At 47.5% G+C, this 52267-nt stretch overlaps 4 protein-coding genes across 16 annotated transcripts; 2 read left to right on the forward strand and 2 right to left on the reverse strand.

The window, feature by feature from the left end:
- Positions 1-13943: 13943 nt before the first annotated feature.
- Positions 13944-18904, reverse strand: LOC113899993 (ribonuclease 7-like). Its single transcript, XM_027553398.1, has 2 exons — positions 17500-18904; positions 13944-16986 (listed from the first exon to the last, which is right to left on the reverse strand). The coding sequence occupies exon 2, from the start codon at positions 16944-16946 to the stop codon at positions 16476-16478; it is 471 nt and encodes a 156-aa protein (XP_027409199.1). The 5' UTR covers positions 16947-16986; positions 17500-18904; the 3' UTR covers positions 13944-16475.
- An 8525-nt stretch (positions 18905-27429) lies between these two features.
- TPPP2 (tubulin polymerization promoting protein family member 2) lies at positions 27430-34742 on the reverse strand. 3 transcript variants are annotated; one of them, XR_003513043.1, is made up of 5 exons: positions 32564-34742; positions 32164-32317; positions 30994-31131; positions 28663-28815; positions 27430-27846 (listed from the first exon to the last, which is right to left on the reverse strand). XR_003513043.1 is itself a non-coding variant. In XM_027553397.1 (4 exons), the coding sequence occupies exons 1-4, from the start codon at positions 32734-32736 to the stop codon at positions 28777-28779; spliced, it is 504 nt and encodes a 167-aa protein (XP_027409198.1). In that variant the 5' UTR covers positions 32737-34742; the 3' UTR covers positions 27430-28776. The 3 variants fall into 3 exon arrangements, 2 of the variants coding, with proteins under 2 accessions (XP_027409198.1, XP_027409197.1); XM_027553397.1 differs by having other exon boundaries at positions 27430-28815; XM_027553396.1 differs by lacking the exons at positions 27430-27846; positions 28663-28815 and having other exon boundaries at positions 30851-31131; positions 32564-34741.
- On the forward strand, positions 28193-30252 carry RNASE13 (ribonuclease A family member 13 (inactive)). 2 transcript variants are annotated; one of them, XM_027553399.1, is made up of 2 exons: positions 28193-28278; positions 28557-30252. In XM_027553399.1, the coding sequence occupies exon 2, from the start codon at positions 28562-28564 to the stop codon at positions 29021-29023; it is 462 nt and encodes a 153-aa protein (XP_027409200.1). In that variant the 5' UTR covers positions 28193-28278; positions 28557-28561; the 3' UTR covers positions 29024-30252. The 2 variants fall into 2 exon arrangements, with proteins under 2 accessions (XP_027409200.1, XP_027409201.1); XM_027553400.1 differs by having other exon boundaries at positions 28198-28278; positions 28554-30252.
- Positions 34743-36666: 1924 nt separating the features above from the next.
- NDRG2 (NDRG family member 2) lies at positions 36667-45485 on the forward strand. 10 transcript variants are annotated; one of them, XM_027553383.1, is made up of 17 exons: positions 36667-36768; positions 38400-38466; positions 39183-39263; positions 39605-39646; positions 40021-40126; positions 40385-40505; positions 40687-40749; positions 41620-41680; positions 41874-41960; positions 42140-42196; positions 42362-42465; positions 42932-42976; positions 43264-43315; positions 43703-43750; positions 44006-44041; positions 44195-44246; positions 44489-45485. In XM_027553383.1, exons 3-17 carry the CDS (start codon positions 39189-39191, stop codon positions 44653-44655), a joined length of 1116 nt encoding a protein of 371 aa, XP_027409184.1. In that variant the 5' UTR covers positions 36667-36768; positions 38400-38466; positions 39183-39188; the 3' UTR covers positions 44656-45485. The 10 variants fall into 10 exon arrangements, with proteins under 10 accessions (XP_027409184.1, XP_027409188.1, XP_027409191.1 ...); XM_027553384.1 differs by lacking the exon at positions 36667-36768 and adding an exon at positions 37335-37424; XM_027553385.1 differs by lacking the exon at positions 36667-36768 and adding an exon at positions 38179-38264.
- The last annotated feature ends 6782 nt before the right edge of the window (positions 45486-52267 follow it).

Consider the following 52267-nt stretch of genomic DNA (forward strand, 5'->3'; position numbering starts at 1 on the left):
ACATTCTAGAGCTAGTTGCCTTGGGTGTATCGTTTACCGCTTTCCTAAAGGCAGCCTGGATGATACGCACTACATTGCTTTAGAGTTGAGTCAGCCCAGGGCTGTGCTGCAGCAACAGGAGGAAAGTGTACGCTAACCACCGTTCAGTGAAGATATAGCACGTGCTTGGCACAGTGCTAGGTATTCTGCTAAGGATTACAGCTATCGTTTAAAAGTGCTTGGGGACTTCCCTGGTGGTCCAGTGGTTAAGACTCTGTACTTCCACTGCAGGTGGTCTGATCCCTGGTTGGGGAACTAAGATTCTGCATGCTGCAGTGTATGGCCAAATTTAAAAAAAAAAAATGCTCACTGTGTGCCAAGGCCTTGTGCTTTATGTACAATTCAATTTGCAAAACAATATTGTGTGTTCCATGTTATTTTTTCCATTTTATAGAAAAGGAAACTGAGGCTTGGAGAGGCTAAGTTCACAGATGTGTTAAGCGGCAGGCCTAGGACAGAAAAGGAGGGAGGGCTGGCTCAAGTGTTGTTGTTCCCTCCTCACCACACTGCTTTTTAGTTTTATAAATGTGCTTTTCGAATCTATTGTTTCCCTATTTTATTATTTCCTGCATTTCCTGGTACCACTCATTCGGATGCTCATTCAGGTACTACCTTATTCTATTATTTGACTCTTACATGTGTATTCAGTCTTCCCAGCTGGCTGATGAACTTGTGGGACAGGAATCAGGTCCTTTCATGCTTCTCAGTCTCCACAGAGCTGGGCATGTGGCTAGCTCAGAGGGATACTTATTTCCTCTTATTTCCTTATTTTATTTTTTGTTGCATTGAGTCTTCATTGCTGCGCACGGGCTTCTCATTGCAGTGCTTCTGTCGTTGCAGAGCACAGGCTCCAGGCCCACGGGCTTCAGTAGTTGCAGCACGTGTGGCACGCGGACTTCGTTTCTCTGTGGCATGTGGGATCTTCCTGGACCAGGTATGGAACCCTTGTCCCCTGCATTGGCAGGCAGATTCCTGGCCCAGTGTGGGAAGTCCCCACACTGCTTTCTGAGAGTTACCTTATGGGCTGACAGTTACTGTGTGACTAATAGATTGGGCTTCTTTTCATCTCTTGGACGTGTTCTGTTTTCTTCAACTTTATTTCTGCTTTTTTTTTCCTCTTCCCTAAAAGTTCTCCCTCAACTCTTATCCATCCTTCAGTGCTCAGCTTGGTCCCCCGAGCTTGTGCTTGAACCTTCCTGTACAACTCTACCTGGGGTGACTCTTTTCTGAATATACCTCCTTCAGTATTAACTCCTGGTACCACTCACTTGGATGCTCAGTCAGGTACTACCTTGTTCTATTATTTGACTCTGATGTGTGTATCCAAGCTTCCCAACTAAATGGTGAACTTGTGGGCAGAAATCAGCTCATTTCATGCTTCTCAATCTCCATAAAGCCGGGATAGCTCAGAGGGATACTCAGTAACTGTGTGTTGAACTGAATTGCCACTCTTGTCCTCTTAGTCTCCTCATCATTTGTAGCCTAAAGAGTTTCAGTTGAGTAATTTCTAAAAAGTATAATAATTTCTAAATATTTTCTAAAAAGAAAAATTTCTAAAAGACTCTGTGAAACAAGAGGAAGCATCAAAGTGCTAGTGGCCAGACTAGAATGTGAAAAGAGATCCTGCAGGAAGACCCCTGCTCCAAGAGGGCGAGTGGAGAATAAGCACTGATCCTGTAGAGACCAGTTTTCTCAGGATAGCCTAGGAGGTGTGAAGAACTGACTCATTTGAAAAGACCCTGATGCTGGGAATGATTGAAGGTGGGAGGAGAAGGGGATAACAAAGGATAAGATGGTTGGATGGCATCACCGACTCAATGGACATGAGTTTGAGTAAGCTCCGGGAGTTGGGAGTTGGTGATGGACAGGGAGGCTTGGCATCAGATCAGATCAGTCACTCAGTCGTGTCCGACTCTTTGCAACCCCATGAATCGCAGCACGCCAGGCCTCCCTGTCCATCACCAACTCCCGGAGTTCACTGAGACTCACATCCATCGAAGTAGTGATGCCATCCAGCCATCTCATCCTCTGTCGTCCCCTTCTCCTCCTGCCCCCAATCCCTCCCAGCATCAGAGTCTTTTCCAATGAATGAACTCTTCGCATGAGGTGGCCAAAGTACTGGAGTTTCAGCTTTAGCATCAGTCCTTCCAAAGAACACCCAGGACTGATCTTCAGAATGGACTGGTTGGATCTCCTTGCAGTCCAAGGGACTCTCAAGAGTCTTCTTCAACACCACAGTTCAAAAGCATCAATTCTTCGGCGTTCAGCCTTCTTCACAGTCCAACTCTCACATCCATACATGACCACAGGAAAAACCATAGCCTTGACTAGACGAACCTTTGTTGTCAAAGTAATGTCTCTGCTTTTGAATATGCTATCTAGGTTGGTCATAACTTTCCTTCCAAGGAGTAAGCGTCTTTTAATTTCATGGCTGCAGTCACCATCTGTAGTGATTTTGGAGCCCAGAAAAATAAAGTCTGACACTGTTTCCACTGTTTCCCCATCTATTTCCCATGAAGTGGTGGGACCAGTTGCCATGATCTTCGTTTTCTGAATGTTGAGCTTTAGGCAAACTTTTTCACTCTCCACTTTCACTTTCATCAAGAGGCTTTTGAGTTCCTCTTCACTTTCTGCCATAAGGGTGATGTCATCTGCATATCTGAGGTTATTGATATTTCTCCCAGCAATCTTGATTCCAGCTTGTATTTCTTCCAGTCCAGCGTTTCTCATAATGTACTCTGCATAGAAGTTAAATAAACAGGGTGACAATATACAGCCTTGACGTCCTCCTTTTCCTATTTGGAACCAGTCTGTTGTTCCATGTCCAGTTCTAACTGTTGCTTCCTGACCTGCATACAAATTTCTCAAGAGGCAGATCAGGTGGTCTGGTATTCCCATCTCTTTCAGAATTTTCCAGTTTATTGTGATCCACACAGTCAAAGGCTTTGGCATAGTCAATAAAGCAGAAATAGATGTTTTTCTGGAACTCTCTTGCTTTTTCTATGATCCAGTGGATGTTGGCAATTTGATCTCTGGTTCCTCTGCTTTTTCTAAAACCAGCTTGAACATCAGGAGGTTCACAGTTCACATATTGCTGAAGCCTGGCTTGGAGAATTTTGAGCATTACTTTACTAGCGTGTGAGATGAGTGCAATTGTGCGGTAGTTTGAGCATTCTTTGGCATTGCCTTTCTTTGGGATTGGAATGAAAACTGACCTTTTCCAGTCCTGTGGCCACTGCTGAGTTTTCCAAATTTGCTGGCATATTGAGTGCAGCACTTTCACAGCATCATCTTTCAGGATTTGGAATAGCTCAACTGGAATTCTATCACCTCCACTTGCTTTGTTTGTAGTGATGCTTTCTAAGGCCCACTTGACTTCACATTCCAGGTTGTCTGGCTCTAGGTCAGTGATCACACCATCGTGATTATCTGGGTCATGAAGATCTTTTTTGTACAGTTCTTCTGTGTATTCTTGCCACCTCTTTGTAATATCTTCTGCTTCTGTTAGGTCCATACCATTTCTGTCCTTTATCGAGCCCATCTTTGCATGAAATGTTCCTTTGGTATTTCTGATTTTTTTGAAGAGATCCCTAGTCTTTCCCATTCTGTTGTTTTCCTCTATTTCTTTGCACTGATTGCTGAGGAAGGCTTTCTTATCTCTTCTTGCTATTCTTTGGAACTCTGCATTCAGATGCTTATATCTTTCCTTTTCTCCTTTGCTTTTCTCTTCTCTTCTTTTCACAGCTATTTGTAAGGCCTCTTCAGACAGCCATTCTGCTTTTTTGCATTTCGTTTCTATAGGAATGATCTTGATCCCTGTCTCCTGTACAATGTCACGAACCTCTGTCCATAGTTCATCTGGCACTCTATCAGATCTAGGCCCTTAAATCTATTTCTCACTTCCACTGTATAATCATAAGGGATTTGATTTAGGTCATACCTGAATGGTCTAGTGGTTTTCCCTACTTTCTTCAATTTCAGTCTGAATTTGGCAATAAGGAGTTCATGGTCTGAGCCACAGTCAGCTCCTGGTCTTGTTTTTGCTGACTGTATAGAGCTTCTCCATCTTTGGCTACAAAGAATATAATCAATCTGATTTCAGTGTTGACCATCTGGTGATGTCCATGTGCAGTCCATGTGGTTGCAAAGAGTCGGACATGACTGAGCGACTGAACTAAACTGAACTGAGGAGATGTGGGTGAGGGGGCCAGAAAAGTCTATCTGGGTTGCTGGCCTGAGGTAGTCTTTGAGCTACAAATGCCACCTTCAGTATGGTTGTCAGGCTTTACCCTGGAGGCAAGGGGCAGCCTCTTCAGGAAGAAGGGGGTTCTGGAAGAGCAGGACTGGTGTAGGAGCGGCCGGGACCACCACAAATGGCCACAAGTGGCTAAGTGGAAAGGGGGCTGGATGTACATTTTCTGATCCTCTGCTTGGATCTTGTGTGCAATTGCCCAGAACCGATTCCTGGCACCTCAGTAGAGGGCCTTGGTGGGATCTATTCATAGAGGTCTCTGAGGACAGTTTCAGCTTGAGTAGCCAGCGGGAAGCTTCACTTGCTTGGCTAAGTTACTCCTGACTATGCGTGAGAGGAGCTATTGCTGACTATATTTTCCGTAGGTGCTAAAGATGAGGCGGGCTGGGGTGCAGATGCCTTGAGGTAAAATTCACCAAGAGGCAAGCTGAATGAAGGTATAATGTTAACTTCAGGAGGCAGGTGGCTGCTGATAGTGTTCAGGTTCTCTGGGCTCAGTATGAGAGATTCTCAGCTAACTTTCTGCCAAACAGCTCACACATCCATGAGTACCACGTGGGGCCAGGACAGGTGAGTTTGCAGCACTTACTCCTAATGACCGAAGTCCTGACCGTGGATGCCCTGCAGATGGATGCCCTGACGCCCCACAGCTCTGCTGTGAAACACTGCTGCTGCTGCTAAGTCGCTTCAGTCGTGTCCGACTCTGTGCGACCCCATAGACGGCAGCCCACCAGGCTCCCCCGTCCCTGGGATTCTCCAGGCAAGAACACTGGAGTGGGTTGCCATTTCCTTCTCCAATGCATGAAAGTGAAAAATGACAGTAAAGTCGCTCAGTCGTGTCCAACTGTTAGCGACCCCATGGCAGCCTACCAGGCTCCTCCGTCCATGGAATTTTTCAAGCAAGAGTACTGGAGTGCGGTGCCATTGCCTTCTCCGGCTAGAGAAATAGAAACACTATTGCACTTCTAATTCAGAAAGGAGACTGAGATTGTGAATATTCAGCTCCTCAATTACTTTGTAAATATATATAAAGATATCCTCAGGAGAGAGGGAAGAGGGAGAAAAGAGAAAAATGCAAATAGAATGAAAGTCCAGGAAGCCGGGTAGATGCAAGCTCAGGCTGGAAAAACCCAGAGGGAAGCTAGAAGGATGAGCAGCCCGAAGGGCAGCGCCCTGCTCCAGGGTATCTCTGAAGGACCATAGGGCTACCTTGCCCCTGATTCTCTGAATGTTCTCCTTGCTCTGCTTGCTGGGACTCATGGACTTGGCACTGAGTCTACAGCCAGGCTAGATAGAGGAGCTGGGTTGGTCTCAGGCGGAGGCAGGAGCTTGCCAGAAACTTTGACAAGGAATCTCTCCAAGAAGGATTCTCCTCCAAGACAACTGGAGGAGAAGACCCATGGCATAAGATGTCCTGGATTCTGGTTTCTAAACTTTGAGCCTCCGAGTGCTATCACAGGAAATCTCTGTTCCCAGTGGCTGACCCTCTCTCTTACCAGCTTCATTTTTCTGTACCGTGAAGCTCTTTGGGGCCTTCTCAGGGCGTCCAGTCTGCCATGATCGTGCTTCAGCAGGTGGACTGCCTCCCTTTGTTCCTTTCTATTGGATCTGTCCTCAAGCAGGAGAGGATGCGGTCTTCAATCCAACAAGCCTGGGGGTCTGTATCTCCCCTTGCATGTGTTTTGTGGCTTTTGACTTACTTCAAGCCTGTGTTCCGTATTCAGACCTCCCAGGGGTGATGATGACAACGGTAAAAACAGTCAGAGTGAACACGTACTGAGGGAGTCTAGGTCCCAGCTTCAAGTGCTCCACGTTTATTTTCTCATTTTTAGGTGTGAAATACCTTCCTACTGCTCTGGCTCTGTGGTTATCATATCTTCCTCATCCAGTTCTTATTTTTTCCCTGATAAGCCTTTTGTTTTTTATTATCATAGTGATTCACACATAAGGACATTTCTAAAAATTGTAAGCCTTGAGGGGAAGAATGCAAAGCAAATCAGAACCAAATATGATTCCCTTTTAAAGTATGAATAAACATTGGTAAATGATATTTGGGCTATATTTAAAATTTTTAAAGTGAAATTTTTAGAGAATGAGTGAAAGGTGGGCATTCACTCTCTATTGCTCAAAAAAGTTCTGAATTTTGGCTTGTAGTTTTAAAATAGCAGCACAAGTTGTCTTTTTCAATTCTATTTACAAAATTAAGGAAAAAAGGGCATAAATTAATAATACTCTAAATAATACAGGACTACATTATGCAGTTAAAGAACAAGCCAAAATGAAACAGTTCTTTAAGAGAAGTATCGGTCAGAGGCACAGTCCACAGAGAGCGAATTAAAGAAAACCTCATTAGGGCGAGTGTATTCCTAGTCTAGGTTGAATGCAGATATGCACAAAGTGCACGCAAAGCCATGAGATAAATGTCTTCTTTCCCAGTTTTACCAAAACTATTTTGGAGGGGAAAGGAAGTAATTTGAAGCACTGTTCTTTACACAAAATAAAACTATGATAGGGTTTATTAAAACATTGAAGTCAATTATTTAAAAAATAATTTTCAAATGTTTCTGCTTTGACATAATTTCAAATTTATATATGTTTTAGGAATAGTACACCGAGCTCCCCTATGTACTTCACCCAAATTTCCTAATTTTTATTAACATTTCTGGACTATTTGGGACTAAGTTACAGACCAAATGCTCCCTTGCCCCTTCATACCAAAACGAACATTTCCTAATTACAAGTATGCCTGCCTACGTAACCACAGCATAGGCATCAAAACCAGGAAATTAACATTGATTCATTATTATCACAAATTAAATTCTAGGATATAAAACATCTATGCATGTGGCTATTTTATAAATATCAATTAAGTGAAATAAAAAGGCTTTAGAGAAAGCTCATGCCTGCTGGATATGACTTAGTGTTTAATTAATTCTCCTCTGCCATTACTAGCACTTCAGGGAAAAGTCTGAGAAACATTGCTCTGGGGGCTCTAGTTGACCATGAAAACCCAGCCCTGGATGTGTCAACCTTGAGGGTAGAGAATGATAACCCTTACCAAAGATAAAATATTTTGGATGTTTCAGGCCCATCTGTAGATCACCCAAAGGGATCTCTGCAATGTTTTCACCTTGGCCCCAAATAGCAGATGGAGAGTAAAGACCTTTGTTCTTGCTGTGTGCCCTTATTTATGTCTCCAACAGGCATGGCCCAGGGATATGCTTGACGAGTTTACCATCAAGTTCTTGGGTGCTATTTTGTTTCTTCCATCTCACTGATACAATGTAAGCATTCAGGTGAAGGGGATGTAGTCCACAGGTGAGCAGCAGAAAGGTAAACGCCTCAGGATCATGGACACTGGACGCTCTGTTTTGGATGAACATGCTTTTGTCTCAGTCTGGGAACCTGCCCATTTGCTGATTGATTTGCCAGTCATGTATCATGAGTTTGACCTTGGAGGATGTCTGAGATCCATTTGGGAGCCTTAACTGGAATAACACTTTGGAAATGTCATTGGACTGGTTCAAGAAACATGAGTTCTTACTTAAACTAATCACAGGGTCTTAGGTTCCCTGGGTCTCATTTTTCTCATTTGCAAAATAGGGAGGGCAGTACTAGATGATCTCTGAGGTCACCGGATACAACATTTTATGACATCGTTTTATGAATATCGACTGAAAGAGCCTAAAGCTATGCGGATGTGAATGCCATGGCCCAAGTGGGAATTTATACTGATTCACACCAGGTCAGTTTGTTTGCTAGTTTATTTATTTATAATGAAAATATGGTTGGTTTACAATGTTGTATTAGTTTCAGGTGTACAGTTTATGTTTTAAATGTGTAACTTCAACTAAGTTTCCAGGTGAAGATCACAGAAAATAACAATGCTGATATTTTCCCATTGTAAACAATCCATCGGAAAGCAGTGGACCAACCTTGGTGGTAGTTTTGTGTAATGGGAGACAGACTAGCAAATGAAACTGAATCAGAGGGTGGGAAAAATACAAGACGTCTTCCATGATGGAATGAAGGCACAGTAAGCTTACCTAAGGACTAGTTTAAATGACTCAGGAAGGGAAACGGAAATGTAACTAGGAACTTCTCTCCATCAACTGCTGTGATAATTGAACCCTTTGGAGAGGAGCTGTAAGGAGGACACTCTCAAAAGCGAGTGACCTTATTTCCTCTGCCTTGTTTTCACATCTTTGGATTCATGGATGGTAGAGATGAGAAAAACCCATTGCATAGTCTTAATAGAAATGCTCAATAGCTTTCTGTCCCCTCTAATTGAAAACATTGCTCCCACTTCACTCCAGAGAGAGCAGAGAAATTAATGCATATTGTCCTTTTGTCTAATCTTGAACCTTACCTTATCTCCTCTTTGCTAGGAATTGTTTTGGACAAGAGGAGGCTGAGGAGGAGCTCGGCCTTCTTTGTTTAAGTCCTTTGTTCTTCTGTTACGGAAGTCGGGCCTGTTCCATCAGAGATCTGGCCACTCAACATTTGACATCAGAGTAATAAATATAAATGATTACATCTCTCAAACTTTTCCTGCACACCAGCCACTGTACTAAGTGCTTTGTGTATGTTATCACATTTAATCTGCGTTAATACTCTGAAGTAGATGACCTTCACACAGATGAGGAAATTCCAATTTCTCTAAGTCAAGAGGACTTTCCATCATGGGCATATTTCCATTACGGGTAGACATCTTTCCTTGCCTCTCCTCTTGTGAACTTCCTTCGAAGCCTCTCTGGCAATGTTTTCTCATGCCTCTGTGGCTTCATGGATATTCCCATGCTTACTGGCTTTGAAATCCTGCACAGGAAAACATCCTGGTAAGAGCTGTGATTGCTGTTTATCTCTCTCCAGGTGGATAGGGGATAGAAAGAGGACTTTAGAATGAGGATCTGAAGTTTTCAAAGCTCTCTTGGAGGCCCAGTTGTGAAGTAGCACAGGAGAAATGTGGTGAAATTGGGCAAGGTTCTTGCCAAGAAGGCTCTTCCCTGAGTATTGTTATTGGTTTGTTTTCTGCTGCTGTAGCTCTAAGGTCACCCCTTAGGGCCATAGGCACTATGAAGAAGGCCATCCGAATGGATGTGCAGAAAGAGTATCCAGTCTCAAGGGCATTTCCTCTTCCTACACCATGCCCTTGAGATCAGGACCTTTCTCTCTGCTTTGACTCAGCTGGCCCTCTTCATAGTGTCTGTGGGTCATTTTCTTCAGAGCATGGTGCCTTTGGAGCAACTAGAGTCACGTCAAAAAGTCTCCTACCTAGTCTACCTCAGATAGTCTCACTCCTAGAAAGTTAGCTCACACTAGCTCCAGTTCTTGGGTTATGTTCTTTATGGGATGCCATTTTTGCTCCTTAGACAGATCCAGGGCAAAACAATTTCCTTTAAAGCCATCTACCCAAGGCTGGGCAATACCTCCCTGGACACCCTCTTCCCCTCTCCATGCTGCCACCCCCAGGAACAGAAATTTCGCAACTAATCAGTCTTCTTTTCCCATTTTTCAGCCTTCAAGTAAGAATGTGTCAAGATGCAGCCTTGGTAATTGGTGCAAACCTATTATTCGTTTTGGACCTCAGCTTTGGCCTTTGAAAGTCTGAATAGCCCAATGCTTATTTCAACATAATTCCTGGCATCCCTGAACTTGGCTGTGATCAAGATCATGTGAAGGAATGGGTGACTGTCAAATCTAATCAGTTAATGCTTTAGTATGAAAACAAGTCAGGTCATTTGGGTTCATTGTTAATAGAATAATCTCTTTCAAGTATTGGTGAGCACTCTGAATGTAACTGGAAGTGAAATTTTCCTTATGAACTTTAAAAGTTGAAATTCTGTTAGTCGGTGGAAATACAAATACATGATTATTATTTTTAAAAAAATGTAATAATTGATTGTAAAAGCTTATACTTGGCATCCCCTATAGCTCAGAGGTAAAGAATGCCTGCAATGCAGGAGATGCAGGAGACGATGGTTTGATCCCTGGGTAGGGATGACCCCGTGGAGAAGGCAGACAACCCACTCCAGCATTCTTGCCTGAAGAATCCTACGCACAGAGGAGCCTGGCGGGCTACAGTCCAAAGGATCACAAAGAGTTGAACACAATTGAGCAACTGAGCATGAGCTTTTGTACAAGCACAAAAGCTTATACTACATATAAAATTCATTAAGAATTTTCAGTTAAAAATAGTTTCTTATTTATATTTACATTTAATTTTTTTTTTCATTAGTTGTAATAAGTAGTTGGATAAGTAGTAGAAGAGAATGGATTACCTGGATAACTTTGGAAAAAAAACCTTACTTTTTGAGCCAAAAATATTCACAATATTTCAATAAATAGTACAGTTCAGTTCAGCCGCTCAGTCGTGTCCAACTCTTTGTGATCCTATGGACTGCAGCACGCCAGGCTTTCCTGTTCATCACCAAATCCCAGAGCTTGCTCAAACTCATGTCCACTGAGTCAGTGATGCCATCCAACCATCTCATCCTATGTCGGCCCCTTCTCCTCCCACCTTCAATCTTTCCCAGCATCAAGGTCTTTTCAAATGAGTCAGTTCTCATCAGGTGGCCAAAGTATTGGAGTTTCAGCTTCAGAATCAGTCCATCCAATGAACATTCAGGACTGATTTCCTTTAAGATTGACTGGTTTGATCTCCTTGCAGTTCAAGGGACTCTCAAGAGTCCTCTCCAACACCACAGTTCAAAAGCATCAATCCTTCGGTGCTCAGCTTTCTTTGTAGTCCAACTCTCACATCCATACATGACTACTGGAAAACCATAGCTTTGACTAGATGGACCTTTGTTGGCAAAGCAATGTCTCTGCTTTTTAATATGCTGTCTAGGTTGGTCATAGCTTTTCTTCCAAGGGGTATCTTTTAATTTCATAGATGCAGTGACCATCTGCAGTGATTTTGGAGCTCCCCAAAATAAAGTCTGTCACTATTCCCATTGTTTCCCCATCTATTTGCCATGAAGTGATGGGACAGGATGCCATGATCTTAGTTTTGGGGATGTTGAGTTTTAAGCCTACTTTTTCCACTCTCCTCTTTCACTTTCATCAAGGGGCTCTTTAGTTCTTCATTTTATGCAATAAGGGTGGTGTCATCTGCATATCTGAGGTTATTGATATTTCTCCTGGCAATCTTGATTGCAGTTTGTGCTTCATCCAGCCTGGTATTTCACATGATGTACTCTGCATATGAGTTAAATAAGCAGGGTGACAATATACAGCCTTGATGTACTCCTTTCCCAATTTGGAATCAGTTTGTTGTTCCATGTCCAGTTCTAACTGTTGCTTCTTGACCTGCATACAGATTTGTCAGGAGGCAGGTCAGGTGGTCTGGTATTCCCATCTTTTCAAGAATTTTCAACAGTTTGTTGTGATCCACCCAGTCAAAGGCATTGGTGTAATCAATAAAGCGGAAGTAAATGTTTTTCTGGAACTCTTTTGCTTTTTTGATGATCCAACAGATGTTGGCAGTTTGATCCCTGGTTCCTCTGGCTCTTCTAAATCCAGCTTGAACATCTGGAAGATCACAGTTCACGAACTGTTGAAGCCTGCTTGGATAATTTTAAGCATTACTTTGCTAGCGTTTGAGATGAATGCAATTGTGCGGTAGTTTGAACATTCTTTGGCATTGCCTTTCTTTAGCATTGAAATGAAAACTGACCTTTTCCAGTCCTGTGCCCACTGCTGAGTTTTCCAAATTTGCTGGCATACTGAGTGCAGCACTTTAATAGCATTATCTTTTAGGATTTGAAATAGCTCAACTGGAATTCCATCACTTCCACTTGCTTTGTTTGTAACGATGTTTCCTAAGGCCCACTTGACTTCGCACTCCAGAATGTCTGACTCTAGGTGAGTAATCACACCATTGTGGTTATCTGGGTAGTGAAGATCTTTTTTGTACAGTTCTGTGTATTCTTACCACCTCTTCTTAATATCTTCTGCTTCTGTTAGGTGTATACCATTTCTGTCCTTTATTGTGCCCGTCTTTGCATGAAATGTTCCTTTTGTATCTCTAATTTTCTTGAAGCGATCTCTAGTCTTTCCTATTCTATTTTTCTCTATTTCTTTGCATTGATTTTTGAGGAAGGCTTTCTTATCTCTCCTTGCTATTCTTTGGAACTCTGCATTCAAATGGGTATATCTTTCCTTTTCTCCTTTCCCTTTTGCTTATCTTCTATTCTCAGCTATTTGAAGGCTTCCTCAGACAACTATTTTGCCTTTTTGCATTTCTTTTTCTTGGGGATGGTCTTGATCACTGCTTCCTGTACAGTGTCATGAACCTCCATCCATAGTTCTTCAGGCACTCTCTCAGATCTAATCCCTTGAATCTATTTGTCACTTCCACTGTATAATTGTAAGGGATTTGATTTAGGTCATACATGAATGGTCTAGTGGTTTTCCCTACTTTCTTCAATTTAAGTCTGAATTTGGCAATAAGGAGTTCATGATCTGAGCCACAGTCAGCTCCCTGTCTTGTTTTTGCTGACTGTATAGAGCTTCTAGCCATCTTTGGCTGCAAAGAATAGAATCAATCTGATTTTGGTATTGACTACCTGGTGATGTCCATGTGTAGAGTCTTCTCTTGTGTTGTTGGAAGAGGGTATTTACTATGACCAAGTGCATTATCTTGGCAAAACTCTGTCAGCCTTTGCCCTGCTTCATTTTGTACTCCAAGACCAAACTTGCCTGTTACTCCAAGTAACTCTTGACTTCCTACTTTTGCATTCCAGTCCCCTTTAATGAAAAGGGTGTTAGTTCTAGAAGGTCTTGTAGGTCTTCATAGAACCGTTTAACTTCAGCTTCTTCAGTGTTACTGGTTGGGGCATAGACTTGGATTACTGTGATATTGAATGGTTTGCCTTGGAAATGAACAGAGATCATTCTGTCATTTTTGAGATTGCACCCAAGTACTGCATTTTGGACTCTTTTGTTGACTATGAGGGCTACTCCATTTCTTCTAAGGGATTCTTGCCCACAGTAGTAGATATAATGGTCATCTGAGTTAAATTTGCCCATTCCTGTCCATTTTAGTTCACTGATTCCTAAAATGTTGATGTTCACTCTTGCCATCCTGTTTGACCACTTCCATTTGCCTTGATTCATGGACCTAACATTCCAGGTTCCTATGCAGGATTGCTCTTTACAGCATTGGACTTTACTTCCATCACCAGTCACATCCACATCTGGGCATTGTTTTTGCTTTGGCTCTGTCTCTTCATTCTTTCTGGAGTTATTTCTCCACTCTTCTCCAGTAGCATGTTGGGCACCTACTGACCTGGGGATGATGGCAACCTCCTTCAAAAGGTCCTGTGCATGCACTGCCACACTCAGTGCCCCTGACCCTGCAGCAGCCATGGCCGACCCACACTGCTGCCGGAGACTCCTGGACATTCACAGGCAAATCTGAGTCAGTCTCTTGTGGGTTTACTTCTCCTTTCTCCTGGGTCCTGGTGCACACAGAATTTTGTTTGTGCCCTCCAAGAGTCTGTTTCTCCAGTCCTGTGTAAGTTCTGGTGGCTCTATGGGGTCAGTGATGACCTCCTCCAAGACAGCTTATGCCATACCCAGATGTGGGTAAATAGTACAACTACTATTTAATTTAACAAATAGTACAAAGTGGGACAATAGAAATGGATTAGATCATGATTCTGTGATTTTATTATAATAATTGTGAATTGATATATTAGCATTTCTCATGTTAAATAAACTAATCTTTAAAAACTATACTTTTTTGGAAGATTTTAAAATTGAGGTATAATTTCCATGCAGTAAAGTACACACATCATAAGTGTGCAACTCAGTAAATTTTCACAAAGCAAGCATATCCAGAGCAGGAATCAAACATTTCCAGCTTACTTCCCACACCTTCCCAGTTAGTACTCCCTAAGGCTAGCACTATTCTGACCACTATCATCATAGATTGCTTTAAAATTATGTTTAATTTTTAGCTACTATTGAGATTATGAGTCCTTCAAGAAAAAAATTATATTTGGAAATTCTTTTTATTTTGAGAGACTACATTAATTTTAGCCACTTAAGAAGTTTGTGAGGGGGATGTCTTCCAAAACCATAATATCCATAAGAAAAGTCATCAATAAAGAGTATAAAAAGAGTTGTTAAAAAAGAAAAAAGTGAAAAGAAAAAGATCAGCTACCCGTCAGTCTTGATTATCCATATGCCTCAGTTGAAAATCATCTATTTAGAGTGATGAATGTGTAGCACAGTGACCATAGATATGTAGACTTTACATTCAGTCATTTGGCTATAAAGTAGACTTATTGCCCCTCTACTTTTAAGGCTCATCAATGTATTGGCCCCACACTTGGCTTGAAGTGTTCAATGTTTTGCTCCCCATTCTTTTTGTCATCCCTTCCCTCACCATCTCAAACCACCCAGTCTATCTACCAAAGGTGAATATAATAGGGTTACTGCTACTACTCCCTGCTAGTAGCTATTATTATTGACTGCCTAACAGTACCTGGGGTTGACTGATGCTTCAAAAGTGTCATTTCTAAGTCTTTCTGAAATCCTATTGGGTAGGCGGTATTACTCCAATATATATGGAAATGTAGTTGCAAAGGGGTGTGGGTTTTCTTGAGAACATGTAGTCACAAAGAACTGAGCCAAGATTTATACCCAATTGTATCTGGCTCCAAAGCTTACCTGACTCTGGGAAGGCATAAAGGAACACTGGAGTGTTGGGGAGAGACAGGTAGGTGGTAGACTCCGCAGCTGGGAAGGGAAGGTCTAACAAGGTAGTCTTTAGGTGCTCAGCTAGGGTAGGCATGGGCATAGTGAAGTTTGGGACTGAGATTAAGGGAGAGAGAAGGGGTTGGTGATGGTCAGGGCTGCAGGCAATACTGGGTGGGGGCTATGAGTGGGAGGCTATGAGGACTGAGCCGACGGAAAACCATAGTTTCTCCAGTTCTGCTCACCAGGAAGGGAGAACTGGTGTCTGCAGCCCTTGGGGGACAGGGAGGCGGCATTTCCACATCTCAACCCCTCTGGCCTGGGCGGACAGCCAGAGCAGAGAGCCAGGGAAGCACCAAGGCAGGAGAGATCATTATCAGGAGGAAGGAAGCTCTGGCAGCTCCCACTAGCTTGTTTGTGACAAGCAGGCACTGGGCCACGGAAGTCCCTTGAGGTCAAGGGAAATGTGATCCTGGAACAGCGGGATGAAGCTGGGACACTCCCCTGACACTGTGCCTTCAGGGCTAAGCGATCAAGCCAGCCAGAGCCAGGCCCAGGGCCCAGGACGGAAGAGTAGTGGGCTGGAGAAGGGGGAGGGCAGAGAGGCGGGGTGGGGGTGGGGTGGAGAGAAGAGAGAGGATTACAATCCTTGGAACACCTCATCAACAGTCCCTTGGCTAGAGAGGTAATGACCTTTATTGCAGCCAACATGGTGTAACTGGCTCTTCAGAGCTCTCCGACATTGCCTCACAGGTGAACTCTCACCCAGTGGCCCTCTGGTCCCTGCAGAGGTCTCCATTTCTGGCCCAGTGATTAAATAGAAAGTGCACTGCATGCAGAGTCAGGAGACCCAGTTTCAAGTCCAAATGCTGCTACTAACCACCCTGACAAGCTCTTTAATTAATAAAGCCATCTGAAACCTCAATTTCCTCATCCCTAAAGAAGGAAGTAATCCCTGTCAAGTCTGTCTCACAAGGGATGCACGTGGACACGCCGTGAAGAGCCTGAAATGCCATGTCATTGTGATGAGCCTCCTCCTCTTCCCTTCTGGCCGCCTCCCTGCACACAGGCCACCTCACTACCACATCAGGGCTGGGGAAGAGGCCCAGTTTAGGAACAGGAGTAACTCTTTCCTAAATCCCATACACTCTCTTTCCAGTCCTTTCTTCCTCGTGCCATGCTGCCATAAGAAGATGGGGCACGGGAGAGATGTATGAGGCACAGACCAAGGAACCCAAACCCCTAAACTTTTTGCAGATAAACTTCTGAAAAAACAGCAATAAAAAGTAGAGAGATCACCACCTCTTCTAGAGCTTAGCCTGCTAAGTTATCACCTCAACCCTCCAGGCCCCTATCTTTTCAGAGGAGCTTGAGCCAGGAAGGGTCCCAAGAGATGTCAGAAGAGAAACTTCTGGGTGGAGGAGTGGTCCAGAGGCCTGGAGAGGGAATTAACTCAAGCACAAGGAAGGCTGGAAAACTAAAGGACTTTTTCCAAGTGGACTGGAACCAGCTTGAATTTCCCAGAGTCCCCTTTCTTGGGAGGCTTACAGGCCACGATGTAAGAAGTGATCTGTTTCTTCTCCTTGTACTTGCAGTCTGGGTATCTCCTTGAGGTGAGCTTACACTCGGTCAGGGATACAGGCTTCTGGCTTTGGTGGCAGTTATTCTCATGATTCTTGCAGGTTATGTTGGGAGTCTGACAAGTGGTGGCCACACTGGAGAAGGACTCATGCAGGAAGGTGTTGAGGTCTTTGCAGTGTTTGGAGAACTTGTTGATTTTGCGCATCGCAGCGTTGCAGCCTTGAGGACTGGGCTGCACGTGCTGAGTTTCAAACCACTGAGCTGGGGTCATGTTCCCGGGCCTGGCACTGACTGCGTCCTCGGCCACCCACAGCCCCAACAGCAGGAGCAGCAGCAGAGGGCAGAATCCTGCTCTGGCTGGAGCCATCTCTCTTAGGGGGCACAGTTAGAAGGGAGGAGTGGGGTCTCTGGGGATGGAGAGCAGGAGGTGGAAATTAGCCCTCCTGAACCTGCTCCTTCCAGCTGATCACCGTCTCCCTCCCCATCTGTCTCCTCTTCCCTCTGCCCATGTCTTTCACCTCCTCTCCTCTCGGTGTCCCCACAGCTGCTATGACCCCTTCCCATGATCCTAGCGCTCTGTCCCCCTCATCTTGTGTCCCTATCTTCTTTCATTCATTCTGTCCCACACGTCTCCCACTCCTTGCTTTGTCTCTTCTCCCTCACATCCATCCTTCTGTGTCCCTGTTTATATCCTTTTCTCTGTTTTGTACCCTCCACGACTCCATCCCCATCTCCTCCAAAGCCCCAGTTTGTGCCCCCAGCCCCTAGCATCTCTCTCCTCTCTCCCCTTTGTGTCCTCATCCCTCCACATTGAGTCCTTCCTTTGTCCACCTTGTCACTCACCTGAGGGTACTCTTATCTGGCCAGAACCCATCCCTTCCCTGTCTTCTCTCCTCACCCACGTTCTACTGTGGCCTCACCTCGTCAATGAGTCTTCCTGTTGCAACGCTGGCTCAGTGAACACAGTTTCCGTCCGCTGGTCTTCAGATGTCTGAGGGCCTCCTTTCCCACCACGAACTCCTTAAGAGCTGGCCTGGCCTGTGGTGCCTTTATTTGGGTGTGGGCTGGGGAGCAGCCCTGGATCAGGAAATGAATCAGGTTCATGCCTTTCCACTTACATATTCCAAGTGTAGTAAATGGGGCTAGTACACCTGCCTAAACATATTTAGCAATGAGGAAGTCTGAATCGGCATACTCAAAGAGTAGATCTGGCCTCTAGCCACAAGGTTGTCATGACTCTGATAAAACACTTGACCCAGGCGTCTACCCCAAATGAGAGCTGTCATTTATCCTCTCCTATATACACCTCTGATTCTTATTCTGGGAAAAGCCCATGGCTGTGGTGGTAAGGGTTGCTTTTTTTCTATATAGATGGAATAGCCTAGGTGGTTACTTTGCGTGACTTCCTGTCATCAGGACTTTTTGCTAATCTTTTGGAGGAGACAGGGAAGTGGACCAATCATCACAGCCCCTATTCCCAGCACCATTCCAACTCAACCATTCTACAGTGATTCATCCTTCTGGGTCCCTCCTGTTCCAGGGTCAAGCAAGGTCACCTGGCTTTACCTGGAGATGATGCCCAACACCTCTCATCCTTCACTCTTTCCCTTACTGCTCTGTTAAAATTTTCAGCACTTAGTGTCCAAATTTGAGAATGCTGCTGGTGGGGATGCTGCTCCACAGCTAACTAGACCTTCCTCCACTGGTGTTCCCTGTTCCTCGTGGCAGTTACAGCTGTGCGGAGAGCTGGAGTCAATGCTGCTCCTGTGGCTCCAATGAGCTTGGTACATGAGACTCAGAAGAACTGAGATACCAAGGCAGAGAAGCATCACTGCAGGTGGATGGGAAGGCCTAGAAAACGGACACGAACAGTGTTCTTCTTCTCAGGATTTACTTGTAAGCAGTAAGTGATCTCAGAATAGTGGATTCAGGTTCGTTCACGTAGTCAGTATTTATTGAGCATCTACTATGGGCCAAGGAGCTTGGGATATACCAGTGAATAAAAGAGTCAAAGTCCCTACCTTTGGAATGCTTACGTTTCACTGGGGAAGAGAATCTTTACATTACATTGGAGGAAAGACAGTTAAAAAATACATATTTTGCTCAAAGTGATCATTGCTAAGGAAAAAAGAACAAATGGAGATTGGTAGGCAGTGATTTTTAAACAGTGTCATTGAAGTAGGTGACTGGAAAAACACTTGAAGGTGAGAAAGTGAACTTATGCTTGTTTGGGGAAGAAGGCTCCAAGCTGAGGGATTCAGTTCAATTCAGTCACTCAGTCGTGTCCAACTCTTTGCGATCCCATGGACTACAGCAGGCCAGGCTTCCCTGTCCATTGCTGAAACCCATGACCATTGAGTTGGTGATGCCATCCAACCATCTTATCCTCTGTCGTCCCCTTCTCCCACCTTCAATTTTTCCCAGCATCAGGATCTTTTCCCATGAGTCAGTTCTTTGCATCAGGTGGCCAAAGTATTGGAGTTTCAGCTTCAGCATCAGTCCTTCCAATGAATATTCAGGACTGATTTCCTTTAGGATTAAGTGGTTGGATTTCCTTGCAGTCCAAGTGACTCTCAAGAGTCTTCTCCAACACCACAGTTCAAAAACATCAATCCTTCTGTGCTCAGCTTTCTTTATAGCCCAACTCTCACATCCATACATGACTACTGGAAAAACCATAGCTTTGACTAGATGGACCTTTGTTGGCAAAATGATGTCTCTGCTTTTTAATATGCTGTCTAGGTTGGTCATAGCTTTTCTCCCAAGGAGCAAGCGTCTTTTAATTTCATGGCTGCAGTCACCAGCTGCAGCAATTTTGGAGCCCAAGAAAATAAAGTCTGTCACTGTTTCCACTGTTTCTCCATCTATTTGCCATGAAGTGATAAGACTGGATGCCATGATCTTAGTTTTTTGAATGTTGAGTTTTAAGCCAACTTTTTCACTCTCCTCTTTCACTTTCACCAAGAGGCTCTTTAGTTCCTCTTCACTTTCTGCCATAAGGATGGTGTTATCTGCATATCTGAGGTTATTGATATTTCTCCCAGCAATCTTGATTCCAGCTTGTGCTTCCTTCAGCCCAGCGTTTCTCATGATGTACTCTGCATATGAGTTAAATAAGCAGGGTGACAATATACAGCCTTTACGTCCTCCTTTTCCTGTTTGGAACCAGTCTGTTATTCCATGTCCAGTTCTAACTGTTGCTTCTTGACGTGAATACAGATTTCTCAGGAGGCAGGTCAGGTGGTCTGGTATTCCCATCTCTGTAGAATTTTCCACAGCTTGTTGTGATCCACACAGTCAAAGGCTTTGGTGTAATCAATAAAGCAGAAGTAAATGTTTTTCTGGAACTCTCTTGCTTTTTCAATGATCCAGCGGATGTTGGCAATTTGATCTCTGGTTTTCTCTGCCTTTTCTAAAACCAGCTTTAACAACTGGAAGTTCACGGTTCACGTACTGTTGAAGCCTGGCTTGGAGAACTCTGAGCATTACTTTGCTAGCATGTAAGATGAGTACAATGGTGTGGTAGTTTGAACATTCTTTGGCATTGCCTTTCTTTGGCATTGGAATGAAAACTGACCTTTTCCAGTCCTGTGGCCACTGCTGAGTTTTCCAAATTTGCTGGCATATTGAGCGCAGCCCTTTAACAGCATTATCTTTTAGGATTTGAAATAGCTCAACTGGAATTCCACCACCTCCACTAGCCTTGTTCATAGTGATATTGTCCCCTCTCCAGTATGAAAAAGCAGAGGGGACAGCACTGCAGAGGCCCTATAGCAGATGGATGGGTGAGGGGTTGGAGGAACAGTAGAGAGTCCAGTGTGGCTGGAGCGGGTGAGTGATAGGGTCAGAGCGGTCCAGAGGCCAGATCATGGAAGCCTCAGAGACCATTAGAAGGACTGTGGTGGAGGGCTGAAAAAAGAAAAAAAAGAAAGGACTGTGGTGGCTCAGTGGTAAAGAGTTGCCTGCCAATGCAGGAAACACAGGAAGCACAGATTTGATTCCTGGGCTGGGAAGATCCCCTAGAATAGGAAATGGCAACCTGCTCCAGTATTCTTGCTTGGAAGTTTCCATGAACAGAAGAACCTGGCAGATTACAGTCCATGGGGTTGCAAAGAGTCGAACATGGCTGAGCAACTGAGCATGCACACACAAGTTTTGCTAAGCAGAGGAATAAAGAGAGTTTCCAGGTGGCATAGTGGCTAGGAGTCCAGACTTTCATTGCCATGGCCTGAGTTCAATCCCTGGTCAGGAAGCAGATCCTGCAAGCTGCGTAGTTAAAAAAAAAAAAAGAACAAAAACCCAGAGGAGTAGAAGATCTATCTGTTTAAAGATTCCCTGGCTGTTGTGTGTATGTGGCTGCAGAGAAGCCACACGAACCATCCAGGTCGTACAAACCTGAGCCATACTGTCTGTGTTCTGGTCCAGAAGTTAGGATTTTGAGTCAGGGAGGTGGGGTGTTTGTTTTGAGGTTGGGGACGTCATTTTAGTAGCTCGAGAACACAGCTGTGGGTCAGGATGGAGAATCTTTGGAAGAAAGAATGGTGTTGGAGTGAGAAGCACCACTAGATGGCAGCAGAGAACCAGGAGTAGGTTAACAGGCCTCTGACTCCCCTGGCTCCCCCTTGGTGAGGCCTTGGCGGTGGTAACAGCATTCACTGCTTTGTTCAGGTGCCTGATTCTTTGTAGTTTGGACTTCTGGGTAGAGAATTATGCCTCTGCTGCTGTAGGAATCCAAGGGTTAAAGCAGAATGTGGACAGAATGCAGATCAGCCCAGGCCAGTCCTGCCCTGGACCGGAGGCTGGGGTTAGAGAGGGGGTGGAAAGGCCAAGAGCTCATTTGGATTCCTCGCCTGCCGGACACCTCCTCACTTCTTATTATTCTAGAGTGAGATGATTCCAAACCACAGCTTGCCCTCTGCTCTTGTGTTTTCCTGTTAACATAATTATCTAGTTTGCTCTTCGACTTCATCGTGTGGGGTTCTAAAAAAAGTCTACCTTAGTGCTCTGTGAAAGTAAACACAGCCACGCTGTCTCAGGTCAAAGGGAAGAGGGAGTCAACGTTTAGATTTGCACTGTGAAAACTGTTTACACAGTTCAGGCTGAAACCCTTACTTTGCCTCCGTTATTTGGATAAGCCAGGTGATTTCATTTATTTATTCACTGAAACCATACAGTTTCCAAGATCTGCTTCACTTTGCACTCGGTAGGATAACTTTGCCATGTTTCCTTCACTGCATTCACAGGGCGAGAAAGGATGGAGGAAGGGGAATAAGGTTAGGGAGAACAAAAGGAGTCAGGCATCAGGCCAAGGACTGGTCGGGAAGGCTGGCAGAAGGGAGAAGAGAAAAATTAAAGAGGGGAGAGAAGAAGACAGAATGGTGGGAGAGAAGATGAGAGGGAAGCAAGCCTCTGTGCAGGGCTGTAAGGTAGCCACCTCCTCCTTCAGTGTCACAGTCTCTGCTCTGGGCCTAACCTTTCCCTGGGCCACTGCTGTGCGTGTGTGTGGTGCATGGTGCATGTGTGTGTGTGTTTAAAGTTGTTGGGGTGGGTGTTGTAAAAATCCCAACAGTGCCAGGTGGACCTCTGCCTGTCTTCCCCTCAGGACGACAGCTGCTACTTCCTCTAGCCCTCGCTGGGAGGGGTTGAAGGGGGCTGGGAGAGAGGAGGCCGAACTTGGATTGGTGCCCACCCTTCAGAGCCCAGGCTCTCTCTCTTCTGGAGTTCTACACAGCCTCTGGAGACCCATGGAAAGTCCATGAGCCTTTCCCTCCAAGCAGGAGCAGATCCAAGCTCTGTTATTCTGTGTTGCTCCTAGGATATATAAAGGTAATGGACTCATTTTTGCAGACGAGGAAAAAGTGAAACAAATAGCAAGTTGGGGTCAGATGTGGGATTCACTTTGGGTCTTTGAATTCTCATGACCTCTTTTGGAACAGCTGGGATCTGTAGGAGGCAGCAGTGACGGAAGTTTGGAATCCTTGGCTCCTAGGCCAGTGCCTTTAGACCAGCCAGGATGTAGGGGTGGGGAACCTGGTGTGGGCTTGAGAGGCCTCACCAGGTCACTCTGTCCCGTAAGCCATTGCCTGTTCCCCATTTGTCTATGGAGTAAGTTAGAAATTCCTTAGCTTGATACTCAAGGTCTGCCACAATCTGGCAAACCTACCTTTCTAACTTTGTCTCTGACTTTTCTCCCACTGAGTGCCTCAGTCTCAGCCAGGATGGTTTTTTTTCTTTCCTCAAACATGCCTTTCATAATTTTCCCCACCCCCTCTTTTTTTTTTTTCAAGCTTTGAGGCTGCAACTATCTCGCTTTTCTTCCTCCTTCAGTATATTTTATTGAAGTACAGTTGACTTACAGTGTTTCAGGTACACAGGAAGGTGATTCAGTTATACATATACACATACATTATTTTCAGATTATTTTCCATTATAGGTTATTACAAGATACTGACTATAGTTCCCTGTGCTATACAGTAAAACTTTGTTGCTTGATGCATATCTATTTCTTTTAATTAGAAATTTAGTATTCTATTCATACTAAGTCAAACAAGTGGAATCAAAATGTCACAAATTTTTTGGGCAAAAATTCATACATTTTCTAAAATATATGTTATACATGCTATTTATATTTTTAAAATTTTTATTTTGTATTGGAATATAACCAATTAACAACATTGTGATACTTTCAGGTGAACAGCAAAGGGACTCAGACATACATATACTTATATCCATTCTCTCCCAAACTCCCCTTGCATCCAGGTGTCTACATAACATTGAGCAGGGTTCCATGTGCTATACAGTAGGCTCATAACTCTCTTTATCTCCACCTAATTGTTCCTTGAGATCCATCCAAAGGTTTCAATTTCCCTCCAAAAAGCTTTCTTTGGCCTTCCTAATTCAGAGGGATCTCTCTCATCTTTAAATTCCTACATTTACTGTCTTCAAAATGTATAATTTTCTGCCTTGAATCATTGGTTATTTCTTCATATATATTTGTTTTCCTCCAGTTTTGACTGTCAATTCCCAGAAGACACGGACCATCTGTTAGACTATTCCCACAGGATACAGCACAGTTAGTGACCCTAAAGGATTCAAATTCAATGTTAGAAGGCATTTGTCCTGGCCTTGGGTGATCCCATTTCCAGGTGGTATCACCTGAATGATCCCAGTCCCAGTTGAGGAACTGACAGTGCAGCTGCTGAACTCTAACCCTGGGGTGAAGGTCAAATTATGACAAGGAGGTTGAAGTGGCTGAAACAATCCTTTGAGTTCAAGGACAACCCAGGACAGTTTGCTATTGGAACCATTTGATTTGGAAAGGGCAAAGGTAAAGCCACCAAGATTGTAGTGAGCTCACTTAGGGCTCCCCCTTGATCATAGGGAATCATCTTTGCACTTGTCAGTCTAGCCAGTGGTTCTAGAATCCTACCATTGGGAAGGGGAGGAGGGAGAGAATGTGTACATGGCTGTGTGCAGAGAGTCAGTTTCAGGGGAAAAATAACAAAAGGGTGCTCCAGTGATGAATGGTCAGTAGTCCTTTGGCTGGCAGAAGAACCAGCACCATCACAAGCAAAGTCAAACAAACAAAAAATCTCTAAGTCTTAGATATTTACCAATCCTTTTCAATATGTAAGGTATAAGTAAGTTTGCTCTTGTTAGGGAATCTGATTCTGTCATTAGAACAGAAGTTTTCAACCTCAGCACAAGCTACACTTTGGTCTGGGTTCGTCTTTGTTGTGGGAGCTGTCCTTGTGCAATGGAAGACGTTGAGCAGCATCTCTGGCCTCTACCCATTAGATGCCAGTAGCACCTCCCAGTTGTGACAACCAAAAAAGTCTCCAGACATGATTAACTGCTCCCCCTTGAGAACCACTGAATTAGACAGGTGGCCTCAAGCAAGCTGCTGTCCCTCTCTAAAAGTTAGTTTCTTCATCTCTAGGATGATTGTTGTATAAGTAAAGTCCAGTATAACCGGGTAACAATTTAACAAATCTCAGGCCTCAGGTGCAGATGAAACCATCACAAGGATGTCAGAATGGATGAAGCAATACTATGGATCAGGATGGGATTTTAAAGACCAAACCACAAGGACTGAAGATTGAAACTCAAAGGCCAATCATACACTCAGCACTTTTTTCCAGTTCCATGATCATGACTTTGTAACATATGTTTATCCGTGTGTTGTTCCTACTGAATTGTAAATTTAATCTGGACTGGAACTGTCTCATTTACTTTTCTATTTCCCCCAATATTTGTTGTAGTGCTTTTCAGGTAGTATTTAACAATTTTAAAATATTTTCAAGCAATTAGCATGGGGCATGATTAATAGAAAGCTTGGTGAAGATGAATTTAAGTCAGGCATTACAGAGGGCTCTAGATTGGCAGTGGGGATGTGGGGAGGTCACTTGGCTCATTTGGGGAATATAAGACTTGCCAATGTTGAGTGAGTTGGGAATAAAAAGTAAGTTGGTATAGGACCATAACTAGATATCCAATTATATATTGTTTAGTGACTAAAAGACGCTTACTCCTTGGAAGGAAAGTTATGACCAACTAGATAGCGTATTGAAAAGCAGAGACATTACTTTGCCAACAAAGGTCCGTCTAGTCAAGGCTATGGTTTTTCCAGTAGTCATGTATGGATGTGAGAGTTGGACTGTGAAGATAGCTGAGTGCCGAAGAATTGATGCTTTTAAACTGTGGTGTTGGAGAAGACTCTTGAGAGTCCCTTGGACTGCAAGGAGATCCAACCAGTCCATTCTGAAGATCAGTCCTGGGTGTTCTTTGGAAGGACTGATGCTAAAGCTGAAACTCCAGTACTTTGGCCACCTCATGCGAAGAGTTGACTCATTGGAAAAGACTCTGATGCTGGGAGGGATTGGGGGCAAGAGGAGAAGGGGACGACAGAGGATGAGATGGCTGGATGGCATCACTGACTCGATGGACGTGAGTCTGAGTGAACTCCAGGAGTTAGTGATGGACAGGGAGGCCTGGCGTGCTGTGATTCATGGGGTCACAAAGAGTCGGACATAACTGAGCAACTGAACTGAATGACTAAAAGGCATTTCCATACTAACTGTCTCATTTTATTCTCACAGCCTCATGAGGAAAGGAAGGCATCAATCCCGTTCTCCAGAAGAGGAAACAGAAGCTCAGTAGGTTAACCTGAGATCATATCCTAAACTTTTTATGATGTGTTGTTCCATTTCTGTAATTGTGCAAGTGGAGGTCAGTGATGAAGGGGGAGTAGCAAATGAAGGAAGTGGAAGACAAAGAGGCACAAAAAGCCCCTTTCTCTTCCAAGGGAAGTTGCAGCCTTGAGCAAATAAGGAAGAGATGGCATGCTCTGAGACTGGGGCCACATAATGCTAGCTTCCTCAAAACAAAGACTTGAGTCAGCCAGGCTCTGGCACCACCCTGCATGGGCTCCCACAGGGTGTTGGCTGATAGACCAGCCTGAAGGATACAGATGAACCACCTGCCTGTGTGGGCTTTCCCCTCACCTGCCTAGCTGTGCACACTTCCCTAAGGAGATGCTCCAAACAGAGGCTTCTTAAACATGACCTCTGGGTTGATCTCCACATGAACTGGTTCAGAAGAACTGAGGGTGGGGGTGAGAGTGGGAGGAGAGAGCAGCATTCTGGGTAGAGGAGATAAGATGAACAAGATGTGGTGGAAGCAGGCGGGGATGGAGATGCAGTTGGAGACATGGTGGGGGCCACGTCACGGAGGTCTTCTGCCCTATGAGATGGAGAGTCCTCTTGTGGTTGGAGAGTGTGTCGTGTCCAAGAGAAGGAGATCCTGAGCAGGAGAAGGAATAGGAATGGAAGAGACAGTTTTAGTTAACTAAAACTAAAATTTTAGTTAAGAGATTGTCAGGGCTGCGTGACTGATGGACTCGAGCTCATACCAGTGCCAGGCCCTGAGCTAAGAGCTCCTGATATACATCTTCATGAATCCTAATACTGCTTCAAGGTATGGAATATTATTCTCACTGACAGATGAAGAAACTGAAACTTATACTGGTTTAGTGAACTAAGATCCATGGTGCACAGCCTGGAAGCATCAGAGCCAGGATTCAATTCCTGGTCTGTTTGGCTCAAAAGCTTTGCTCTTAACCATCTTGTAGTACTGCCTCCAAATGGATGGGATTCAGGAGAGGGTAAGGTGGAGGATCATTCTCAGATTTCTTGCAGAGGTAACTGAGGAAACAGACAAGGCAGGAGGGAAAGCAAGCTGGAGGAGGATGGGTTTGGTTTTGGAGTCTGCCTTGTGTTGTCAGAAAGAGCAAGTTTGGACTTTGCTGGTGGCGCGGTGAATAAGAATCCTCCTGCCAATGCAGGAGTGACCAGTTTGGTCCCTGGCGCAGGAAGATTCCACATGGCTTGGGGCAACTAAGTCTCGCAACTACTGAAGCCTGTATGCCCACGCTCTGCAACGAGAGAAGCCACTGCAAAGAGAAGCCTGTGCGTCATGACCAGAGAGTAACCCCTGCTCTTTGCAAGTAGAGAAAGCCTGTGCACAGCAATGAAGACCCAGCACAGCCATAAATAAATAAATAAAAAGAAAATTTCTTAAAAGAAAAAACAAAGAGCAAGGTTAAGGGGGGCTGTGAATGAGGAACACCCGTGGATCTCCCCATTCCCCCTACCCCTTGTGAATCACACACCGGCCTTGGAACACTCAGGGTTCTGTTCTGACTCCCCTTTCCTGCTCTCCAGGGAGAGAATGGTAAGCTGTCCTAAGACACAACCTGGACAACAGGTGCTGGAGGCAAGGCCGAGAAGCCCGTGGAAGTCCAGGACTGTGAAGGGGCAGGGGTTGATGAAAACGATTTAGTAGCCTGGCCCTTTTTTTTTTTTTTTTTTAAACAGCAAGAATCTGATCTACTGGGCACCGGCCCACACCGCCTCCAGCCCAGGCGACGCTGTCTACTTCCACCTGACAAGTTTGAGCCTTCGGGGTCAGCACTCATAAGTTTCCAGGAGTGCCCTGACGCTAAAGGGCCTGAGGTTACAAGGTCAGCGTGATCACCACTGGAGTGCAGTCGGTGACGGAGACGGTGAGGGGTCCACAGAATGGTCTTTGGTTCTTAGCCCAGCACTCAGGCGGCAGGGAGGCTCCCTTGTATATGTGGCCCTGGGGCCCCCAGGAGTGGGATGAGAGAGTGGGAGACCCGCTGTTCTCTGAGGGTCAGGAATAAGCAGCACCTTGTTTCTCAGAAACATGACAGTGCTTTCCTTATCACCTTTCCACGGGAGCAGGGCCTGTGAACCAGAGAAGACATCAAAGGAAGCCTAAGAACCGGGGGATTTCTGGCAAGGAGACTGGAACTTAGTGTTCTGATGACACCAGAGAGGAGGAGAGCAGAAGGTAAATGGCTCTTTCCTCCTCCTCATCCAGCCCCCTCAGCCCAAGGGGCTCCTCAATCCCAGGGGACATGCCCTCCTCCCACACCAGTCTTTATCCACCAACCTTTCTAGCCTCTTCTCTCACCTGTTGGCTGTCCTTAGCCTCAGGCAGGAAGACTCCGCCTCTGTCCTGCTGCCTTCCAGCTCCCATCCCTCCTAAGCTGCAGTCAGGGAAGTGCTGCTGAGCCTGTCACTTCTGGACCCTCTGCATTTTTACCAGAAGGACTAACCAGGCCAGGGTAACCAGGAAGAGCCTCTTACCCAAGGACCAGTTGGACCTCTTATTTCGTAAGTGTCACAGCTCCCAGATGGATGGGGTGAAGCTGAGATTCTAAGGTAGACCCAGGGACATGGGGAATGGTTAGAGGTGGCCGACCAGCGGGGTGACCTTGGGCAAATGTCTCCTCTCTCTGATGCATGAGGACTTGGGCTGCATGATCTCTGAGGGACAGTTGGGCCTTGAAGGCATAGGGGAGGGCGCACTGGGGAGGCTGGGGGCACACTGGAGGCTCTGGGCAGGGACAGCCAGCCACCTCTCTCTCCAACCACCTTAATTCTGCCAGCAGGAAGAATGGCACCACTTGTGGCCCAGCTCCTCTTCCTCCAGGTTGTTCTAGGGACAGCTTTGCTTGAAAACATCAAGACTCAGCTTGCCATCAAGAACTTCCGTACCTTACACGTTGACTATCCCAAGGTTACCTACGCCCAAGGTTTCCAAGGTTACTGCAATGGTCTGATGTCCTATGTTCGGGGCAGGCAAGAAAGCTGGTATTGCCCAAGGATCCATTATGTCTTACATGCCCCTTGGACAGTCATCTGGAAGTTCTGCAAATACAGTGAGAGCTTCTGTGAGAATTACAATGAATACTGCACGCTCACCAAGGACTCCATCCCGCTCACAATTTGCTCCCTGTACCTCAGACAGCCGCCGACCAGCTGCCGTTACAACAGCACCCTGACCAACCAAAGGCTCTATCTGCTCTGCTCTGAAAAGTATGATGGTGAACCCATAGATATCATTGGCCTCTACTAGGAAGGGAAGCCTTCGGTCTAAAACCACCCCCGCAACTCCCCGTGCATGGCCACTGCCACACACTAGCCTGTCCCCACTCCTGAAGCTCAGATTCCTGGTACAAGGCTTCCTTTCTGGCTTCACAGGCAGGCAGAGTCCCCTCCCAAGAGACCAGGGAGGCAGGAAGTATGTCCAGACTTTTGGTCACCATGCAACATTGTACTGTCTTCTAGGCCTTTTCCGTCTTGTTTCCCTCCTCCCACCACCCCCGCCACCGTTCTCGCTCTCCCACAGACCGTTTTACCCACCCAAGAAGCTGACTGTGTCCAGCTGGCAGCGACTGTCCATCTACTGGGCCAGATCCTGAATCCTGGCCGGAGTCCCAGAGCCTCAGCTCACACCATGGCACCGGTTCCGAGTCTCAAATCCTCTCCCTGCCACCTTTCCCTTCTCGGTCTTCCCCATCTCCCTTACGATTCCCTCCACTCGCTCACCCGTATGGTGGCTATCTCTAGCTGTAGGACGCTCCCTAAGAGTCTTAGACTCATATCAGCTTCATTTCTCCAGGCCATCCCCCTCAGCTCTCAGTCTCTCCGCAACACCTCCAACCTCTTTAGTCATCCTGTATTCTTTCTCTGACCTCTTTTCCTTCCATCCTTCTCGCCTTGGACCACTGGAGTTTTAAGTTATCTTCTCTGACCTGTTCTCCCAGAGATTCCTGCATCCTTTTCCTTCCTGAAGCTCCTTCTGATATCCCCCCAAATCCAGGATCTGCCTCTGACAAGGCAGGGATGAAGTGGGCTCAGCTGTGGTCACAGAAGGTTTTAAAACCATATTTGAATTATGTAAGATACAACCATTGGATGAAATTGGGAGAAGGATACATGGGATCTCTCTGTATTTTTTTTTTTACATCTGCCTGTGAGTCTAATCATTGCAAAATAAAAAGATAAAAAGCACATCTGAATTAGTTCTGATTTCATTACTTTTCCTGCAATGCATCAGAACTCCTACTCTCAGAGTCCTGGAAGTCACCCACCTCTGGCCATCTTCCTGGGCCACCCTTTGGCAGTAGGGTCAGTAGGATCTTCTGTCCCACATCTACCACGATGGAGGTGGGTGGGGTAAGACTCAGCTCTGGACTGGGTTGAAAATGAAGTCTCCTTACCCTTGTTGTGTTGTGTGCTCAGTCGTATTTGACTCTTGCGACCCCATGGACTGTAGCCCACCAGGCTCCTCTGTCTATGGAATTTTCCAGGCAAGTATATTGGAGTGGATTGTCGTTTCCTACTCCAGGGGATCTTCCTGACCCAAGGATAGAACCCATGTCTCCTGCACATCTCCAGCAATGCAGGCACATTCTCGAGCCACCAGCGAAACCCTTAGCTCTAGAATAAGCTCATAATAGGAGTTAGGCTAAGTAGATCCTTGATCCTTGGCCACCAGATCTCTGGTGTCTATTTCTTCCCCAACAGAACATGGACTGCAGCAGATGAGGAAGGTGGAGGGACAGGGAACGGTCTCATTGCTAGTATTTGGGCCGTGCTATGTCAAATCGGGAACTGCTACTCCCCTTTGGGATGCTGGGGGTGATGGATACTGGTAATGTGTGAGCACAACTAGCAAATACTTTTGCCTCCACAGCTAGTTTATCGCTTATCTCCAAGTATATTCCTCAGCCATGTTCTTAGGAGCTGTTGAGGGGGATGCTACCCAGTGATGAGGAGGCCAAGTAGAACGAAGGACGTGCTTCTGGGAAGGCCTACCCTTGGGTTTCTCGGCTCTTCTCTCTGTTTCTGCACCAAGGGTCCCTCATCCTTCCCCGGGTGGAAGACGGAGCTCATGAACTGCTGCACACACAGATGTTTATTGTCCCCTCCAAGCTCCCTGGTGTTCAAGATGCAGGGTCAAGGGCCAACAGGCGAAGATGAGGCTACTCCCTAGTTGCTGCCCTTCTTATCATACGTGCCAGCACCCTTGTAGCCACTCACGTAGCCTGAGTTGTCAGTCACGTCTTCCCGTCCCGCGATGCCTTTCCCCTTGCCACTCTCGTCAAAGCGCTCCTTGTGGGTACCGGTGTACTTGCTGGTGTCCGTCAGCCGGCTCACCCCGCCCACTGTTGTCGCTTTCTATGGGCCAGAGGGTGAGGAGCCTGAGCCTTCTCCCTTCCTTCCCCTCCACTGTCACAGCCCTTCTCTAGAAATGGCCTTCGAGTAGTTTTATTAGTTGTCTGAGCCAATGTTCAACCCCTGGCATGGTGCTGCCTGCTTAGGGCTCAGGTGCAGACGAGAGGAGGAACTATGATAAAAGCCATCCACTCGTGAGAAAGGAATCCGGGGCATGGGAATGAGTAGGGAGGTGTGTGTGGATTTTTCTGCTTCCAGAGAAGCTATTTTGACTAGGCTGCAGCCAGAGGACTTCAACCGCAGACCTAAAACATAAGTTCTGTCCTGCTGTGCTGTGCTTAGTCGCTCAGTCTTGTCCAGCTCTTTGTGACCCCATGGACTGTAGCCCTCCAGGCTCCTCTATCCATGGGGATTCTCCAGGCAAGAATACTGGAGTGGGTTGCCATGCCCTCCTCTATGGGATCTTTCCAACCCAGGGATCAAACCCAGGTCTCCAGCATTGCAAGCAAATTCTTTACCATCTGAGCCATCAGGGAAGCCCCTCTGTCCTGCTGGGAAGGCCCTATTTGAAACCCACAGTAGAAAGAGCTTTTAGTACAGAGGGGATAAATAGGGAACAGAAAGGTGGGTCGAGGCAAGAGGTCAGATATTAGACCTTACATAAGAGCGCAAAGAGGAGTAGGGAGCAGGTAGCATGTGCTCTGTGCTCAGTGTTTCCCCAAAGCCACCTGGCCCTGGTGGCTTGGCCCAGATCCTGGATACTTGGGAATGAGTCTAAGTTTTACTATTAAAATAGGTGTGAAAAGAAAAATAAGTAAATAAATAAAATCGCTGTGGACCTTGGGTAAGTCACTTCTCACGGTTTCCTCACTTCTGAAATGACTCGATGATCTCTAAAAGTGCCCAAAGGCCTTCTGCCCCGTCTCCCTTCTGCTATTGAAAAGGGTTGGGGACATTGGTGCAGAGGAGGGGAGATGAGAGCAGCAGGGACTCAGGGAAGCAGAGTCAGGGTTAGGAATGAAGTCTGTCACTCACAGTAACACCAGTGGTAGCTGGGTCCTTGCCCTCCATGAGCTTATAAATGTTCTCCAGGGCTTCATCCGGGCTTTTACCCTTGAATCGCTTCTGGCCCAGTTCCTTCATTGCTTCCTGGAACTGTTGGAATGTGATGGTTCGGGCATTCTTGGCCCTGGTCAGTAAGACAGAAATCCAGGAACTGGGGAACATGAAGTCATTGCTTTCCAAGGTCCAGCCCTCCTCTTACTCAGACGGGGCCTCTATACACTGAATGTCTTGAGGTCAGGGCCTAGCAGAGCCAGGCACCCAGTAGGTGCTCAGGAGACCTGTTACAAATGTTCTACTGCGGAAACCCTGCCACATCCCATGACCTTGCTTGTTTTACTCACCACCCCCACACCCGTCTGTGGTCCCTTACTTGACTTTGCTGAAAACGATGTCCACGTCAGTGGAGGTGACCGTCTTGCCATCCATGATGCCACAGTCTTTGCACAGCTTGGAGAAGTTCTTGTTGTTCATTTCAGTGCCACTGCTTGACGATTCTCCAAAGACAGCAAACCGCTGGAACGTTCTTTCTGCTTCTGATGCCATGGTCAACGGGAGGTAGGGGAGGACAGTAAGGGGGGAGGCTTGGGGGTGAGGGAGGGGGGAGGACTGAGGAGTAAGAATGATGAAGGTTACAGTAAAATCAGAATCAGCAACAGGAACAAACACACCCGTCCAACCTACTGTTCCCAGTACGAGGGATACTAGTGTGGATCCTACATACTGAATAATCACCACTGCCAACCACTTCCCCACCACTTCTGTGTACCTGAGAGTGCCTGGATGGTGTCTGACCCTAACCAGCCTCTGTAGGTAAGTGTGTGCAGATCCGTGGGAGCCGGCTGGCTGAGGAGACTGGGGGGCAGTGGGGAGGGAGACAGGGGAGGAGAGGGAAGTTTCTGTGACCTCAGCAGTGTTTATGTGACATCATTTTCAGCCCCTGTTACAGCTCTAATCTTGGGGGAGGGGGTCTTGTGTCCCTACCTTGCATGCTGCATTGAGCATGTTACCAAACTCCTGATCTCTGCAAGTGACCAAGCTTCCCTCATTGGTTCAGCCCTGCTTGAACCAGTCCTCTGGTCCTAGTTAAACTGTCTTATACTCTGTCCCTCAACAAAAGTTGAGGAGAGCTCAGGGAAGGAGTTAAGGGAAACAGGTTGACATCAGTCTAGCACTGTCCCTTTTTCATCTCCTGGCCGGGTTAATGACCCACATGGAGAATCCCACTGGCTTTGGCAGACCAGGCTCAATAGGAACTTGAAATGGCTTCCAGTTTGGGCCCCACACAGAAAGAGTGTGGGCCTTGTAGGGTCACACACCTGGCTGGGTTAGGGTGAGGGTGAGCCTCAGACTCTCAAAATCTTCCAGATAATTTTAATTTTCTATGCAGGTCAGGGATATTTTTTTCTTCCCATGCCACATGGCTTCTGGAATCTTAGTTCACTGACCAGGGACTGAACCTAGGCTCTCGGCAGTGAAGGCTCTGAGTAACTACTGGAGCACTAGGGAATGCCCTCCCCTCTCTTTTTAAAGTAATGCTGTAATTTTACTCAGTTTTTACTACATGTGTTGTTTCTTCTTTCAGAAGGAGTTTCTCTTTGGCCTTTTCTCTTGCTGGAAACCATCTAGAGGAATGAACTTCATGGCTCCTAAAATAGAGCCACTAGGTCGGTGACTTCCCTCCCCATCCCATCTAATCAGTCACCAATTTCTGTAATTCCCTTGTCTTATAAATCCACTCCTTCCTTTCCATTCCTGTTACTCCCACTCTTTATTCAAGTCCCTGTCATCTCATATCTAGTTGATTATTCTGGCTTCTAAATGACCTCTTTCCTAAGTCAAATGCCTTACCCTCAACCACTCCATAATCCATCTCTTCTTAACCCTCCGCTCCCAATCAGATTATTTTCACAAAACAATTACTTATCCATTGTTCCTGATCAAGAACACTCTGGATCTTCAAAATGTTTTGAAGAGTCAACCCTTTTCACCTGTCATTCAAGGACCTTCACACTTGGCTCCAATCCACCTTACCAGATGTCACATTTCATCAGTATTACTCTGCATTTGTGGCCATAATGACCTAATCACTCTATGCTGCAGAGGCTACCTGAAGCCTGGTAGAGACAGAATAACTTTGGAGAGGATTGAATCCAGGGATTTAAGTCCTAGATAAATCATTTACAAGTGAGTGGCCTTGAGCAAGAGACTAAACACCTCTGAGCTTTAATTTCTTCATCTGTACAGTGAGGACAATAATATTTATCTTATAGTATTGGGGGGGATACTATGTAGGAATTATCTTCCACGTAGTAGCTACTGTGCAGTTCATCAAATTAACTTGTGTATTTCTGTCCCTAAACTTTCCTTTATGGTCTCTCTGCCTTAATAGAATGCCCCTCCTTCTCACGCAAGTACTGTACTGTACTTCTCATAGGATGCTTTACCCTAAGAACAAAACCCTTTCCTTCTCTGAATTATACTAAGATAATGGTTCTTAGCCTGTGGGCTGAAGCCTCTTTGGGCAAGGGTTTCTGAGTTATTGAGGGCCTGTGGAACCTATATATATATATATATATATATATATATATATATATATACACACACACACAGAAGACTGGTCATTGAGTAAATAATAAACTTTGCACATGTAAGTGCATACATGCATAGATGTTACAATTACCAGAAGACTGAACAAACTTACCTGAAAGTATTTGCTGAATTCACAGTTGGTCTCCATCAGGGGATTTTAAAATCATCATTTGGGAATGGAAGTCTCTGATCTCCCACTTGAAAAGGATGGGAAACTCTTCCTATAGCACTTATTGTGTAAACAATTAACCTTATATTATTACGTCATTCTGAACGTTTTCTATCTTTGTATCTTCTCTCAACTACTGGATCCTAAGCTCTAGAGAGGTATGACTAGACTCACACTTCTTTGAATTCCATCTATACAGTGGCTTGCGCAGAGCAGGTCCTTATTGTTGCCAACTGGAAGGTATAGTTTGAAGCTGCTTCTTGGTCCAAGAGAAGGAAGTTAGGGAAATTGTTCTTGTTGGGCCACTGACACTGGACCAGGCTGAGATCTGCCCTGATAAGGAGGGACCCCATCTTAGAGCAGAAGCAGCCTCTTACTGCCTGTGGCAGGCTGAGACCCCTAGCCTAGGAAGCAAACAGATCCCAGTGGAAATTTCCTGACTCCTGCCTGCCCTACGCCCCTGCGTAGGCCCCTTATCAGGTTCCCCCTGAGTCATCCTGACCCAGAGACGGATTTAGATGCTGGAACCTCCAGGTCCTTCCCTCCCCCACTCCAAGTAAGACCTACTTTAGATACATCAGAGGAGGCAGCAGGCAGAATTTCTCACTGTAGGCTCTCTTTTCTCCCCCAGTTCCAGCTGGGCTGGGAGAGCTCTCTTCTGTCCTATGCATTTTTATCTACAGTCCCAATTCCAGCAGGCTTTTCCTTGTCCAGGAGAGTGTTAAACTGGCATCCAGAGGGGAGAGGGGACTAGGCAAGGAGCCAGGGGTGCCCAGCTTCTGTGTCAGTTTCTGGGTAAATGGTTATGAAGGGAGTGGGGAAGGGAATGGAGGAAAACTTGGGTGCCCCAAATTGGGGAGTCTAGAGGGAATCCTTTAGGTTTGGGGTTGTTAAAAGCTGGATTTGATTAGTCGGGATCTACTCTGGGTCACCTCCTCCCTCTTGGCCCCTCCTTTCCAATAGACCCTGCCAAGTGGGGATGAAAGGGGCATTGATGTTCCTTGGATGGGAGGGGGTGGTGAGGGTGGTTGTGGGGGGTGGTTCCCAGGCAGGAGGGGGAAAGCAATTTAGGGGTCTTGGGGGGGCAGTCTGAGCTGGTGTTGCAGTTGGCAGCTCCAGTTCCATTGGCCATTGTTCCCAACTGGCCTGGCGCCCAGCCCCCGAAATGGCAACTCAGGAACCAGGCTGAAGGAGGATGGGGTGGGGACCTCTGGGGGAAGGGAACCTGGAAAGGGCGCAGGTGGGGAGAAATCCAGTCTGTGTCCTTTTGTGTAAGACAACTTTGAATCCCTTTAGCCTCATAACTATCTCATTCTGGGTGACTTTTCCCCGAGGGGCACAGGGAGGGTGCATATAGGTGGGGAGAGAGCAGGGTGAGTGAGGGATCCAGGCCGTCACACCCACCCAGGCCCTAAGAGACGCCGCAGTCCCTGAGAAACCATTGCCTTGGCTGGCCCTAGCCGGCCTCCTTCTCTGGGCCAGAATAGAAGGGGTTAGCACTGAAGCCACAGGGTCTCTTGGGTCCCAGCCCGGGACACTGCGTCCTCCCTAAACCCCCACCCCACTTCCACAGAGTTAACTCCACCCCTGTGCCTGTTTACCCAAGAGTCAGCACCCCTGGGGGTCCTGGCCCCTCCTCCGCCCCTCCTTGGGGCCTTGACCCGGGAGTCCCCGTTGGCCATCCTTTGCCCCCCCTCCCGCGATCTCCCTCTATTTATAGCGGCCCCCCGCATCCCCCCCCTCCCTCCCCGCCTTGTTTTCCAACTTCTCAGGGAGCAACCCGGAGAGCAGTCGCCGGGACACTGCAGAGAGAGGAGGTACCAGGACCCTGGGCGCCCAGAAATTGTAACTCCCGCGCCCTCGACGCCCCCACTCCCTAGTCGGTGCAGGCACACCTCCCCTCTCCGCGGTCGAGACCCTCGCCTCCTCAGCAGCGATCCTTCTTTGGCCTAGCCCTCTGTTTCCAGGCGGGTGGAGTAAAAATCGTGGGGTGCCAGCACCCTGGCTTCGTCTCCCTTTTACCCGTTCCCACCTCGGAGTCGGGGCGCAGGAAGGAGCCTGAGTGCTACAGGCAGGGCCAGATCACGGGTGGGGGCGGTGCTGAGAGCGGGGGTGGGGGTCCCCCACGGGACTAAGGGATCCCCCACACCCACAGCCGCCCGGTTGCCGGGGTCGGGGCGGGGGCGGGTAGTGAATGTTGTGGGGAGCGCGGGCCGAAGTCTGGAAGCACCCAGCAGTTGGCTTTCTTTAGAGTTCCCCTCGGGCCCCCAGCGCTGCCCCTCCCGGAGCTGTGGGAGGCTCCGGGCGGGGTGAAGGGGGGCGTGTTTACCAGGGGTCTGGGGCGGATCTGCGGGGAGCTGGCGGCCGGTGGGCGGGCTGGGGCGGGCCGGGGGCGGGTCTGTGGGGAGCCCGAGCCGGGGCGGGCCGGGGAGTCAAAGGCAAGTGAAGGTGGAAGCGGCGGCGGCGGCAGCAGGTAGGGGGAAGGGCGGGAGTGGGGCCGCGGGGCCAGGCTGGCACCTGGGGGTGCCGGGAGGCGCTTGGATCCCAACGCCTCGGAGAGTACGGCTTGTGGGCAGGAGCCGGCCCACAGGGCCGCGAGGCCGCGGCGTACAGAGGCGGAGGCTCCGCGGGCTGCAGGGCGTGTTTAGGGCGTGCACGAAGTTGAGTTCGGGGTCCAGGGCTCTCCGCGCCAGCCGCGCGAATTGTCAGTCCCCACGCGGATGGCAGCGAGGGGACTCGGAGGGACAGGTTCCGGGGGCTGGGCCCAGTCAGTTCCATCTGTCCTCCCCATCCCTTCCCAGCTGACTCTCGGCCCTTGCGGGTTGTCGGGGCACGCTGGGGAGAGACTGTGGAAACGCCCCCTACACACCCCTTCTCCACTTTCGGGACCCACACCGAAACTGGGTGGAGGAGAGAAGCGAAAGCACGAGGCTTAAAAAAATTTTTTTTTAATGGTGGAAAGAAACAGTCGTGCTCTGCCACCCCATCTCACTCGAGAGCTGTCAAAAATCTTGGGGATCCCTTAGTCCCCACTTTAATTTGCAAATAAGAAATTGAGCGCAAGAGTAGTGACAGACAGAGCCAAGGTCACAGTGGGAGCAGCAGAGCCTGGGGTAGAATCCAGAGGTTCTGACATAAGACACGCTCTTTCCTCCACATCAGCACTTCCTTCTCTCCTCTCCCCGCCCCGCCCCCGGCCCCCCGCCCCGCTTCCCAAGCCTGGACTGATACCTGCTGTGTTGCCGGGCAGACCACGCCAGCCTGTAATGATTCTAGCTGAAGCCTGGAGAAGACTTGTTCACTGGACTCGTGGGTACAGATTGGGAGGGTTAGTGACCTGGCAGGGATTGGTGACCCAGATAGTCCAGGTCTTGGCTTAGGTTTTTTGTCTCTAAAAGATCCAGGATTTGTCTCCCATGTCATTGACCTCATTGCCTTGTTTTCTCAGACCCCAGAGCCAGGAGGAGTGAGAACCCTGACCCCTAACCCTACTTCATCCAGCCAATAGGAGCCAAGTAAGTGACCCCACCTCCGCGCTGCTGGTCTTTTACTCTGCTGGTCTGCACAGGTGCTCTGCTCCTCACTGGCCCCAAAGGTTGAATACATGCTACTTTATTCCAAGTCAGGAGTCTTGGGAGGAAGGGAGGCATTGGGTCTGTTGGACACAGATGTCCCTTGTCCTTCTTTTCTGGTTTCCCCCTCCCCCCCTTGGTCATGTTACTCAGGTCATTTTTAGCCCCTTTCTCTTTGCGCTGCTGACCTTGGCGCTTTAGTCGAAGGTCACAGTCAGTGGTGAACTCTCGATACCCATCCCTTGGTATCTTTAGAGCACCCAGTCGCTGAGCCACGAGTTTCACCCCCTACCTAACTAGGAGTGTGGGGTGGCCCCTAAATATAGCCTGGGAAACCTGAGCTGCCCTGCTGCCCCACCCTGATATTTCCATCCAGGATAGGGGAGGGGGTACGGAAGGTGTCGGTTGTGAGGGGTGTTGGGATGGCCAGGCTGAAAGGAAGTGGTGTCCTGAGTCCTCTTCCCCAAGCCCTCTTTCCTAGCGGCCTGGCCCTACAGCTGGGGGTGCCGGACCACCTCTCTCTGTGTCCTGGAGTAGTCTTCAGCTCCTGGGGCCCTCCGCACTCAGCAATGTCCAGTATTGAGAGGAAGCCAGGGGTTGGGGGAGGCGTGCGGTGTAGGGGCAGCCTCCCCAGTCTCTGTGTTTCCTCACCCTGCCAGGTCACCATGGCAGAGCTGCGGGAAGTGCAGATCACGGAGGAGAAGCCGCTGTTGCCAGGGCAGACACCCGAGGTGGCCAAGGTTATCAGAGACCCCTGACTCCCAGTCCGGAATCCCAGACCTCGAAGCATAGCCCTCACTTCTTCCCCTCCTAGACTCATGATCTCATTGTCACTCACACCCCACTACGCTCTCCACGTCTCCCCATGTTATCTCTCCCCAAACACCACGGCTCAGAGTCCAGGCTTTTTTCCTGTCACTATGCTAACCTTCATCCTCTCCATGTCTCTTTTTCGTCAATCTCTTTCTGTCATTGGTCTCCGTTGGCCTCTTTGCCTACCTTTCTTTTATCTGTGTCTGTCTCTCTCTCTGTGACTCTACTGTGTGTTTCTGTGTGTATCTGTCTGTGTGTATCTCTCCAGGAGGCTGAGTTAGCTGCCCGAATCCTCCTGGACCAGGGACAGGTAACAGTTTGGGGCAGCCCCAGGTGGGAGGAGGGGCTCTTCTCGCCCCAGGAAGGAGGGGCCCCTGCCTGGTTTTCTTCTCTCTGCTTCTTCTCCTTCTATTCCAGTCCTTTCCTGTCCCCATCTCCCTGCTTTCCTGCCTTCTCCTCCCTCTTTTCTGAGTTCCCTGATGCTCTTCGATCTTTCATTATTCTTTCCCACCCCCTAAATCATCTTCCAGTGTCATTTTTACCTAAATTCTTGCTGATCCTACTTCTACTTTTTGGCTCCAGTTTCCTCTCTTTTGCCCCTACCCCTTCAACGCCCTGACTTACATGGAGGCTCCTCTCGTGCCTCTTTTCCTCTCAGCCTGACGGTGACCTGTTTTCCTGCAGACTCACTCTGTGGAGACACCTTATGGCTCTGTCACTTTTACTGTCTATGGCACCCCCAAACCCAAACGGCCAGCGATACTCACCTACCATGATGTGGGACTCAACTGTAAGGACCTTCACTTCCTCTCCCATTTCTTTCTGGGAAGAGGCTGGTGGGGCAGGGGGAGGGTAAGACTCCAGTGTGAGGGGAAGGGCAAGACTCCAGTGTGAGGGGAAGGGCCAGTATGGGAAAGGAGCCATGTGGCATGTCAAGGGGAAGTTCTCTCCTCGTCTGAATGTGGCATGAAAGAAAGAGGGTGGATTCTGACCTGGGGACATTTTCCCCGTCTGACTCTACTGTTGGGGTGATGGGGATTCTCTTTAGATAAATCCTGCTTCCAGCCGCTGTTTCAATTTGCGGATATGCAGGAAATCATTCAGAACTTCGTGCGGGTTCATGTGGATGCCCCTGGCATGGAAGAGGGGGCTCCCGTGTTCCCTTTGGGGTGAGAATTAGCTCCTTCCCTCCTCATCAGGCTGTGAGGCACATGGCAGGTATGGAGTAGATTGGATCAGGGAGGAGGAAGGGGAGGGCAAATGGTGACCCTGGGAGAGAATGAGTAGGACATGGAGGTGGGGGCCATGGGGGCAGGTTGGTGTTTTCCTTAACGTTCTTTTCTTCCCCAGGTATCAGTACCCATCTCTGGACCAGCTTGCAGACATGATCCCTTGCATCCTGCAGTACTTAAAGTGAGAGGCCTGGGGACCCCTCCGAGCCAGAGTTCTCTTTCCAGCACAAGGCGGTCCGTAGAACTCCTGAGCGAGTTCTGTCTGGACTAGATGTTGTCTATTCCAGTTGAGAGGAAGTGGGTGGCTTTGGAAAGCTGACTTGAGTCAGCAGAGTAGCCCTAAGGGAGGAGGAGAAGAAAAGGGAGCTGTGTGCCTAGCCTTGCCTCAGGCTGAGGAAGGTCTGCTCTGATCTGGAAGCTAGAGAAGAAGAGGAGTGGGCGACACAGTCCCTGAGGAACCAGACAAGCCTGTCTTTCCCTCCCACTCCCTGTGCCTCCTCCAGACCGAGGCAGAGTGGGTGAGAGAAGGAAAAGAAAGCCGGGTGTGGCCTCTTCGGTGCATACTTAGTGCTGATGACACCTGGGCTCTGTCCTTGCCTTGGCTTTTCCTGGGCATCAGGGCCCTGGGCAGCTGTGGTTCACCTCTTGGGCTCTTTCTCCTGATACTTCCTGTTGTTCACCAAAGTTGTATCTTTTTTAATATCTTGCTTTAAGTGCCCCCCTTCCCAGTTCCTCTAGAGGAACCAGGAAGGAAAACAGAACTAGTTGAACTAGCTCCTGAAAATTGAGAATGGACAAAGAGCTACATAGGAAACAGTGTCTGGTTGGTTGGCATGTGGGTGTTTCAAGACACTCACTCTCCCTGGAGGGAGCTGGTAAAAGACTACAGTGTCCATTTTTTAGCTCCTTAGCACCTTCTTTTTCAGCATCCCCCCAAAGGAAGGTCCCTTTCTGTCCTTTATGCCCATGGCCTTAGGAAGGAGGGTGAGGAGTTTGGAGAGTCAAAGTTTTGGATACCCGGACCCATTAGACCTACATTTACCTTTCACAGTTTCTCCACAATAATTGGAATTGGTGTTGGAGCTGGGGCCTACGTCCTGTCGCGATACGCTGTAAGAAATTAAAAAAAAACCCAGATAAGCAAAAGGCAGGTCCAAGGCTCAGGCAGTGTTAACAGTGTGTGCTTGGGGGGAGGCTGTGCGTACGAGGGTGGGAAGCAGGCCCCATGGAGCCTGGGGTGGGCAGAGCTCAGTGGGGAGGGGATAAGTCCATGCCTGCCTCTAACTTCCCTCTGCTGCCCCTCAGCTTACCCACCCTGATACCGTCGAGGGTCTTGTCCTCATCAACATTGATCCCAACGCCAAAGGCTGGATGGATTGGGCAGCCCACAAGGTTTGGGGGGCCTGTGCACTGAGATCTTAGGGGGCTTCCCCTTGTGTGGGTCCATTTAGGCTCTAACAACATAACTGGCTGGCCTGTGAGCTTCAGGGAGGGGGGAAGGAGCAGGAAAGAAACTTGGGTCTCTACTCCTCATAATGTCCTGAGCTTTTTCACCTGCCCTGTCCTCATAGCTAACAGGTCTCACCTCTTCCATTTCGGAGATGATCCTTGGACATCTTTTCAGCCAGGTAAGTGGTTGTGGAAGATGGAAGAAGTAGACGGAACCAGCAAGGACTGGAATGTGTGGGGTGATTTCCTTAATTGGGACTGATTTGGGGAGGGAAGTTTGCATCTAGTAACTGTTTTTGAGTTCTCTTCCCAGCCCTATTTATTCTCCCTCTATTTTCCTTCAGGAAGAGCTGTCCGGAAATTCTGAGTTGATACAAAAGTATAGAAATATCATTGCACATGCCCCCAACCTGGATAACATTGAACTGTACTGGAACAGCTACAACAAGTAAGTGGGCATGGATGAGAAATGTAGAAGCGGGAATGGGGGTCATGGGAGGCACAGAGGGGCCAAGGGGAGGGGAAGCAGGCTGTGCGAGGCGGGCAGGGATTGTTGGGCAGTAGGGGGCAGCTGCAGGACAGACGGGGGTTTGGGGGGTAGAATTGTGAGAAGCCGGCCATCTCTCTCTTGTTACTTCCTTGGATTTTTGGATTCCCTGAAGTAAGATGATCTCTGGTCCTCATGCCCTTCATCCCCTTCACTGCCCTCTGTCCAGGGACTTGGGCACAAGTGACCATAGGGCTCATGCTTGAGGCCTGTCTGCCACCTTCTCCTTCGGTTCTCACTTGTAATCACCAATATTCAACTCTAATTTAGGGGAGGAAGATTGCTTCCTCATGGGGAAGCTGGCTTACATCTGGATGGGTAGCACTGCTTGCCTAAAATTTCTACTCTTCTTTTAAACCCTCTTTAGTCGCCGAGACCTGAACTTTGTGCGTGGAGGCGATACCACCCTCAAGTAAGACTTTAAGGGATAAAGCTTTGCCTCTCTCCCTGGATCTTCCCCTAGTAGACGCTTATACCCTTTAGAAGGAGAGTCTTTTGCCAGGGAATTTTCTTGTCACCTCTTCCCCTATCCTGTTTAGCAAACCACCACCCTCTAGGTCCTACCCCTTTGAACTCTGTTGGTGGGGTCAGCAGGGTTCAGAAGGTTATTTTCTCTTTGGAGCCAACTGTTCTTCTGGGAGGAGGCGGAGGAGGGAGTGCCAGGGGCTTACCACCTGCTCCCCAACACTATGCCTCTAGGTGCCCTGTGATGCTGGTGGTAGGAGACCAAGCACCCCATGAAGATGCAGTGGTCAGTAGGGAGTCTTGGGGTGGGTGAAGGAGGGTGGCAGTCAGAGGGCTATCTTGCCAAGAAGCAAGCTCTGTTTGGGGACGGGGAGAGTAACTTTGGGGCATAAGAGGTTGATTCCTGACAAGAAGGAAATGGGCAGAGGCTTGATAAGAAAGGAATTTGGAGGACTCTTCTGGTGGTCCAGTGGTTAAGACTGCATGCTCCCAATGCGGGGGGCATGGGTTTGATCCCTGGTCGGGGAACTAAGATTCCATATGTTGTGGGTATGGGCAAAATAAAATTAAAAAAAAAAAAAAAAAAAGAATTGGGTCTGGGCCTCTGGGTTCTTTGGTTGGGAGGGGCCACTGGGAGTGTGACTTCATTCATTCAACCTTCTCCCTACTCCAGGTGGAATGTAACTCAAAACTGGATCCCACCCAGACTTCTTTCCTCAAGGTCAGTAACCCTATTCCATATTCAGCCTGACTCTTGGCCCCTGGTCCAGAGCCATAGATCTTCTCCAGATTCAGCTGCTAGGCTGGCTTCCAGGGTCCTACATGGGAGCAAGTGGGTGGGTGGAGTAAAAGAAACAGAAAACACCCCAACGGCCTGGAGTGGGAAGCCTAGGGAAGAGAGCCCTCTCGTACCTCTCGGCATGGCTCATTGGTGTATATGTATATCACTTTTTCTGGATGACTCTCTCCTGAACAGATGGCTGACTCTGGGGGGCAGCCCCAGCTGACTCAGGTGAGCGTCCCTGCCATTCGTGGGGTGGGATATTAGTGGCCCTGAACTATACCCTTTGCTACACACCCCATCTCTAACCTGCCATGGCTATGGGCTCCAGCTCAGTTTCTAACCTCACTTTGCTGTCTCCCTTTCCTCATTTTACTTTCACAGCCAGGCAAGCTGACCGAGGCCTTCAAGTACTTCCTGCAGGGCATGGGCTATAGTGAGTATGGGGGTCAGAGGCTGTCATGAAGACAAGAGGTTGTGGCATAGGAGGAGGGAGGGCCACGGGGGGCAGGAACCACTTCAGGCTAGTTCCTGGATTTACCGCCGTCTGTCAAATCAAGCTCATTGACCCCTGGCCCCATTTGTAACTCTCGTCTCCACCCAAGCACCCCACTCTGAGTTGCCTGCTTCTCTCCCCACCTCCGCTCTGACTGCTGGCTTTCCCTTCCGTCTCCACAGTGGCTTCATCCTGCATGACTCGCCTGTCCCGGTCTCGCACGGCCTCCCTGACCAGCGCAGCATCCATTGATGGCAACCGGTCCCGCTCTCGCACCCTGTCCCAGAGCAGCGAGTCTGGGACTCTCTCTTCAGGGCCCCCAGGGCACACCATGGAGGTCTCCTGTTGAATGATCCTTGTTGTCCTGGTGTGGGACCCAGCCCTCACCTCCCCCAGTACTAACCTGGGAGGTGCCCAGGGCACTGGGCCCAAGTGAGCACAGGAAGCTGGGCAGATCATGTGGGGAGATGACCTTGATCTTTGATTGCTACCCTAACCTTGACCTCTAACCTGTGATTTCCCTCAGCTCCTGGGAGAGATGTCCTAATATCTCTTAGGGACCCAGACCCCTAAATGATCCCTCTCCTTCATCTTGGTGTTAGGCGGAGAAGGCATGTATCCCTGCTCCCTAATCTGGGTGTCTGTAGCTAAGGGACAAGAGGTTGTGGAAGTTGTCCGTGGTGACTCCCCCAGACTCTCCCTCCTTATCCCAGATTGCAAGGGTAAGGGGCTTTGGGCTGGGGCTCCTCTCACCAAAGCTGGCATGGTGTCGCATTAATCCTTCGTGCCTCTGAAGGGCATGGGCCTCAATGAACGTGTGACAGGGGAGAGCTGCTGGTGGGTTAGTGGTCCTCAGGACATGCCAGAAACATTCAGTGTGGAAATGGAAGTTGGAATGGGAGGTGGTGGGCGGTGAACAAATGTGACGGAGGGGCTGGAGCTGGGCAGTAGGAAGGGGACTGGGGCCACCGGCTGCTCTAACTTTGGTAGCTATCTAGACAGCGTGTGTCTAGAGGGGGGTGGGGGGGAGCCAAGCTGGGCATGGCTGCTTGGGGCTTGGCATGGGGGTGGGAAGGGCTGCCTTGGGGCTCTGACCACAGTGTGTTATATGTGGGGGGTGCCCTCCTGTCTCCCACAACTTCTGCTGTAACAATAAACTATAGAGGAATCTGAGCTCCATTATTCTTCTGGGTCTGAATATGCCTGCCTCGTGCCCCTTTTCTGCCTCTCCCTGCTCAGCCCTTACATTTCTCTTCTCAAGGTGACAAAACCACAGGACAGGGCTTGTATAGCAAAAGTGTTAGTCGCGCAGTCGTGTTCAACTCTTTGTGGACCTCATGGACTGTGTGTAGCCCGCCAGGCTCCTCTGTCCATGAAATTCTCCAGGCAAGGATACTGGAGTGGGTTGCCATGCCCTCTTCCAGGGGATCTTCCTGACACAGGGATTGAACCCCGGACTCTTGAGGCAGATTCTTTACTGTCTAAGCCACCAGGGAAGCCCCTGTATAGCGTAGACACACTATAAAATGTGACCTCATGGTCACTGGTCCCTACTCCAATAGCATGGTATTGCCCTTGATATTGATAGGGTATCCCAGTTGGGGACCAGAGGAGGAACTCAGATCTTAAGAGACTGGCCCACTGAGAAATGCCATAGGATTTTAGAGACATCACCAAGATCGTGATTTAAAGAAGGAAGCATAGAAAACTGACGCAAGAGTCCAAGGACATCTTTTGACTCATTTTCTGGGGGGATCCTCCCTAAGGTTCTATAGATTTCATTTTCGATTGATCGATACAGTCAGTAGACAAGGCCTCATGCAGTTGCTAGAAAGGTTGGATTGCTCATAGTCGATCCCAATCTGAAGACTCCTTCAGGAGAGTTACAGCAAAAGAGAGGACTTCCTCTCAGGAATTTCTCCTCTTCTGTGAATCAGGGAGTTAATTAGACTATGCGTGTGGTTCTCTGAGAAGCTTTTCAAGTAAGAACAATGATCAAGAGGACTTCAGATAGTCTGTGGCTGTTGCAGGCTGATTCTTATGCTCTTGGGACACAAGAAGTGAAAATGAGAAGGCACCATATAGTGTTACTGGCAAGAGGATTGTAGATGGATTGTTACAAGGTCATTTGTTAGATTACTTCATATAATAGAAACGCCATAGGCAATTGCACTTTCCTCTGGAACTGAGCTAAGGACTAATGTAGCTTGAGATCTGGTGCTGACACGTTGGCATCAAAGTGGAGTGTGGAATGTATGCTTGAATCTTGAGCATTTCCTCACTGTCTAACACAGGATGAACTGTATCTTAATTGCAGTAGGCCAGGATCAGAAGGGGGCAGTATTAGGTGACTAGCAGAGATACAGACCCTGGAGAAGGGAATGGCAACCCACTCCAGTATTCTTGCCTGGAGAATCCCATGGACAGAGAAGCCTGGCAGGCTGCAGTCCATTGGGTCGCAAAGAGTTGGACATGACGGAAGTGACAGCACGCGTGCACACACACAGAAATACAGAAGTTACAGAGCTGGCTATGGATGGTGAGGGTGTTGACCAACCACACACAGGGTAGACAGCAAGCAGGGCTTAAATGCCATGCTAAAGAAACAAAACAGCATAATTGGAACATTGGACCAACCAGCTCCTAGATAAACATGCAGAAAAGGCAGAGAACTTACAGCCTTGACCAGCAATACCTGCTGTTGTTCATTATGGAAGGGAAGGCCAGTCTTCTCAGTACATTTACCTGAAAAGATAACACTGTTATCAGGGTACTCCTCAGAAGAGGGAGTAAATTACATTTGTGTATACATATCAGACAGTGTATCTGCCATGGAGGTGGGTGTGAATGGGTGTTGACTGTCTCTCTCTCTCTCCTACAGATGTGTCTGCATCTTTAGGAAACCCAAGAATTAAGTAGAGGGAGAGATGCTGTCTGCTGGGAGCAAGGGAGAGGGGCTTTGCTGTCCTTGACTGACCTCTCTGCTTTGTTGGTCTTGCACACTCCAGGGATGCAGTGCCCCCCTGTGGTTGGCATGGTTCTTCCTAACTTTTCCCAGCTCCCAGGTCCCTTCCAAAGTCTCCCATAGCTCTTTGTGATTCTAGTGGTAGCTCTGGAGGGAAGGCCTGATACCATGGTCAGCAGTGGTCTGTGGCTCTTGCCCATTCTCAAGATCAGAGCTTAGAGGAGAGGTGAAGGGACTTTACAGATGTCAAACCACAAACTACCTCTCTTTTGTCTTGGCTTCAGGCTTAGGACTCTTGTTTCTTTCTCTTGTTCTCAAGGAATGTTTCCCTGACTTTAGGGACAGAAGCCCAAGACAGCTAAGCAAGGGTGCCATGGGAAGGAGATTAAAACTAGAACACAGTGATGAGAGCCCTTACAAATTCTGGAACTACTAAAGAGATATGAAAGGTTGATTCTCTGAAGGAACACACAAAGCAGTGAAACTGCAGCGGGAGGATAGGTGTTAAGCTTTAGAGAGCACTCCTCTAACAGGGAACAGCACCTTTCTACAGAGATTTTAGGACTAAAGTGGAAAGTGTGAGTCAATTCTGACCACAGGCCAGGGGCGTGGTCAGGGTAAACAGTGCCCAGAGACACCACATAACCTTCTCTTCTCACCAACATTAGAATTTTCCTCCAGCTGGATAAATACAGTAAAAATAGAATGCTTCCTTCCTGTTTTTTTCACTTTCAATGAATCTAAAGAAAGTAACTCAGGGACTTTCCTGGTGGTACAGTGGATAAAAGTCTGCCTGCCAATGCAGGGAAACATGGGTTCAATCCCTGGTCTGGGAAGATCCTACTTGCTGTGAAGCAACTAAGCCTGTGCGCCACAAGTACTGAGTCCGTAGAGCCCAGGAGCTGAAACCGCTGAAGCCCACGCACCACAACTCTTGCAGCCAGTGAGCTCTAGGGCCTGAGAGCCACAACTGATAAACCTCTGTGCTGCAACTGCTGAAGCCCATGAGTCTAGAGCCTGTGCTCCGAAACAAGAAAAGCCACCGCAATGAGAAGCCCATGCGCCGCAACTAGAGAGTAGCCCCCCGCAGTCTCCATTATAGAGTTAGAGAAAGCCTTCACACAGCAGTGAAGACCCTGCACAGCCAAATAAATCAATCTGTTAGCTGCTCAGTTGTGTCCGACTCTTTGAGACCCCATACACTGCAGCCCTCCAGGCTCCTGTGTCCATGGGATTTCCTAGGCAAGGATACTGGAGTGGGTTGCCATTTCCTTCTCCAGGGGATCTTCCCGACCCAGGGATTGAACCTGGACCTCCTGCACTGCAGGCAGATTCTTTACCATCTGAGCCACCAGGGAAGGCCAAATAAATAAAGTTACCACCTCCACTTCCAGTCTGTGGAGATTATTAAATACACCAGTTGTCAATTATTTCCTTTTTTATTTCAGTTTTTGTTGTTACTTTTTAAATATAATTTTATTTATTTAAACATTAATTATTTATTTAAATAAAGTTATATAAAAAAGTAACTCACAACCAAAACTGAAATAAAAAAGGAAATAATTGACAACTGGTGTTTTTAGCATCTTCACAGACTAAGGGTGGGGGTGGGTGTCACCCCTGTCTGTACCCCTTTTTACTTCACCTTTGCTAGTAATCATGGGCTTCTCCCTCAGGTTCGGGGCTGGGGTGTGGGGGTTGAAATGTGAGGGTATCTGGCCGATTGGCACACTCACGTTACCAACCCACCCCAATTAGCTGTTTCTTACTCTATCATCCAGAGCCAGGAGCAAGGGACCATTTCCTCGGCAAGACATTGGAAAACTGTCCTTTAGGGGAGGGGTGAAATGGCATGAATTGCCTCATGAGAATTAGTTCAGAGCACTTTGGTTTTTGTCCTGGGTGTATCTTGTTCACATGTGTTGTTCTCTGCCTGGCCTCCCACCTGACTCTGAGGTATTCACTGAATACTGTTCAGTATGCTGTTCCCCATCTCCCTTTTTTCATACAACAGCAATATCCAAACCCAACCCTTAGCTCATAAGCAAAGGAAAGGTGGGGAGCTCCCAAGTTTTACTTCAAAGAATTATTTGTTTTTCTTATTTGTAATTAATTTATTTTTTGGTCACTCCACGAGACTTGTGGAATCTGTTCCCTGAGCAGAGATTGAACCCAGGCTTTGGCAGTGAAAGTAACCACTAGATCACCAAGGAACTCTCCCAGAGACTCATTTATTGGTGCAAAAATGGAAAGCTGGCTCAAAGTGGGAAGGAAGTTGGAGGTTTCATTCTTTTGTTTCAGATTGTTTTTTCCTGTTTAAATATGTAAAAAATAGATGGCGTGGAGAAGACGGGTGAGGAAGAGACACAGAAAGAAAACTTGAGAAGATTTGAAAAACTATTTGTATAAATTCTCTTGTGATTATTCCAACTAGTTTCTCCTATTATTCACTCTTCCAACCTGTATACCTTCCCTCTGATTTTTATATTTCAACTCTCATTATTCTAATTTTCTTCAGTTACAATCTATCTTTCAAGGCTGTGTGAATCAGGGTTCACTCCTGAATCTGGCTTCTAGTCACCAGGCCCCAGTTAACTGAGCTCTCCCTCCTGTCCTATGGTTCTTATTCCATTCTTCCTCATTTCTAGCTCATTCAGAAATCACACTCATCTTCTGTTCCCTTAGAGCCCTTTCTGGCTCCTGGCTGGGGATTCAGAACTTTTGAAAATGATCAAGATTGTTCCTTTTCTTCATCCCAGTGTTCTCTCCATGTGGCATTCCCTAGCTCTATTCCAGCTCTTGATACAATATGGTTCAAACCAAAGATGGTTCCTGGTTGATAAGAATCTTGAGAAAGGAAAAGGAAATGGACTTTGGAAGGATGGCTGAAAGCAGAGTAGGAGAAGGGAAATCTAAAGGCCCGTGGGTTGGGAGGAAGCAAAAAAATGCACGAACCACTCACGCTTGAAATCTCCAGCCTCTGCTCATTGTCGTCAAACGCTGATAGCATCAGTGACCCAGAAACATATGGAGAGCCCTAGAGTCTAATGTACTCCTCAAGCCTCCTTTCTATAGGCATACAAATCCTCAGTACCAGAAATAGCTAACTTCCATATAATCGTGTCCCTTCCAAAGTCCTGGCAAGATCATTGGAGTCGAAGGAAGCAGAGAATCGATGGTGTGTGGAATGTCTTCTATTTGCCCTTCCAGAGTTCTTTAGGACCTGTGCCTCACAAGGCTGGCCTATGCGCAATCACCCGTAGACATTTTTGTCCTTGGTTCCTGTTTGTGTATGGCCGACAGGAGACACTGGCAGCAGACCACAGAGGAGAAAGAGACACAGAAAGAAAACTTGAGAAGATTTGAAAAACTATTTGTATAAATTCTCTTGTGATTATTCCAACTAGTTTCTCCTATTATTCACTCTTCCAACCTGTATACCTTCCCTCTGATTTTTATATTTCAACTCTCATTATTCTAATTTTCTTCAGTTACAATCTATCTTTCAAGGCTGTGTGAATCAGGGTTCACTCCTGAATCTGGCTTCTAGTCACCAGGCCCCAGTTAACTGAGCTCTCCCTCCTGGAGAAGGAGAGTGAGGATATTCCTCTGACTTCCTCCTGGTCCCTGCAGGTTGGTTGTATCCTTGAACCAAGGCCACAGCCTTGGTTATTGGACAGCCCTCTAGTTTCTGGTTGCTACTCCCTCTGTTCAGCCCAGGTAACAGCATTGTTATTACTCAGCCCCAAGGAATTGCACCATCCCTTGTTGTTCTGTCTAAACCCTGCCCACACCTTTCTATCAGTTCAGTTCAGTTCAGTCGCTCAGTTGTGTCCGACTCTTTGCGACCCCACGAATCGCAGCATGCCAGGCCTCCCTGTCCATCACCAACTCCCGGAGTTCACTCAGACTCATGTCCATCCAGTCAGTGATGTCATCCAGCCATCTCATCCTCTGTCATCCCCTTCTCCTCCTGCCCCCAATTCCTTCCAGCATCAGAGTCTTTTCCAATGAGTCAACTCTTTGCATGAGGTGACCAAAGTACTGGAGTTTCAGCTTTAGAATCATTCCTTCCAAAGAAATCCCAGGGCTGATCTCCTTCAGAATGGACTGTTTGGATCTCCTTGCAGTCTAAGGGACTCTCAAGAGTCTTCTCCAATACCCTTCTATATACTCCCTTTATTAAGCTTGCCTCACTTATCCAATGTGCTCTCTGCTTTCTTATGAAACCCTAATGTGGAAGATGGGGAGGGAAAGGTAAGGTAGGAGAAGAAAAGCTACATCTTGAGTTTTTCTTATATGGGTTTGAAGAAACATGGGTTTGAAGCCCACTTAGCTACCAAGTTATTTAACTTTTCTAGTACTTCCCTTGACTTACCATAGGGATAATATTTACCTGGTAGAGTTGGGAAGGTGAGATAATATACATGAAAGCAATAGAACTGTGCCAGATGCTCAGCATAGAAATTCTATCATTACTACATTAGAGTGTATTCCATGTGAGTGCAATTAGTACCAAAGGGAAGACAAAATTGGATGATGCTTCAGGGAAATTATTTCCCTTGTCAGACATTTTTATTCAGCTTTGCCCGAGGCTTGCCTTCTCACTGATCCCTATGAGTGTAAGCTGGGTTGGTGGGGAGGTTTATGTATCTTAATTTACGGGAAGGGTAATGGGATGGACAGGAGATAGACTGAGACAAGAATGAAACTCAGGAGACCTTGTCGGTGTTAAGGCCAGTTAAATACCAAAAATATGAGAAGGAGCAAGCTGGTGAGCAGTTGAGCGCACAGGGCACACCTTCTCTTTCCCTATTTCTCCACTAAGTCTGATATATTCCTCCATCCCATGGGTCAGTGGCTGGGCAATGGTCATCTGCTCCCCCTCGGTTTTAGATAATGTATATGTCCTCAGCAGCTCTTAAGAGAAGCAATACACTGTAAGAGTTACTCAAACTGAAAGGCAAATGGTCTAGAAAGCGGGGGGGGGGGGGGG

The sequence above is a fragment of the Bos indicus x Bos taurus genome, chromosome 10 (assembly GCF_003369695.1).
Source record: "Bos indicus x Bos taurus breed Angus x Brahman F1 hybrid chromosome 10, Bos_hybrid_MaternalHap_v2.0, whole genome shotgun sequence".
NCBI lineage: Eukaryota > Metazoa > Chordata > Mammalia > Artiodactyla > Bovidae > Bos > Bos indicus x Bos taurus.

What these genes read in the sequence shown, in the direction of transcription:
- TPPP2 (XM_027553396.1), bottom strand. Translation starts at nt 32,736, where the DNA reads ATGGCATCAGAAGCAGAAAGAACGTTCCAGCGGTTTGCTGTCTTTGGA. An exon ending in ATCGTTTTCAGCAAAGTCAA is followed by an intron (nt 32,318 to 32,563) that starts GTAAGGGACCAC and finishes CTTACTGACCAG; the next exon opens with GGCCAAGAATGCCCGAACCA. An exon ending in CAGCTACCACTGGTGTTACT is followed by an intron (nt 31,132 to 32,163) that starts GTGAGTGACAGA and finishes TCTGGCCCATAG; the next exon opens with AAAGCGACAACAGTGGGCGG.
- RNASE13 (XM_027553399.1), top strand. Translation starts at nt 28,562, where the DNA reads ATGGCACCACTTGTGGCCCAGCTCCTCTTCCTCCAGGTTGTTCTAGGG.
- NDRG2 (XM_027553383.1), top strand. Translation starts at nt 39,189, where the DNA reads ATGGCAGAGCTGCGGGAAGTGCAGATCACGGAGGAGAAGCCGCTGTTG. An exon ending in TCCTCCTGGACCAGGGACAG is followed by an intron (nt 39,647 to 40,020) that starts GTAACAGTTTGG and finishes GTTTTCCTGCAG; the next exon opens with ACTCACTCTGTGGAGACACC. An exon ending in CCATGATGTGGGACTCAACT is followed by an intron (nt 40,127 to 40,384) that starts GTAAGGACCTTC and finishes GATTCTCTTTAG; the next exon opens with ATAAATCCTGCTTCCAGCCG.
- LOC113899993 (XM_027553398.1), bottom strand. Translation starts at nt 16,946, where the DNA reads ATGGCTCCAGCCAGAGCAGGATTCTGCCCTCTGCTGCTGCTCCTGCTG.